The following is a 72,089-nucleotide window of genomic DNA, read 5'->3' as shown; positions in this document are numbered from 1 at the left end:
AGTCATTCTCATCCCCGGGATGCAAGGCTGGTTCAACATACCCAAATCAATAAACATAATCCATCACATAAACAGAACCAATGACAAAAACTACATGATTATCTCAATAGATGCAGAAAAGGCCTTTGATAAATTTAACACCCCTTCATGCTAAAAACTCTCAATAAACTAGGTATTGATGGAACATTTCTCAAAATAATAAGAGCTATTTATGACAAACCCACAGCCAATATCATACTGAATGGGCAAAAGCTGGAAGCATTCTCTTTGAAAACTGGCGGAAGACAAGAATGTCCTCCCTCACCACTCTTATTCAACATAGTATTGGAAGTTCTGACCAGGGCAATCAGGCAAGAGAAAGAAATAAAGGGTATTCAAGTAGGAAGAGAGGAAGTCAAATTGTCTCTACTTGCAGATGACATGAGTATATGTTTAGAAAACCCCATTGTCTCAGCCCAAAATCTCCTTAAGCTGATAAGCAACTTCAGTAAAATCTCAGGATACAAAACCAATGTGCAAAAATCACAAGCATTCCTATACACCGATAATAGACAGAGAGCCAAATCATGAGTGAATTCCCATTCACAATAGCTACAAAGAGAATAAAATACCTAGGAATACGACTCACAAGGGATGTGAAGGACCTCTTCAAGGAGAACTACAAACCACTGCTCAATGAAATAAAAGAGGACCCAAACAAATGGAAAAACATTCCATGCTCATGGATAGGAATAATCAGTATTATGAAAATGGCCATACACCCAAAGTAATTCATAGAATTCATAGATTCAATGCTATCCCCATCAAGCTACCATTGACTTTCTTCACAGAATTGAAAAAACTACTTTAAATTTCTTTTTTTTTTAAATTTATTTATTTATTTATTTTTTTAATTATACTTTAAGTTTTAGGGTACATGTGCACATTGTGCAGGTTAGTTACATATGTATACATGTGCCATGTTGGTGCGCTGCACCCACTAACTCGTCATCTAGCATTAGGTATATTTCCCAATGCTATCCCTCCCCCCTCCCCCCTCCCCACAACAGTCCCCAGAGTGTGATATTCCCCTTTCTGTGTCCATGTGATCTCATTGTTCAATTCCCACCTATGAGTGAGAATATGCGGTGTTTGGTTTTTTGTTCTTGCGATAGTTTACTGAGAATGATGGTTTCCAATTTCATCCATGTCCCTACAAAGGACATGAACTCATCATTTTTTATGGCTGCATAGTATTCCATGGTGTATATGTGCCACATTTTCTTAATCCAGTCTATCATTGTTGGACATTTGGGTTGGTTCCAAGTCTTTGCTATTGTGAATAATGCCGCAATAAACATACGTGTGCATGTGTCTTTATAGCAGCATGATTTATAGTCATTTGGGTATATACCCAGTAATGGGATGGCTGGGTCAAATGGTATTTCTAGTTCTAGATCCCTGTGGAATCGCCACACTGACTTCCACAATGGTTGAACTAGTTTACAGTCCCACCAACAGTGTAAAAGTGTTCCTATTGCTCCACATCCTCTCCAGCACCTGTTGTTTCCTGACTTTTTAATGATCGCCATTCTAACTGGTGTGAGATGATATCTCATAGTGGTTTTGATTTGCATTTCTCTGATGGCCAGTGATGATGAGCATTTTTTCATGTGTTTTTTGGCTGCATAAATGTCTTCTTTTGAGAAGTGTCTGTTCATGTCCTTCACCCACTTTTTGATGTGGTTGTTTGTTTTTTTCTTGTAAATTTGTTTGAGTTCATTGTAGATTCTGGATATTAGCCCTTTGTCAGCTGAGTAGGTTGCGAAAATTTTCTCCCATTTTGTAGGTTGCCTGTTCACTCTGATGGTAGTTTCTTTTGCTGTGCAGAAGCTCTTTAGTTTAATTAGATCCCATTTGTCAATTTTGGCTTTTGTTGCCATTGCTTTTGGTGTTTTGGACCTGAAGTCCTTGCCCACGCCTATGTCCTGAATGGTAATGCCTAGGTTTTCTTCTAGGGTTCTTATGGTTTTAGGTCTAATGTTTAAATCTTTAATCCATCTTGAATTGATTTTTGTATAAGGTGTAAGGAAGGGATCCAGTTTCAGCTTTCTACATATGGCTAGCCAGTTTTCCCAGCACCATTTATTAAATAGGGAATCCTTTCCCCATTGCTTGTTTTTCTCAGGTTTGTCAAAGATCAGATAGTTGTAGGTAAGCGGCGTTATTTCTGAGGGCTCTGTTCTGTTCCATTGATCTATATCTCTGTTTTGGTACCAGTACCATGCTGTTTTGGTTACTGTAGCCTTGTAGTATAGTTTGAAGTCAGGTAGTGTGATGCCTCCAGCTTTGTTCTTTTGGCTTAGGATTGACTTGGTGATGCGGGCTCTTTTTTGGTTCCATATGAACTTTAAAGTAGAAAAAACTACTTTAAATTTCATGTGGAACCAAAAAAGAGCCTGTGTAGCCAAGACAATCCTAAGCAAAAGAACAAAACTGGAGGTATCACACTACCTGACTTCAAACTATACTACAAGGCTACAGTAACCAAAACAGCTTGGTACTGGCACCAAGACAGATATATAGACCAATGGAACAGAACAGAAGCCTCAGAAATAATGCCACACATCTATAACCATCTGATCTTTGGCAAACCTGACAGAAACAAACAATGGGGAAAGGATTTCCTATTTAATAAATGGTGTTGGGAAAACTGGCTAGCCATATGCAAAAAACTGAAACTGGACCCCTTCCTTACACCTTATAAAAAATTAACCCAAGATGGATTAAAGACTAAAACATAAGACCAAAAACCATAAAACCCCTAGAAGAAAACCTAGGCAATACCATTCAGGAAATAGGCATGGGCAAAGTCGTCATGACTAAAACACCAAAAGCAATGGCAACAAAAGCCGAAATTGACAAATGGGATCTAATTAAACTAAAGATCTTCTGCACAGCAAAACAAACTATCATCAGAGCAAACAGGCAATCTACAGAATGGGAGAAAAGTTTTTCAATCTATCCATCTGACAAAGGGCTAATATCCAGAATCTACAAAGAAATCAAACAAATTTACAAGAAAAAAGAAACCATCAAAAACTGGGCAAAGGATCTGAACAGACGCTTCTCAAAAGAAGACATTTATGTGGCCAAGAAACATATGAAGAAAGCTCATTAGAGAAATGCAAATCAAAACCACAATGAGATACCATCTCACGCCAGTTAGAATGGTAATCATTAAAAAATCAGGAAACAACAGATGCTGGAGAGGATGTGGAGAAATAGGAATACTTTTACACTGTTGGTGGGAGTGAAAATTGGTTCATTTTCCAATGGTTCATTGTTTCCATTGTGGAAGACAGTGTGGTGATTCCTTAAGGATCTAAAACCAGAAATACCATTTGACCCAGCAATACCATTATTGGGTATATACTCGAAGGATTATAAATCATTCTACTATAAAGACACATGCACATGTATGTTTATTGCAGCACTGTTCACAATAGTAAAGACTTGGAACCAACCCAGATGCCCATCAATGATAGACTGGATAAAGAAAATGTGGCACATAGACACCATGGAATACTATGCAGCCATAAAAAAGAATGAGTTCATGTCCTTTTCAGGGACATGGATGAAGCTGGAAACCGTCATTCTCAGCAAACTAACACAGGAACAGAAAACCAAACACCACATGTTCTCATTCATAAGTGGAGTTGATCAATGAGAACACATGGACACAGGGAGGGGAACATCACATACCAGGGCCTGTTGTGGGGTAGGGGGCTAGAGGAGGGATAGCATTAGAAGAAATACCTAATGTAGATGACAGATTGATGGGTGCAGCAAACCACCGTATCATGTGTATACTTATGTAACAAACCTGCACTTTCTGCACATGTATCCCAGAACTTAAAGTATAATTTTTAAAAAGATAGAAAAAAGAAGAAATGCTACTGATTTTTGTAACATTGATTTTGTATCCTGCAACTTTGCTGAAATTGTTTATCAGATATAGGAGCTTTTGGGCAGAGACTGTGGGGTTTTCTAGGTATAGAATCATATTGTCTTCAAACAGAGATAGTTTGACTTTCTCTTTTCCTATTTGGATGCCCTTTACTTCTTTCTTTTGCCTGATTGCCCTGATGAGGACTTCCGATAATATGTTGAATAACATTCATTGTTTACCCCCAAATCATTCCGAAGCAGGTTTTTAAATTTCCATGTAATTGTATGGTTTGAATGATCTCCTTAGTATTGATTTCTATTTTTATTATGCTGTGGTCCAAGAGAGTGGTTGGTAAGATTTTTTTTTTAATTTGCTGAGAATTGTTTTATGGCTGAGCATGTGGTCAACTTTAGAGTATGTGCCATATGCAGATGAGAAGAATGAATATTCTCTTATTTCTGGATGGAGAGTTCTGTAGATGTCTGTTAGGTCCATTTGGTCAAGTGTCAAGTTCAGTTCCTGAATATCTTTGTTAGTATTCTGCCTCAATGCTTTGTCTAACACTGTCAGTGGGATGTTGAAATCTATCACTATTATTGTGTGCTTATCTAAGTCTCTTTGTAAGTCTCTAAGAATTTGTTTTGAGTCTGGGTGCTCCTGTGGTGAGTGCATATATATTTAGGATAGTTAGGTGTTCTTGTTGAATTGAACCCTTTACCATTATGTAATGCCCTTCTTTGTCTTTTTGATCATTGCTGGTTTAAAGTCTGGCTAGTCTGAAATTAGAATAGCAAACCCTGATTTTTTTCTGTTATCTGTTTGCTTGGTAGCTTTTTCTTCATTCCTTTACTTTGAGATTATAGGTGACACTGCATGTGAGATGGTTCTCTTGAAGAAAAGATACAGTTGAGTCTTCCTTCTTAATCCAATTTGACATTATGTGCCTTTTAATTGGGGCATTTTGCCTGTTTACATTGAAAGTTTGTATTGATATCTGTGTGGATTTGATCCTGTCATCATGTTGTTATCTGGTTATTATGCAGACTTAATTGTGTAGTTCTTTTATAGCATCGATGGTTTACATACTTAAGTGTGTTTTCGTGGTGGCCAGTAATGGTCTTTCATTTCCATATTTAGCACTTTCTGAAGGACTTCTTGTAAGGCAGGTCTGGTGGTAATGAATTACCTTGGAATTTTCTGGTCTGAAAAATGTCTTATTTCTCCTTCTCTTATGAAGCTTAGTTTGGCTGGATATGAAATTTTTCGTCATAGTTTCTTTTCTTTAAGAATGCTGAACATAGGACCCCAATCTCTTCTGGCTTACAAGGTTTCTACTGAAAGGTCTGCTATTAGCCTGATGGGGTTCCCTTTGTAGATGACCTGCCCCCTCTCTCTAGTTGTCTTTAGCACTTTTTCTTTTGAGAATCTGATGACTATGTGTCTTGGAGGTGGTCATCTTGTATAATATCTCTCAGGGGTTCTGGTTCTCTGCATTTCCTAAATTTGAATGTTGGCCTCTCTAGCAAGGTTGGAGAAGTTTTCGCGGATGATCTCCTCAAATATGTTATACAAGTTGCTTGCTCTCTCTCCCTTTGTTTCAAGAATGCCAATGAGTTGTGGATTTGGTTTCTTTACATAATCCCACATTTTGCGGAGGTTTTGTTCATTTTTAATTGTTTTTTCTTTATTTTTGGCTGATGGAGTTAATTCAGAGAACTGGTCTTCAAGCTCTGAGATTCTTTCCTCAGCTTGGCCTATTCTGCTTTTAATACTTGCAATTGTATTATACAATTATTGACGTAAGTTTTTCAACTGTATCACATTAATTTGGTTCTTTCTTAAAATGGCCATTTCATCTTTCAGCTCCTGTATCATTTTACTGTATTCCTTAGATTCCTTGGATTGGGTTTCGACTTTCTCCTGAATCTTGAGAAAAGTTTTTTTTTTAAGAGATGCTTATTTTTTAGGAGCTCCACACTTAGAAGTGTAGATCAAGTGGAATAATAGAGAAAGATTTAATAAAAAGACTACCTATACAGTATAGTCATGAGATAGGAAACCAACAAAATATGTTGAAGCACCCCAGAGCTATAGGAGTTCCCAATCACAGGTCTTAAGAGACAGGAGGGAGCAGTTACTGGGACCTAAAAAACGAGCTATGGCTATAGTGCTAGACAATTTACTGACAGAAGCTGTGGACTCTAGTGGGAACACACAACCACTGCTCACTCTTGGCCCACCTTCTGATCTTCTGTCTGATCCTCCCATTGGCCAAGCCCAACTAAGAGCAAGAGGGCAAGGGAGTGTGAGGAGAGGATGCAGTCCAGAGAGGTCACTTTCTCAAGAAAAAAGCAGGATGGAAAAAGTGATGGGGCAAAATAAAAGTATTCTGCACCAGGGAAAATGTGAAGATGCCTGTAATAGATGAAGTAATATGGCATATGTTAACAATTGTTAAATCCATATGGAGAATATGCATGTTTGCTATATTATTTTTCCTACTTTTCTGTATATTTGAAGTTTTTCATAACAAAAAGTGGAAAGAAAGTGAGGGCAAAATAAATGTAGACATTTTAAAACAAAGTCTGAAAGAACATACTCTTATGATCTAAACTGGAAGAATTACTAAAGTATTGACTTCAGAAATGAAACCCAGAAAGAAGCTGTAGGAGGTGAAAAGCAATGATGAGTGATGAGCTTGGTAAATAGATGAGTGCATCTAAATGAGCATTAGCTCTTAAAAAATAGCTGGAAATTACAGATCCATGTGTAAAGTGATATTATAGATATAGAACAGAAAAGAGGACATCTAAAGTAGACAGAAAAGGAGAGTTGAGGAAGGCTTCTTGAGAAAGGAAGGAATGACAAATTGACCAGGTTAAAAAGTCAAATAGGATTTATCAAAGAAGAGTTAGAGGGAATGAAAAATCCAGGTAGAAGGAACAGCATGAGAGACAGCAGAGATGATTCCAAGGATACTTTGCATTTGAGACACTTGAATGGTAAGAGATCCCTTTGGGGGGTCTTTTAAAAGTTAGATCTTTAGGGACCTAAGCTAAAGCCTGGGGAATAAATGAAGAATTTTATGCAGAGAAATAATCTGATCAGATTTGTATTTTAGCAATGAAACTCAAGCTCACTTTTGGAGGACTGATTTGAGAGTTTAGAGGGGAGGCAGATAGCAGTTCCAGCAATCAAGGCCATCGAAGCAATCAAGGTGAGGCAGAATGAATGTCTGAACTAAGGAAGTGACAGTGGTGATGGAGAAGAAGCTGATTCAAGAGATAGTCTAGAAGTCAAACGAATAAGACTTGGTGATTTATAGGGTGTGGGGCAGTCCAGAATGGCTCTCAACTTTGCCTGGGTTACTGATGTTCGTAGGTAAAACCACAGGACTATCAACTTTTGGAAGGAGCAGTTTGGGAGGAAAGATGATGGCTCAGTTTTCTTCAAGTCTGAATACTTAGATCTGAAGCTATGAACTAGGAGGTAAAACCATAGACATCAAGTCTAAATTCAGACAAGGTGAAAGTGCAAGGAGAGCCATGAAATTTTGCCTGTTTCTTATAGGCAAGAGAGAGAAGGAAAAAATTTTCCAGAGTATACTCCCCCAACTCCACACACACATACACATTCTTCCCCTTACGTCTTATTGGCCAGAATGAATTGGATCATATGGCATCCCTAGCATCCCAGGAGGCTGGGAAAATGGAGAAGAAAATTGTCATAATTGGCTTAGACAAATCATGGTCTGATGCCTGGGAGTGACATAATGCTCCCAAACAAAATTGAATTTCTGTTAGCAAGGAAGAAGGGTGGATGGGTACTAGGCAGACAACTAAGAGTGTTTGACCCATATAATCACACTAACCAGGGCTGGGATTTGGGAACTCTTGAAGATGAACTGCAGGGGAAGGGAGATAAGCTACCACCAGACACTCTGTTTCGAAGCCTAGAGGTCAGTGCCAGGAGATTCCTAACTTCTTGGTGAGCTTAAAGAGTATGGGGAATTGGCTTCATATTAAGACACAAGAGATTGAGGGATAGAAGCCAACGGTGATTGAAAATTTCTTACCTCAATAGATTGTTCTGGGACCCAGGACTGTGCTGAATGTGTAGATGGGAAGCTTGATGGGCCCCAGCTGGAGGGATTCAGGGAGGCAAGGAGTAAACGAAAAAAAAAATCAAGTCAATATTAGGTTTGCTCTTAGACGCAGCTTAAAAATCATTCCTAATTGATGCAGTGTGCTACAGCTTTAGTCTTGTTCTGAATTCCAATGTCAATAACTCATCCTACTGCTAGGTTCTCACCTTCATCCCCACAAGGCCTCTTGGGTGTTCCTTGTTTTTGCTTATCTAGGGCAGGAGTCTAGTCCCCAAGTAGAGCCAGATGCCTGCAACCCCTCTTTCTGGGAATCAGTTTCATGGATGCCACCTGCCTGCCTTGACTGCCCAGAATTACTTTCCCAAAGGCCCTCACAGCCCTGCCTGGCTGATCTTCATTATAGGAGAAATTCCTTGAGGAAGAGTAAAAATGGTATCTCTCATCCTTTTTCCAACTTCCATAATGCTTCATACAAAGTTCCCCTCAAAACATTTTTTTGTGTGTTCAGTTGCATTAACTTGAGGAGGGATACAATTTAGTGGTTAAGAAAGCAGTCTCCAGAGCCAGACATTCTGGGTTCAAATTCCAGCTCTGCCACTCTCAGCTATATGATCTTGGGTAAGCAGTGGTGTTCAGCAACACCCTTTGAGGGGGATAATAATAGTACTAACTTCCTTAAAGATTGTTTTGAAGACAAAATGCACTTGGATCAGTGCCTGGCACACAGAGAGCACTAGGTGTTTGTTCTTTTCATTAAAGAAGCAATTGATCGTGAGCTGAGGGCATCAAGGCTACTCCTGGGGAAAGAAGACCTTTTTTGGCTTCACCAAGCCTATCATTCTCTCCTTTACTCATGTCTCCTATTATGGAAACCTTCTTTCTCATTTCCTGTGTCCTTATTGAAGTTTCTCCCACCTGCCCCGCCTTCCAGGCCAGTAACATCTGCTCCAAAATGACTTTCTTGCCCCTGAATCCTCTAAACCTCTTGCTCCCAGCTACTTGTCACAGAAGGAAGAAGTCTGGGCCACTATTTTATTCTGCAGTGTTAGTGTCTTACACCAGATTAATATTTCACCCCTCACTCATGCAAGGGTGTTTTTATATCAGTAGAGCAAACTTCAACATAATGGGTCAGGGGAGATACTTTTAGAAAGAGAATATTAGGTGCCCTTAAATTACCACCTAGGCCACTGTCCACATCAGTTGCAAGATGGCTGTCATGTATACTATCCATTGTGTGGGAGACAGGGCTGGGGTATGGGTGACAGGGCAGTGTGGGAACTGCTAAGTGGACCACTTCCCCTCACTGGAACTAGGGATCCCAAGAATTTCTTCTGTCCCTAATCAGCCCTGCATCCCTAGAAATCCCTCCATTGGAAGAGCCTCCATTTGCTCCAGTATCAGAGCATGAGGGGATGCCAGTGATTGAATTCAGGTAAGGAGACTAGAAAAAGGAGACTCTGAGATCCCTTCCAGACTGTCTTGAAGTGAGCTGGTACCCCTCTCTTTCATCTCACATTCTCTCCTTCCTCCCAAGGGGAAAGCTAGTTCAAGGAAGTAAATACAAAGGCACACAGAACTTAGAGTAATGCCATACCACTACTAATAGTAAGATACTGTCTTAGTTAGGGCTGCTATAGCAAAGTACCATAGACTAGGCGGCTTATAAACAACAGAAATTTATTTATCACAGTTCTGGAGGCTTAGAAGTTCAAGATCTGGGTGCTGGCATGGTCTTGTTACAGGGAAGCCCTGCTTCTGAGCTGAAGACAGCCAGCTGACTTCTCCTTGTATTCTCACTTGGTGGAAAAAGAATGAGATAGCTTTCTGGTCTCTTTCTTGTAAATAGGGCACTAATCCTATTTATGAGGGCTCCATCTTCATGACCTAATTACCTCTTAAAAGCACTACCTATTAATACCATCACACTGAGTCTTACAGACTTGTCAACTTAGGACACAAACCAACAAAGAGAGATTTACCTATATAACATGTCTGTCAACTGTCCCTCTGCTCTTAGATCCATCGCTGCTGTGCCTTTTATGGCAGATAATTACGTATCCCAGACTCCCTTGCCCTTCAGCTTCCAGCTCAGTTTGGCCAATGAGAGGCACTGGTAGAAGATTGGAGAGCAGGGGGAAGAGAGAAGTCAGAACATTTCACCTCCCTCACTCTCAGTTTCCTATGGCATCTCTGGCAGTAGAGACATTCCAGATCCCACAAGACAACCTCTCCTTCTGTGGCCACAGCTCTCTGGGGAGCTCTCACCATGGTTTAAGCTCACCCTAGATGGCTCCAGCCCCTGAACTCCATAAAGCCATCCCTGTATCCCTTGAGACTTTAAGGTGGTAGCAGCTTCCCACTGTTGCTAATCTCTGGATTGCCTCATCATCCTCTGTTTGACTTTTTCTCCCTTCCAGTTTGTGTGTAACCAATTCCCTGAATTAACTTGAAAGACTTGGAGAAGTTTTTCTTTTCCTGTCTGGATCCTGATTGATGCACATACATTGTACCCATAAAACATACATATATATGTACATACTCTTGGAAAAATACAAACAAAACATGACTGCATATCTCTTTGTAGAATCAAAAAGTTAAACATGGAGCTCGTTTATGGCTTTTGGTGTTGGTTTCCCTCTGTGGGTCTTTTCAGAAAAGAACCAACACCTCCAGTGTTGTGGCTTGCCACTGGAAGTGACACTCAGGTCACCCTCTGATCCCACAAGTGAGAACAGTGCCCCGTATAAAAGGCCACAATTAATTTTTATTGCACATACATGTGGAGAGATACCTGCTTGGCCTCCATGTGACAGCCATAACTCTCTTAAATTGATGTGTCAGCAAACTAAAACTCAATATTTTTTTTCACACAGTATATTTTATAGTCAGAGGCCCTTCCCTAATCGGAATAAAGCAATTTGGCTCCCTGTCATTGCTCACTGAAAACATATGAGCTGGTTGGCATTTCTAGCAGCCCAGATTTATCAGGGTCTCTGATCTGGTGTACGAGAGGTTCAGGGCTGTGGCATGGACAAAAGTGGATTTTTTATGATAGCATTGTGCTGCATCTCTGCATGGGTAGATTTATCCCTTCATTTCAGAAATATTTCTACTGTCTTTAGTCCCAAATCTACTTCAGTTTGAAAAGATTCCACACAGTTTGCATGAGGGTTTGGGGTCATTCTGTACCTTGAAAGCTTGAATTTCTATCCTATAAAAAAATTCCCTGAATTGCCCTCTTCAGCACTATGGATTCTGGAAGTTAGAGCTCTGAAATACTAAGTCTCCTGCATGTCAGCTGTCAGCTGCATTAGAATGGGCCAAAGACAAGATTTTTGGAGCCTGAGGGCCAAGGTCTCATCCACCAAGTCTTGTAAATCTGTATCAGAACAGAGCCAACATTCATACAAGTGTGGCTGTGCCATACCTCCCTAAGTTTACAGTCCCCTGAGGGCAATGACTGAAGGGTAAGGGAGAATGAAAAACCCTCTCCCTTGCCTGGGGTCACCACAGAATATGAGGTGATTTGCACACCAGCGCTTCCCTGTGGGATCAGGCTGAGGCTGGGACTTTCCTTGACATAAAACCCTTTTTTGGCTTCCTTCCCTTCTCTATCCTGCTTCTTGCACTTCCTTACTGTCCTCCTTGGGAAGCATTTCATTACTAAATCACTCAAACCTGAATCTTCATCACAGGTCTGTTTTCTAGGAACTCAATCTAAGACAGCGTGTTGAAAGTTTCTTATTTCAATCACGTATTGGATGCTACAACATTCCTTCCATGTGGTCATCAAGCATCTGCTTACTTACTTCTAGAGAAGGGCACTCACCACCACCAAGGATAGAAAACCCATGGTGCAGGCAACTCCATACAGCAGAGAATTATTGGACATATAAGCTGGGAGCAGCCTTGGAGGTCATCCAGACCAGTCTCAATTTTGATATGAGAATGTTGTTGATACCCTTTCCTATGTTCCCTTAGCACACTTGATTTCCTAGAAGTCTCGGACAACCTTTGGCATGCAGACAGCTTTCCACTTCAAGAGTTTGCCCTTCACTTCTGACATCACTCTCCAGAATCATGAGCACAACCCAGAAATGTGGGTAAGCTGATGCCCAAGGGGAAATCTTGAATGAGTGGGGAATAGGAGTTGGTGCGCAAATGCCCCAGCCTTCCCATCCTCCAGGGAGGCTGATTCAGAGGTGTGATCCACATGTTGTTTCACCTGGCTCCGCACAGCATTGAATGTTAATTGCCTTCAGCATAACCAGCTCATTAACACACATTTATTACCTTTCCTCCCCTCTATCACTCTCCTTGTTCCCTTACTTGCAGTTCTTGAGACCACCTTGCAAATAAATGACCTATACCCAATCTTCATCTCAGCATCTGTTTTGAGGGAATTCAAACTAAAACAGGAGCCCAGAGAAGCTAAAGGATTTCTGTTCCTTTTCCCTGGGGAGGCTACTCTTCCCACTAAATGAACTTCTTTTCTGAAGATCCACTGAACTGGCAGAGTCCATTCAATGAGACATCTTGAGCCTCAGCCCCTGAAGCTCCAGGCCAAGGCTCTCGACATGATTCTATTCCATGTGCATTCATTCTGTTGAATAAACCACAGTTCAGCTTTGTTCAGTAATGCTTTACTTGAAACTTTCCTTAATATATTATATTTTATAACTCATTTGCATAAACACATAGTATTGTATTTATGTTTATAGTATACATATTTTCTTAGGACACATTTTCTATGCCATAATTGGATTGCTGTGCTTGTTTATGTTACTTGTATTACTAATTAGGGGACAAGTCAGGCCTCCTGATCCCCAAGTCCACACACATTAACCCACTGTGGCCACTGACAGCCCTACTAGGCTCCTCTAAAAGCTCAACAGAGAGACTTTCCAGCAAAGTTCCTCTGCTTAATGACATATGACTTTGACCTCAATCCCCCATGCACCCCTGTGAGGAACCCCTGGATCTAGTGAGCAAAGGTGAATCATGGCAAGCCACAGGATTCCATTGCTCCTCTGGCCTAAGGCCCAGACTGAAGTATGTCCATGCATCATCTTTTTCTCTGCCCCATCCAGTTCCTGCCAGGGTTCCTTCAATGTGGGAAGGGCCACTCCTATGACATCAGCCATAGGGGAGAATTCTCAAAAGGTTGCTTTCCGAGGGAAGATAAAAAAACAAAACAAAACAAAACAAAAACCATTATGCATATACAAAACCCTTTAACCTCCTGGCTAGGCACAGTCAAAGATCACCTACCCACACCTGGGCCCAATAATATCCTTGACCTTGACCCATTTCTACCAGTCCTCCTCCTCCCCAGAGCAGAGAGGGAGGAGAGAGAAGCCTTGAGCTCCCCCTAGAGGTTACATGTTTCCACTTACTGTTTCTTTATCAAGTGTTGGGAGTTTGTGAAGAATAAAGATACTTATCTATTGAAGAACAGACTTATGTAGGGGCTACATATTGGTAATACACATTATATATACTTCATAATTTCATATCTGAGCCAAGCATGATTAAAAACAAAGTATGAACTATATAATCTGTGCAATGCTTAGAAAAACAATTGTCAAGAGTCTCTCAGTAAATACTATCACAGTCTCACTCTTGAATAACAAAACTATGTTATTATATGTGTGATTATAAATTGGAAATATGTAATATGGGTGACTATTTAAGAAAGAACTAAAGAACATTATTGTGAATCCTGTCTCCTGCTTCTAGGGATAAATGTAAATTGGGTGAGGTCATGATTACTCAGGCCCCATTTTGAGTTCAAGATGAATGAACACAGACAGATGAGGACTGTAATACTCCCTGTGGCCACCACAAGGCTAACAAAATACCTCTATGCAAGCAATATAACTACAGAAACAAACCTGGCACACTTACATTATATTTTTCTAGGTACCTGGTAATCTTTATGACCGATATGGCCTTGCACACTTACATTATTTTTTTCTAGGTACCTGGTAATCTTTTTGACCGATATGGCCTATAACACTGTCCAATCTGAGTGTAGAAGTCTGAACTTCAAGCTCCAGCTCAACCACTAAATAGCTGATAAACCTCATGAAAGTTTCTTAACGTCTCTGAACCAGAAATTCCTTAATGGTGATGTGAAGCTAATGGTAATGGCTCTATGTCTTATAAGATGCCTGTTGAGTATCACATGCAAGAAGGTATAGAACTGGCAATCATGACCCATTTGTGCTCATCAATGAATAGGCCATTTCTACAGAGGGGTGACAATAGGTATACAGATGTGAAGGCTGGTTTGAGGTGTAAGGGGAAGGGGCATGGCCATAGGACATGTTTTCCTTCACTTAGCTTGAGATTTTTTTGAGAAAATTATAATATAGGCTTCCATAGATATATAGATAACAGGTAGGCTTCCATAGATATATAGATAACAGATGATAGGTAGCATTAGAGTGTAAGATCCATATGGATATGAATTTGCTTCTTTTGATCATGAATATAAATATGCACTTAACACAGAGCAGTTAATTAACAAGTATTTATTAAATTAATTGATTTGCTATTTCTTATGTACTAATTGATTTGCTATTTCTTATGTACTAATTGATTTGCTATTTCTTATGTACTTGTCTTTCCAGTTCCTACAGCTGGGAAGACAATCCCCAAAAGGGAGCCCTCGTGTTTTTTAAAAGAGAAGTGAAGGCAGCCTGTGTAAAACTTGTGCCAGGTGCTGTCTGAACAAGTGTTCGTTTGTGGGCTCAGGGTGGTGCCCAAGTCTTAGAACTGAGAACAAAGAAGAGAACTCAGAGCAGAGAAACTTCAGCAGGACATTTTTTTTTTTTTTTTTTTGCATTGCTGGAGTGGAGGGTGAGGTTTCAGACACAGAGCACGGGAATGTCCAGGGTAAGATGGGAACTCAGAATGAGTGAACTTGGTGAAGCTAAGTGGGTCTCCATCAAGTCCATCATCAGTACACACTCTGGGTGCCCTATTATAAAGGTCTTGAGAAAAGAAGTGCCTGGGTCAACCTAGCCCCAAACCAAGTAGATGCTAGAGCCTGCGGATTCTCTATTCAGAAAGAGTCTCCTGAAATCAGGATGATTTACTCAGAAGAACACTGGAGAAAGGGAAGCAGCCTGACACTATGAAATTTTTACTGCAGATCAACAAGGGGTCTGGAGAAATGGTTCTCATTTCCTGACACCTGATTGGAGGGGGTTCAAGGGTCATGGGAGGAGAGGAAGTAGAGATGGCAGGTTTAGACAAAAGCAGTTTTACTATAAAGATGGGGAGGAGAATGGATGGTGGCTGGAGAGATGTGTGCACCAGGGAGGTTTCTAAAGTATTTTTTAATGGCAGGTATTACAGCATGTTTTTATGCTGATGGAAATGATCCAGTGAAGAGAGAAAAACGGAAGAAGCAGGAGAGAGAAGAGATAACTGCAAGACCGACGCCTTGAATAAGCAATAGAGGATGGGATCCAGTTCACACCTAGTGGGGCTAACCTGGCATATAATAACACAAAGTTCATCCATTTTATTAGGAGGAAAAGCAGAGTTTGTGAGTATAGATTTGGGTAGGTAAGCAGATGGTGTGGTGGAAAGGAAGCGAGTTCTCTGCTTCCATCTTAGGGAAGTAAGGAAGAAGGTCATCAGCTGAGAAGAAGGAAGGGGGAGGAATTGTTGGAGGTTAGAGTAAAGGTGAAAAAGTATGAAATAGTCATCTCAGAGAATGAGGAGAGAGAATTGACTGGGGAAATGCGATAAGATTGCTTGGCTGCACTGAGGTCCCACTAGAGGTCTGCCATCATAAATTTCAAGTGAGACCGGTCAGAAATGGTTGAGTGTTTTTCACCAGCCACATTTAGCTGCTTAGGAGCTGGGGTTAAAGAGGTGGCAGGCTAGAATTAAGCAAGGCTGAGCTTGCTTAACAAGGGCAAGCAAAATAATGGAGTTGAGAGAATGTACAAGGAATTGACAGTATGTGCAAGAAGTGGTTATGGGAATGGGCTGTGGACTCTAAGGTGAAATAGGAGAATAGGGAGACAGTAAAGGAGGTAAGATGCAGTGAAAAGTTGGTGCAATGGCGGGACTGGGGACCTAAAGGGGCCCAAGATTGATTGGCTTCAGAACACTAGAGAAAGAGAGCTGGGATGATATGAGGTGGGAATATGGGAAGCTGGAAACTAAGGCTTGGGAATGGAGCAGTTTTGTTAATGCCACCTTGGCAATAGATAGCTGAGATGGAGATGATAAAGACCACAGAAAGTGAGGATGTCAAGGCAATGAGAGGTCACAATGTTGGAAGGTCTCTCTAGGTGTTTGTTGAAATGGCAAAGAGTTAAGAAATTTGTAGTGGTGGAGAGAAAGATAGTGTTCCTGGTGATAAAATCTTCAGTGAAAAGCAGTGATGGTGTGTGTCTGACAGAAGATGATTGCAATAGGGAGATTGTGGCAGCCACAAGAATGCCCTTCTCAGACCTCTTACTGGCAGGAGTGTAACTGACCTGTGGCTGCACTCTGAAATCCATTACCACATTGAAGCCACACCCTCCACCAGCTGCTCTCAGCCATGAGTGAGCACAGCAGGGACACTAGGGCAGGCGCCTCAATGGGAGATGCAGGATTCCTCTGATCTGCCCCTTTGGCCCAAGGACTCCTCATTAGCTTTGTCAAAACTTTCTTAGACATGCACTGAAGTCAGACTTTCCCAGTTACCCTTCCTTCTACAGAATTAGACCTGCATCATGTGTGAAGGCTCTCTCTGCTTCCTCCAGCTCCCTCTCCATTTTTCCCCCCAACCGGTAGTTTCTCTAGTAAATCTCTTGCATGTCTAATCTTGTCTTAGTGTCAACTTTTCAGATGACCTGAGCTAGCAGAGAGAGGATATGGGGAGTGTATTGGTCCATTTTGTGTTGCCATAAAGGAATACCTGATACTGGATAATTTATAGAGAAAAGAGATGTATTTGGCTTATGGTTCTGCAGGCTGTATAAGCATGGTGCCAGCATCTTCTTGGCTTCTGGTGAGGCTTCAGGGAGATTACAATCATGTCAGAAAGTGATGGAGAGCCAGCATATCACATGGTGAGGGGAAGCTAGACAGAGAGAGAAAAGGTGAGGTGCCAGGCTCTTTTAAACAATCAGATCTCACATGAACTCACACAGAGAAAACTCACTCATTATCGTGATGACAGCACCAAATCATTCATGAAAGATCCACCCTCATGACTCAAAGAACTCCCACTAGGTCCACCTCCAATGTGACATTGGAGGTCACATTTCAGCCTCCAAACCATATCACAGAATGTGGTCTGTAAGAATTGCTTCGAGGGATCTGGGTGCTTTAGGGATAAAGGAGGGACAAAATGATCTGCAAGTAAAATCTTCATCCCTTCTCCAAGCCCAGGATTCATGGGGTTTGGGTGTGACAGGGTGGTAAGAAAATACCACTTCTTCTAAGGGCTGAATGGGAGGTAATGTCTCCAGGATTCAGACAGAATTCAGGTAGGCAAAAAGTGAAAGGAACAGTCTGCCAATCCCTGGCCCGACCACCTAGCCTGATGATACCAATGGTGCCCTGATAAGGTTCTGTAACCCTAGCCCAGACTTATGGCATATGCTACAGAAGCAGTCAGACAGCATGATTCCCAGACGGTCACCCTGCATGCACAGTAAACTATCCCTCCTCCCCGGGGCTCATCTGTCTAACGAGCCCAGCCATCACCAGCCTAAGAGATTTTGCTTTTCTAATATGGGATGGAAACACTCAGTCTTTTGGCTTTAAAAGACCTGCCCTATTTCTCTTTCCTTGTACCTCATCTCCCACAGCCTAGACTCCATGCTGGATCCCGTTACCCCTTAGCAATGAAACTTCTTCACGAAGAGCTCAATGTTTGATCTTTATTTTATTTTCCTTTAAGTTTAGTGAAGAGTTTGAAAATATAAAAGTTATTATGTGGATAAAGATCACATGTTCCAGAGGGCAGAGTTGAAGTGTCCAGGTGGCTGGGGGAGGGGTGGGGGGGAGGGGCAGGTTGGAATTGGGAGCCCAAGTCAGCTTGGGGAACATTCAGACCATTTGAGAAGAGGGGTCTTAGAGAAACCTGAAGGGATAGGACAGTTGGTAGTGGCCAAGATAAATCAGGATGTGAGGCATGATGGGACAAGCCCACATGGTCTCTTGGGAGGGAGTAGATGATCAGTAGTTGCAATTGTGGGTCCGTTCTTGGGACCCATATGGATGTGTGATAGAAGGGCAAGGGGTAAGAATTCCAGGAGCCCACAGAACTCTGGGAGCCCCTCTTCAGGTCTACTTTGGGCCTTGTCAAGGCCAATGGAGGGGAAGCCCTGCCAAGAACATGCTGAACACTGCAGGCCTTGCCTATACAGTGTTCAACAAACATTTGTTAAAGATCTACTATGTCACAGACTAAACTAGGTGCTAGCGACATATCAGTGAATATGACACCATCTCAACTTTCAAGGACCTTAAAAAGCAAAGAGAGCAACACAAAAAAAATAAATGCACTATAATAATAAAGTACATTATTGTAATAGTCTTCTTGTGGGGCATGAATGAACACATGCACGGGGACTCTTAATCTTGAAACCTCCAATCTGACCCCTCCCCCACCAGGCCTTGTAGAGAATGAAGTAATATGTGCAATGCCAGTCCCCATGGCTGTGCCAACATCACTTGCGGCCAGCCATCCTTGTCACCTTTTCTCCCAAATATGAAGACATCGCCTGTCATTCACTGCTGTACTTTCTGAGGCCTGCAGGCCTGGATCCCCTCCTGTTGCCTGTTGCTTGTGCCTATGAATATTCCTGCCAACAATTCCTCCCATCCTGTATACAAATGACTGCTGTGATCTGAATGTTTATGTCTTCCAAAAGTAACACATTGAAACCTAATCCCCAGGGTGATGGCATTAAGAGGTAGGGCCTTTGGTAGGTGATTAGGTCATGAGGTTGGAGCCCTTATGAATGGGATTAGTGTGCTCATAAGAGGCCCCAGGGCGTTCATTCTCCCCTTCAATCATACGAGGATGCAGCAGTAAGGCACCATCTATGAAGTATGGGCCCTCACCAGATGATGAATCTGCCTGAACTTTGATCTTGGACTTCCCAACCTCCAGAACTGTGAGAAATAATGTCTGTTGTTTATAAGCCACTCAGTTTATGATATTTTGTTATAGCAGCCTGAACATACTTAGACAATGACATTCTTCTCATTAAGAGAGAGTCTGTGTCCCCTCCCCTTGAATCCAGACTGGCCTGTGACTTGTTTTGGCCACCAGAATGCAGTGGAAGTAACACCATGCTACCTCCAAGCCTAGGCCTTAAGAGACCTGGCAGCTTCTGCTGTTACTCTCTTGCTGCACCCCCGTTTTTTGAGACATGGTCTTGTTCTGTCACCCAAGATGGAGTGCAGTGGCACAATCACAGCTCACTGCAGCCTCGACCTTCTGAGCTCAAATGATACTCCCACCTCAACCTCCTCTCAAGTAGCTGGAATTACATGCATGCACCACCACATCCAGCTTATTATTATTGTTATTATTATTATTATTATCATTTGTTGTAGATACAGGGTCTCACTATGTTATCCAGGCTGGTCTTGAACCTCTGGGCTCAAGTAATCCTTCCACCTGGTCCTCCCAAAGTGCTGGGATTATAGGTATGAGTTGCTACTTTGACTCACTATGTAAAGAAATCCAGGCCACCCACTTGGAAAGAGAGGCTAAAAAAGGGGACCAAGTGGAGGAGGACTGACATGCGCAAGGATCCAGACACATGGGTGAGGGCATCTTGAACTTTCCAGCGTACCATCAGGTGATGCACCCACATGAGTGACCTAGCCAATCGCATGTGGAGTAGAGATAAGCCAACCCTCCCAAGTCTTACCTGCAGGTAAACCCAATCAGGGTTCCATTCTCCCTCCTGCTTGTTTGTTAGTGTAGTGGCCTCATGCTCATTATTCAGGAGTGATGAAAACTAACTAGCTATTCATAGGCCTAATTTCCTCTTCTTTCTGGGCACACTACTATATTTCTCGGGCTCTCTTGCAGTTAGCTGAAGCCATGTGACTAAATTCCAGGCAGTGGACCAGTAGGGAAGTGATGTGTGTCACTTTCAGGCCTGGCCCCTAAAGACAGGGACTCTTTCAGCTGTTTCCCCTAATCCTAGCTTGGTGTAGATGAGTGACTTTGGAAGACCTGTGCCGAAAATGGTGCAGAATATAGAGCCTGTGTCTCTGAATTCACTTAGAGGGAAACTTCTCATGAATCAGAAGTACCTGTTTTAGGATGTTAAGTGAGCCAGAAATAATCTACCATGTTTGAGTAGCACACATGTTGAGATTTGTTTCTTACAACAGTTAGCATAATCTCCATCAACAAATCAGATATTTCTGATATAAACAAGGCATTTTTAGGATCCTTAAATTTGGAACTGAAAGATGGAAAGAATTATTGGATAATAACTCTCTATGTACAATATGGAAAAAATTTAAACTGAAATAACTAAGCAGTTAAATTAAGTAACCTCATTTGGTCTGGACAGCGCTGGCCCAGGGTAGCTTTAAATACCATCCTCCTCCTCCTTTTCTAGTTTCCCCTAACTGTCAGATCCACCAGCAGATAAAGGCCTGCCCAGGTCTGCAAAGGCCCTGACAGCTTCAGAAAATATGTCCTTCAATCCAGTGAGTCTTGGCATTCTGTCATTCAGGGGACCCAGCCATCCCCTCCTTGAATTATCTTTGATGCCGATTAGACCTGGTGCCCAGATTAGCTCACAAAGCCTCTGGGTCATTGTGTTGACTCCTCTTCCTCCAGGCACTTGAATCAGCCAGCAGAATTGGAATCCTTCCCAGAACCCCATATTTATTTTTGGTTCGTTGTTTTCTTATTTCCTTTCCCCTTACCCACACCAAAACCCTATACTAAACCCAAGGTTATCTGTTTGGGATTGTAATATCCTGTCTGCCTTTTGCTAGTCCCTGTCCTTTCCCAGGAATGGGATCTGTCTTTGTGTTCCCAGCTCAATGGTTGGGGTCTTCACTAATGACAGATGTTCAGGAAACATCCTCTTCCAACCTCTAAGGATTTAACCAACTTCTGAATTTGAGACCCACCCGAAAAATTCTTGAAGGAAAATGAGGCTGCAGCAACTAGTGGACACTACCTGGGCCTTCTGAATGGCTTTTCCAGGGCAGCTGGTTGTTTCCTCAAGTATACATTTCACCACTTTCTGTGGGCATTGTGCTGCAGAGTGACTCATGACTGCATACTTGAGTCTGCACAAGTCCTGCCACTGTGCTAGTGTCTGAGTCTCTTTCTGCTGTCTCCAGCCTTGCCCCAGGCTTTCCACATTGTCTTTATCCATTCCCATCAATTCACCTGGCAGTCATGCCATGCAGTGTCTTTATTTTGTTATGTCTTGTAACAGTCACTACTGGTGTCTCTGTTCACATCCCCTCCCCAAGCTCACCAATATGGTTCCCTGTGGACCTTATTGTCAGTTCCCATGTGCATGCACTGTGATTCCAACTGCTTCCCACCTCAAGCATCTTCTTCTCTATCTCAGGGATTTCACTAGCACCAAAGGAGCCCAAGTAAGGACAGCTCAGAGGAATGGGGATTTCTTATTTCCCTGGGGTAACTGTTAAGCAAGGGGGAATCAGAGTCAGTAGACTACATACTCCAGGAGCTTCCTCAGTAGGTCAGTTCTAATGGGTAATGTACTGGATTTAATGATGGCCTCCCAAAAGACATGTCCACCTGGAGCCCATAAATGCAAACTTATTTTGTAAAAGGGTCTTTGCAGTTGTAATTAAGTTATGGATCTTGAGATTAGATCATCTTAGATTAGGGTGGGCCTTAAATAGAATGCCAAGTGTCTTTACAAGAGAAGAGAAGGAGAGAAGACACAGAAAAGAGGGCTATGTGGTGAAGACTGTAGTGATGCAGCTACAAGCCAAAGAATGCCAAGGGATACTGGCAACCACCAGAAGCTTCTGGAGGGAGTCTTGGAATGAAAGAGCCAACTCTGCCAACAACTTGATTTCAGACTTCTGGCCTCAAGAACTGGGAGAGAATAAATCTCTGTTGTTCTCACCTGTCAAGTTTGTGGTTATTTCTTATGGCAGCCCTAGTGAACGAATCCATATATTCTACACAGTTTCTCAGAGGGTTCCTAGAAGTTTGAGCCCCAGTTGCTCACAGGGATCTTTCACTTGGTGTCTTCTTCCTGTCTTACTTTTCCCACTCCCTCACTTGAGTTACATGGGATCTGCATCCTCATCTTAAGATCTGCTTTTGGGAGAACCAAAAATAAGACATGTGTGTAGTAGGGAATGCTTCTATCAGTAACTCAAGACCTGAACATTAATAGGATTTGTTGCCCTCTCTAAAAACCCATAGCTGCTCTATCATCGGGTTAACTCACTTTGCCCTTCTTCTCCTTTCTCCTCCTCTTCTTCTTTTCCTTCTTCTTTCACGTATGTTTGGTTTCTTTCAGTCAATCATTTTTGTTTCATTCACTCCTGCTATATGGGTGGAGAAAGGATTCATCTATCCTTTAGAAAACCAAAAAGTTGGGACAGGAAAAGTTTGGCTTCTAGAAATGTACTGAAAAATGCCACTTCCTCAGGAAACAATGAAACAAACAACCTTACCTATTTTCTATGGTACTTGCAGTTCCTTTACCCCAAAGCACCTCAAAGCTATAATGGTTCAAAAGCAATTCATGATCTCAGCACTTTAGGCTTTTAAGCTTGAACTGCTTATTCCATCAGGGTCACACTGGGACCTCCCCAAACCATGTATCCTTCCCTCTGGGTCTATTTGACCTTTGGATTCTAGCCATGTCCACCATTGGCCCAGCCTGCTACTAGCAGGGTCATGAGTGGGACAAATGTGTTTGTTCCTCTTCATGCATCTGAAACTGTCTTTGAGCACATTTTAAAGCAGTAGAATTTGGGTTTTAGTTGCTGACCTTCATTATTTGAGCTGCCTGCTCTTCTCTGTCAGAACTCATTGTAGATATTTAAAGTGAACTGTTAGTTTCACATAAAAGTGCAGGAAAGTTTACAGTTGGAGAGTAGTCCAAAATCTATTCATTTATCACTTGCCATCTATTTTCTAGTTCAGTTGAGAAAGATGTATTTGCCCTGCTTTTATTTTGATTTGTTTCCATTCTAATTCAAAAGTTTCAAGTAACCCATCTACTCTGATGCCATTTTGCTTTCCCACATGTAGAATCTTTGATTCTTGGAAGGAGTGGAAAAAGACCTGGGTGAAAAGCTTCTACTTGGATGTTTAAAAGTTAAGGCTAGAAAGGATCTCAAAGATAACCTAATCCAATCACCTTAAAAAAAAAAAAAAAGATGGGATCTCGCTATGTGACCAGGCTGGTCTCAAACTCCTGGGCTCAGGTGATCCTCCTGCCTCAGCATCCCAAGTAGCTGGGACTACAGGTGTGAGCCACCATGTCCAGCCCAACCACCTTCTTTTACAGGAAAATAGAGACTCAGAGGAGGTGAAATTACTTCCCCTAGGTCAAATGGCTAACTGTAGAGTGAGTTGCAGAACTCGGGGAGACATGCAGCCCTATAGGCCACAGTGCTTTCATGACCGAGTAAGTTGGGGACTGAAAACCAATGCTCTCCCAGTATCTCCAACTGACCAGGCTGAGGTTGCTGTCTGTTGTCTACATCAGCCTTATTAGTTTCTCTTCCAACTGTGCTTTAAACATCTCTTCTTGTCTTCTCATCTCTTATCAGAGTCGCTATTAAATTCAATAGGGGGCTTACTTTCTTTTGTCTGCAAGTTTCCTCTGTAAAACATGAAGCAGTCAATATTTTTTTTCAAATCCAGCATTAGATAAACCTACCATTAACTGAACATTTTTCCTTAGAATTGCCCCGGAATGCTTTCACTATTTTTTGCCCAGTGTGGGGACAATGACTCACACTGGATATTCCATCACCAATGCCTCTGTTCACACTGAGGCCAGAGCAGAGGTTTTCTTCCAGCCTAAAATAGGGAGGTACCATCCATTTGTTAAAATGAAATAAATGTTCTCTGTAGCTTGGGCTCCTGGGCAGTAGACAAGCCAAATAAATGCGGAATTGCTCTTTTTTTTCTCCAATTCTATGGTTTCAGACAGAATACAATATCTATCCATTGTCTAACACAGCCCATTAGCCACCTGGCTGACAGAAAATAATCTTAAATGGACACTTTGAAGATGGGTCAGCCCACGGCTTTTTTCTCATAGGTTTCAATCTTAATAGAAAACTATACTTAGCACTATAGAACCTTGTCAGTCAAAAGTCAGGGACTGCACTGTGTCACAATCCCTTTTTGCTAGGAGGAAAAGTAACACTTGGATATTGTTATTTGTATTATCATTATCATTATTAATATTATTTTTGAGAACACAGTAATATGCCAATTTAATTCTTTTAGTATTAACTCATTTTTAAAATTAAAAGCCTATAAAAATTACCAGCTGTACAACCTTTCAGATTCACCTCTGTCATCCATAAAAAGTGGACAATAGTAGCCATCTGGCAGAGTTGTGAGGGTTAAACAAGAAAGAATCCATAAAATAATCACTTGATACGAAATCAGTGTTTCTTAAGGGTAAAACTTTTTTTTTCTCTTAGCCATATAATCTTTCTGAAGGTCAAGTTTGCCCTCTTCCCACAAAGCTCAAGGATGCCCCCTAGATAAACAGAACAGGCAATCTAGTGCTTTTCTCATGACAGGATGACAGTAAATTTTGTTGAAAAAAATGGAAATGAAGCTTGATGTGACATCCTTCCCTATGACTGAGCTATAGAACTCTGTCTCTATTGAAGGTCATTGGCCCACACAGAAAAATCAATCAAAGGCTGTGACCTGCAATGTAAATTAGCATTCTTTTAGAGAAAACCACAGGAAAGGTTGAACTCACATCATTTCAAAAATCAAGAAAAGGTAGTCCTGCTCCCAGTATGGCTGAATAAGCTCCTAAACTCCTACTTGACTAACTCTGCCACAGATATCAGCTACATGGTCTGAACAAAATACAAAAAGAAAATAACTACATGAAGGCCCTGGAAGGCAGCAAAAATAAGCAGATCCTGCCGTGGAGTCAATCTAGGGAAGCAGGGGGAAAAAAATGGATGAGCTTTTGATTTTTACAGCTTTTAGTCTGAGATTAGACAATAGTAGCGTTTAGTCTGAGATTAGACAATAGATGATGCTGCAAGGGGCTGCTGAAACTCCTATAGAAAATCCAATCTTCCCAGCATGAATGGTTCAGGGCAACCTGAACCCATAGTCATTAGAAAATGAGGCAAAAATCCTAGAAAGTAGTGGGCTAGAGAAGAGCATCTAAATTCAGTGTATATATTTTGCCCAAATCTCCATCTGATCCCTGAATCACATGTACAGGGAAGACTCAAAGTATCCCAGGTAGGGACAAAAAAATTACACTGAGATTTGAGTTAGCACCTAAAAAGCAGACTTTGAGTCCAACCAATTTAATTGTCTTTTTAAAAAGAGAAATAATCTTCGGAGGAATATAACAGAGACCACAGTCCCCATAACATTCACAATGTCCAGGTTATGATCCAAAATTACTCAATATATGAAGATGCAGAAAAATGTGAATAACTCTCAAAAGAAAAGATAATCAATGAATTATATCCTCAAGATAACCCAGATGTTAGAATTAACAAACAAGAATTTTAAAGTAGTTATTATTATAAATATGCTAAATGACTTAAAGAAAAATATGCTTGTGATAAATGAAAAGATAGAAAATTGTAACATAAACTATAAAAACAAATAAAAATCTTTTATCAGTAATATCTGAAACAAAAGTTAAGAAAAAGAAACAAAGCTTCATTGAACAACTCTTTACAAACATATTTGCTTTATATTATGTTATTTAAGGAGAAGGTAGAGTGAGGAAACAGAGACAGAAAGAAGAGGCAGAGAGGGAGGGGATGCTAAAAGGAGAACTGGAGAAAAAAGTAGGAAAAGAGTTATGACCAAGGCAGCTTCCAGAAAAAGGAAGATACAGAAAAAGTGGAGAGAAGGAATACATTGAGGCTGAGGGAGCAAAATATAGGAAGAGAGACTGGAGAAGAAAAGTTCATAAAATCTTAAGGCTTATAAACTACTTTTGCTTAAGTCACTGTTCATTTGACATGAACTGGAGAGGTTTATGGAAGACCTGAATATATGGCTTCTAATCACGTTTAAAATGGCCTTTTAAAATGTCAGTTATTGCTTAATAAATTGCTAATCAAACTTAAAGAGATGCCACTCTTAATTCTTTCCTTGGCTTCAATGGTGGAACCTTAAGTCACAGTCACCTGAACAGAGGTTAGATTCTTCATCTTAACACTGCACAAACCCCAGAGCATTTGTGTCACATCTATCACCTGTGACAACTGTCTGGCTGAGGAAATTCCAGCAAGATGGGTCCTCAGAAATGACTTCCTCTCACCACCGTGAGTAGGGTTGGCAAGGGGTTGCATATCTAACGGTTGTTAGGGTAGCTTGAGAGCCTGAGAGGAAAGCACTATCTAATCTAAAATCAACTGAGATCTTGCATATTTTCTGTGCTCCAGTTCCCTTGGGACAAAACTGGCTGCCAACTAAGCCTGTCAGGGGCAATTTACAGTTTAATAGAGGATTCTGGTTAATAGACAAACCCTTAAATACTTAACGATATGATTTTGTAATGGTAGAATTTCAGAAAAAAAGATAGTTTTGATTGGGAGATAAAGGCTTCTCAGACAGCACAACCCCTGTCTCTTGGGGCTGGAGACCAAGCTGGAAAATGACCAAATGACCGTAAACCATTGATAAACCACTGTCCAGCTGTGGGCTTTTAGTTCACATGCAATGAGAACCAACTGAGCAATTTCTAACTCTTCTATCCTAGTGTCACTTTTCAGATTCAGAATCACACATCAGATTGACATTGCTGTATTCTTTCTTTTCCATTCGATTAAGCTTTTAATCCTCACCAAATATGACTATTTCCATGCTTATATCCCTATATGGCAATAATGGTCTTTCTTCCTAAATTGGATGTGTTATTTCTGTAAAATGTTTTTGATCACAAGCCATTCCTTATTTGCTTTGAGAAGTGATAAGAATTAGTTCGTAATATCACTGATGAGGGAAAACGTTAATGGGAATTTTAGCATCATACAACATCAACGAAAATAAAGGGAACTTGCTAGTCTACATTTATTCACTAAACTGCATTTTCTTAGAGCCATGAATTCAGGAAAGGTTGCATGATAAAGAGAGAATACAATAACAGTTGGCCTTGATATAAAAGCTCTTTGTGTACAAAGCAGATGCAGATCTGTAAACAATGCGAGCTTCTTTCAATAGATGTCCTAAATGAATTTAGGCTGTTCTTTGCTTTGTTTTTCAACAGAAGCAATTTTAGCATTTTGAGGAAATTCATTACTTTCATCAATAAGAATAGATTGAGTTATGGGGTACATGAAATTCTGCTAAATACTCAAGATATTGAGCTTTTTGTGGAAAAAAAGGAATATTAAGAATTTCTCTTATTGGGTCAGTCAAAAACATTTTAATGACAACTTAACTCACTATATTTCAAGCTGTATGGAGATATATAATATATTATATATATATATATATATATATATATATATATATATACAGTATGAGCTCTATTGTCAGACAAGCTGTTCCAAAGCTCTACTTTGTTGTCAAAGTGGATACAGGAGCAAGTTTTGTTTGTGGAGTTGGCTCCACTCTTTCTTCTAGGACCTATCTGAGCAATTTCTCATCCACTTTTTAAAAACAGCTTTATTAAGATATAATTTACACACTATTGTGTATTTACAATTGTGTAACTACCACCATTATCTAATTTTAGAACATTTTCATCATACCAGAAAGAAGTCCCATACCCAATAGCAGTTGCTCCCCATTCTCCCTTCCTTTCAACCCCTGGAAAACACTACTGTACTTTCTGTTTTTATAGATTTGTCTATTCCAGCCATTTCACATAAATGGAATTATATAAGATGTAGCTTTCTGTGTGTGGCTTCTTTCATTTAGCATAACGTTTTCAAGGTTCACCTATTCACCTATGTTGTAGCAGGTATCAGTACTTCATTCCTTTTTATGACTGAATAATATTCCATTGTATGAATGTACCACATTTAGTTTATCCATTAATCAGTTGATGGACATTTGAGTTGTTTACACCTTTTGGCTACTATGAATAATGGTGCTATGACCATTTGAGTACAAGTTTTTGTGTGAATATGTGTTTTTATGTCTCTTGGATAGGCACATAAGCGTGGAATTACTGGGTCATATCGTAATTTCATATTGAACATTTTGAGGAACTTCCAAACTGTTTTTCCAAAGTAACACCATCTTAAGTTCCCATCAGCACTATATGAGGGTTCCAGTGTCTCCACAACCTCACCAACTTTGTTATTATCTGCCTTTTTGATTAGTGCCATCCTAGTGGATGTGACATGGTATCTCATTGTGGTCCCCCTCCACTTTTAAGTGTCATTACTATAAATATTCCTCAGCCATCAGTTCCAAAAAGGCTTTTACCTTCACTGTGTCCCTGAGTACACCTCTCTCCTTGTATCTGGTAGCAAATCTGAAGAAGAAATCATCATTTCTTCATTCATGTGCTAGACACTGGAGATAAAACAAGAGACACATAATCCCAGTCCTCTTAAAGCTTACAGTCAACAGAACAGATGGATATTTATACAAGGGATACTTTATGATATGGAGAATATCTGGAGGAAAAAGCCAGAGTCCCTATTGTGCACCAATAGAGGATGGCAGGAATGAGGATAGAGTGATAAAGTGGGTGGGAAGATCATAAAAGGCCCCACGAGTCAGGTTAAGAAGTTTGGACTTTAAGAACATGTGTAAAAATAAAGGTTCATCTAGAGAGAGAAATCATTTGATCAGATTTGAGTTTTTAGATAGCTACTCTAATGGAAGCAGAAATCTATAGGATAGAGAACCACATAATGGCAAGGGTGACCAGCCCTATTGTAACTTAGTTCCTACAGCAGAAGACATCCTTCCAATCTCTGGGTGGACCCTTGCGAAACTGATCCTGTGTTCTTGGCCTCATGGCTGAACTCCTAATTTTCACATAAATCCTATCAATAACCTGTTCCACTTTACTCAAGGCAGTGGTTCTTAAAATGTGGTCCCTGGACCAGCATCATCAGTATCATCTGGGAACTTGTTGGAAGTGCAAATTCTTGGGCTTTACTCCAGATCTACTGTGTCAGAAATTCTGCAGGTGGGCCTAGCAATCCATACTTCAATAAACTCTTCAAGGGAATTATCATATACATTCAAGTTTGAGAACCATTAAAATAACTTGAGTGAGATTCCATTTTTTTGTAACTATTTTACTATTACAAGACAGAGCGGTTCCATACAAGGAAATGATACAAGGTGATACATATTTAGTTGTCTAATGGCTTAGATTAGGGGTCTGCAAACTATAGCCCATAGGCCAAATCCTATCAGCCCCCTATTTTTGCAAATAAAGTTTCATTGGAACATAGCCAGGTCCATTTGTTTAAATATTGTCTGTGGCTGCTTTTGCATTGCAATAACAGAGTTTAGTAGTGATAACAGAGACTATATAACCCATAAAGTGGAAAATATTTACTACCTGAACATTTACAGAAAACGTTTGCTAACCCCTGGTCTAGACTAGTTGCATGATACAGGAACATTTTAATAAGGGAGATGTCAGAGAGTCCAAGTAATAAAATAAAATACAAACACATGTGATAACAAAATCTAGTTTCTCCAAGTATGACACTAGAAGGCACATTGCTTGGTGAGCGGAAGCAGTTTGACCGTATTAAACTTCACAAAGACCTCAATGAAGTCAAGACCAGGGAATCTCAAACTTAAGGGGACCTACTAAAATGCACATTACAACTCCCTCTCCATTATGATTGAGAGGTGTGAATCTGAGGTGGAACTTAAGAATGTATATGTTTACCCAGTGCTCCAGAATAATCTGACACAGGTGGTTCCTGACAACTCCTAGATGAGCACTGGGCTGGAGGCTGCTCAAAGGGCTGTAAACACAGAGTATCATGAAGCAGCACAGTCTCGCCCTCAAAGCATGCATTGCTTTCTGAAGCTCACTCATCTTTTCCCATCCATGTAGGACCCAGGAAAAAGAAGAAATCCTTCTTTGATTTCTGTTTTATTTGATTTCTTGCTTTTTTTCTGACCTTTAAAACCCCCCTCCCAGCATCATATGTTAGATGTCTGGATACTACCAAGCTTAAGGCAAAGGAGAGGCTAAGCTTTCTCTTACATGCCTGAGGCTTCTCCTTGAGTTCTGGGTCCCTATCTAAGGACTCACCCTTCTGGGAATGACCTTGGGTTTCAGAAAAGATCATCTTTCTTGCCCATGAAGATGTCTTACTTTGCTGATCTCAAATGATGAGCCTTAACAGAATACAACATAATTACTGAAACATTCACTCAAAGGAAACTGACATACAGCATAAGAGTCATCTGCTTATGAGGTCATGGCACCTGGACAGTATTATCAGAGAGTTGATGGGATATGATACACAGCCAACTCAGTTCTACTACAGGACAGCCAGATGACTTAGCATGGCCTCCTTTGTGACTGATATGTCCAAGCTCTTCAGATCTAGCATTGTAATTCTCTCTACTTGTCTATGTGCCTCACTAGACTGTAAGTTTCTTGAGGCCAGCTGTGTCACCTTTATCCTTGTATCCCCAGCACAGTGTTTATCTTATAGTAGGTTTTCAACAAATATTTAATAAATGAACAAGTAACTGCATGGATGGTTTACTGAGTCATGTTAATCTGTTAAGCCCAAGGGTGAATATGATGGTACTTTCTTTCTCCTGTTTAAAAATCCCATTGCATTAACTAAAGCATTCCAGCAGTATAAGTAAATTTGTCAAGGTGATTGTTACATCAGGGCTTTCATAGAATTTTTTTCTAGTAAGCAAGTCTTAGAAAAACCAAAAGCAGTATGGACTTTTAAATCCAAATTCAAGCCTGGCCTATCGAAAGCATCTACTTCGTGTCCTAAATCTGGGGGACCCCAAAGTGTTGTTCTAATATCTTCAGCCAAAGATAAATAAAGGGTGAAATATTTCAGTTGACAACTTACCTACATTCTAGTTGGCCTCATCAACTTAGAATTTGGTTCATTTATCAAGTTTTCTCATTTGAAGTTTGCTGCATAATTTCCCTTTTCTGAATGAAACTTACTTGGTGAAACACTTCACTGTCAATCTTAGCTTGAATTTAGTGGCTTTGAAATCACTGGCCCATAGACCAGCCACGGCTTCTAATAAGAATAAATTCTAATAGGAAAAAAAAAAAAGATGCCTGAACAGGGAGTAGGGAGACAGAGGGAGGCAGAAAAGAGATTATTTGTCCCCAGGTTGCAAGCACAATAGGTGAGTAAAAAGATGCCTATGCATGAAAACACTCCTTCCACATGACAACATAACAGATGATGCAGTTTAGTGTAAAGGTGACCTCAGCAGTGTGTGGAAAATCAGGGGTCTCACCCTACCATCACCACTCCCTGGTTATGTGTATAATCTTAAGTACACTGCATCAGCTCTCAGGGGTACCAGTTTCCCCATATGATGACCTGAAGGAGTTCAAAGTTCTTTTCAGGTGTGTACTATATACTCCAATTATGGTGGTTGTCCTGCCTCTGGCCCATTCAAAGACAAGCCCATTCACGGCCAGGAGCAGGACCTTGACCCAAGGCAGTCAGTACATGATCTGACATGGCCTGGCTTTAAGAGACAAATTCAGCTGATTAGCTTCCCCCCTTTATTAAATATAAACTCAGGAAACACCAAGAGAAGGGATCTATTTGCGAAGGGAGCTAAAGCTGAAAAGCCGTTAGGTAGAGAGAAGTCACGTATGACAAGATGGGCCCTATGCAAGTCAATGTGATGAGCAAGAAGTATGAGCAAGCAAAAATTGGAAGGTAGGGATTAGTAGATGATGAGAAAGTCTGCGGAGGGAGGGAATGGAACTGACATAGGAGTTTGTTGAGCCCCAGAAATCCTGCTCTTAAGGGTTATATACTCACCAGCTTTGAACCTTTTGTCAATTTTGCATTTCCCAAGGCCTAGCTATACAAAGGTTCCTAGACACAAGTATCCTTATCCCACTGAGGTACTCTTGTAAGCTTACTCAGTTGTTGCTTCTTGAAACCTAAAAGAACCTAACTATAACAGGAGCCTGAAGTCTATGATCCTGTGAAGTTTCACAAGGCTATATAGCACAAACTGTGTGCTAGGCACAAAAAGAATAAGATATATTAATTTAAATCAAGAGTTTTCAAACATCAAAGCCAATAGCTAGTTAAAACCCAAACCCAAACCGATGCTGAACCTTCATACCTTTGCTCATGCGGACATGGCCACAATCCCAGTACTCAGGGCTTCTGGAATCAGGTAGGGTGTGGTTGCTTCTCAGGTCAAAGGGACAGAACATGCAGGTCTGAATCAGCCACCAGAGGGAGTATAAACAAATCCGCAAATAGGCTAGGGGGAGCCTCCCTTGTCACATTTCTCCTGGGTGATAAATTTCCACCAACTGTGTTCTTTCATCTGTAGTTTATTCCAGGCGAACTGCACTTAGCTGAAAGCAAGCATGGGTCCCAAACAGGGGAACACTTGTTCAGACCTGAAAGCATCCAAGGTCAACTACATCGTGCTTTTGCAGTTTCATACCATGTATTGTTCAGGTAGGGCAGGGTTTCTCTTTGCACAACACAGGCAGTAAAAAATTAAAGAACACCCTGTGTTCTAATGATTGTCTACACATTGTTTAGAACCGGGAACATCTTGACTCACAGAGATAATGATATAAGGAGTCTTTGGATTGGCAAGCCAGTCCTTCGGTGCTACTTAATCTTTGATCACAGAGTCAACACTTGTGAGAAATGAAAAATCATTTAAAATATTGCTTCTCATGACCTAATGTACTTCAGCTCAAGAATCAAGCACCACCTCCTCCAAGCAGCATTTCTTGATAATTCTGGCCCTGGATGAAGCCGAGTGCTTTCTCCTCTGTGCCCCCCACCATACCTTCTGGTCCTACATGTCTTTCTTTCATAGTATCTATGATACTTTATGAAACTCATGTTCACATATGTCTCTCCCTACTCTTCCCCAAACCCAAGACCTCTTAATGATCTGGATGATGTATGTCCCTTATCACCCTGGTGCCAAGCACAAAGTTTGCACTTGAGATGCGTTAGATGAAAAGGGATGGTGGTGGGATCCCACCACACCCACTTCTCATCGTACTTTAAAGTCCCTTCCCACCATCACTCCATGGCTTTTCCTTCCTTCTATAAAAAAAACTTAGGGATGGGAGCTCGAACTTAAGGCAGGAGTAAGAAGACATCAAAGATTTCTCCTTCGTACGACAAAGAGGACATTTTATAGCCTGTGAGAATGGCCAGGGTCGGGAAGGAGAAGAGGGGAAGGGAAGAAGACCCAACAGCTTTGTGGCTGATTCCTGCACTGGATCTTTTTAGAGGTGAGAGAGTGGGCAGTGGCCTTGGCTCCCACAGATACACAGCTCTGAATCCCCACCTTGGCTTCATCAGAAAGGCGACCCAACATTCTGGAAAACACAGAAAGAGCATTTTCCACATTCAGACACAGCTGACTATCTGTGCTCATTGAAGAGAATCATAATTTGGAAAATAAAAATCTTGTGTGTTTGGCTTTGGAAATTGTGAAATAACTATTGGAGTCTTGGGTGCTAGGCTTAGATTGGCTGCTTAGCAGTTCTGAGGCCACACAATATCTCACTGAGAAAATGGATGGTTTGGACTACTGATTTCAATGCGGGATCTTTGCAGTAGACTTATCTTCCCATTTCTTTGGACTACTTTGCTACCTCATGGAATTTTAGAGCAGGAAGAGATCTTAAAAAGCATAAAGCCAAGCTTCTTCATTTTACAGCTGAAAAACCTAAGAGGTCCCAGCAGGTAAAAACATGTGTTCAAGGTTACCCAGCTAATCAGGAGTGTGTCAAGAGCAGAATCCAGGTGGTCAGACCCTTGACTCGGCACACTTCCATTTCCTCTCGCTGTGTCCCGAGCTGACACCTGCACAGGGGGCCAAGGGTGCGTCGCAAGTTATAAGGAAGTAATTTTGAGTTTTAAAATTAGCTGTGGATAAGTTACACATGGATAATCAAGAGCTGACTGCAGCCTGGGCTCTAACTGAGCTTTAAGTCAATATTATAAGCTTGAATATTTATGGGTGTTTTGGTTTGTTTCCAAAAATGGATGAAAGTGGCATCCTTCCTCCTGTCACATAAATGGAAAACACCAGAAAGGCAGGATTTACAATGCTTTCCCAGCATTTGTGCATTTTGATGTTGATGTGGTTGGACTGAAATCTGAAGGAAGACAGAAGGAAGAGGGCATCACTAGTTTCTCGGTTTGAAGAAGTGAGGGGGTGATTACAGAATTTGGAGTTCTCAAAGTAAAAGGTACTATTTGGCTGAATGATTAGCTATGAAATTTGAAAAGCATTCTCGGGCATTTTTAAAGAATGCCTCTGAGCTTTTTGGAGGAAAGTGACAATGTGAGGTCCCCTCTTATGCTTGGCAGTCAATTCCTGGCCCTGGCTATGACATTCCATGGCTTTCGAAAATCTGACCTCCTTCTTTTTTTCCCACTTCTATTAGGGTTAGAGAACATTTTTTAAATTTATTAAATTTTAATTAAATTGTATTTTTCCTTTGATAACTTTACAATGTTCTTGAGATCATTACAGAAGATAAGAGCAAGGGACTTTAGAGTGGAACTCTGGGGTCATAACCTTGCTCTATAATGTATTAGCTTTGTAACCTTGGGTAGGTCACACCTTGATAAACCTCATCTGTAAAATGGAAGAGTTATGTGTGGCCCATGGACTTTTTTGGAGGATTAAACAAAAGATGAGTATGAAGTGCTTTGTAAACTATAAATAGCTGTACCCTAGTGCTTAGTCTCCATAGTCCCTATTAACTGCTAGTGGATCCTGGGCGGTTATGTGATCTGGTGTGGGAATTTTGTGGACCACTTTTTCACATACAGCAGGCCTAAGGAAATGTGTCACAGGTAAGGCTGGTCTTGAGCAATCACTTCTTTGAGTCTCTGTTAAAGGTGACATTTATGAGCACTTATGATGTGCCAAGCATTCTACTAACACTATACATGGCTCATATCACTGAATTCTCACAGTAATGCTATGTGGTCAGAATTACTATTATTCCAATTTCCTTATGTGGAAAGTGAGACACAGAGTGGTTAAGAAACTTACCCCAGGTTACACAGCTAATAAGTGTCAGATCCAGGAAATGAAACCAGGTGTGCCTTACTGCAGAGTCCTGGCTGTCAGCTACTGTGGCAGACAGTATTTTCCAAAGATGGAGGCAACAAAAGCTCCCATCCCATGCCACTCCTCCATCAGAAGATGGAGTCTAATTCTTCTCGTGGGCTGTCTTTAGTGATTCACTTGTAACCAATAGAATGTGGCGAAAATTACACCATGTGACTTCTGAGCTAGTTCAGAAAGGGTCATGCAACTTCTGCCTGGGTCTCTTGGGACACTTGCTCTTGAGACTTTCTCTTTTGTGATGTTCCTTTCCAAAACCCAGACTCTGTGGTATGAAAAGCCCAGGCCACATGGAGAGGCTGCGTGTGGGCTGCCTGTTGACAGTCTCAGCTGAGGTAAGCCTTCATATCATCCTAGCCCAGGTGCCAGCCACACAATGAAGAAGCTTCCAGAGGATCCCAGTCTCCTTCTGCCCAAGTCTTCTCAGGTGAGGTGCCAGGCATCATGGAGTTGAAACAAGCCACCCCTACTATACCCCATCTGAATTCTTGACCCATGGTCTCCATAAACATATAAAATGAGTGTTGTTTTACATCACTAAGTTTGGAGAGGTTTGCTGTGCAGCAACAGATAACTGGAACAATTACTTTGCTATTCTCTCTCAGTTCCCTCAGAGGATCTCCCTTCATGACTGATCAAAATTCCCGACTTTAATGTCCTGGATGGTCCTAGCAAAACCTACCCATCTGTTTCCCATTCTCCCAAGATCCTGAACTCTCCACATGAGAAAGAAAAACCCAGAGAGCATTAACTATACTCATCCCTGCTAAGCTATTTCCTGGCTAATGCTCACCACTTCAAGGTATAAGAGGGCCTTCTTCTGCTAATATGTCCATCTTCATAAAAGGTTGTAGGAGCCAGGCCAGCCAAGTGAGGAAGTTCCTGGCCCTGCACTGGATAGGCTGGAGACAAATTTCTGGATTGGGGCTTGTTCATACAAACAGGAAGGCTGCGTTTGCTCTGCCTGGTGCTGGCTCTGTTACAGAGCAGTCAAGGATGGTTTTCCTTTGAAAAAGTCAAAGTGGGCTTAAATGGAGCCACACAGACATGGCGCCAAGTGCTAGACCAGTATCATAATGGTCCAGGCACTTCCCATCATGCCTGATCTCATCACATCTCTCAGCTTGGCTCCCGGAGCTTCTCTCAGCTGGGGACCAGCACCCAGCTAAGAAACCTGAAGGTGGGACTCTGTGCAGAGCAGTCTTTAAGTCAGGAAGGTGACTCGCTGTTGGGGAAAGGTAATGACTGGGAGGGAACACAAAGTGGGAGAGGGGCTTCTAGGGGCCCGTCACATCCTGGGTTTTGATCTGGGTGCTGTTTACACGGTGTGTTCACACTCTGATGACTCATGGAGCTGTGCACTTACAACTTGTGCATTTTTCCTGCGTGTGTGTTACACATCAATAGAAAGAAAATAAATCAGACCCACAATTCAGCTGCGGGGATGAGACCTAAAATAAATGCCTGAGGAGTGATAGCAGAGGCAGTGTGCCGTACTACAGCGATTGGAGTGGTGCCACTCACAGTGAACTCCTTTAGAAAAGAGACTTTTGTATTTGTGTCACCAGTACCAACATAGAGCCCAACATACAGAAGGTATCCAATGAATGTTCACTGACCCCCCACCTTTAGCTTCCCTTTCCTCCTTTCTGCTCATTAACTCCAACTAACAGGAAAAGCTTTTCCAGAAGGTAACAATACCCCACTGTAACAAAGTCTACACTTTGTTATACCTACTCCCTGCCATTGTTGATACCTTAGATGACACAGGACAGATAAAGCAAGGATGACTGAAGACCCTAAAACTCCCCAAAGGAAGCTTTAATCAAAATTTTTGCCTGCCTCCCCCAAGCAAGCCCTCCACAGAGCTCTGAAGAAATAGAGCTATGCACTATGCAGTGGATTGATGCAGCACTGGGTACTTCATGTGTCTCAACTCATTTAATCTTCACACTGACCCCGTTGGGTTAGGACTGCTATTAATATCATTTTGCAGATGGCTAAACTGAGGCACAGAGAGGCTAAGCAACTTGCCTAAAGCCACATATCTAGTAAGTGGCAGAACCTGGGTTAGACTCAGCAATTCGGCTCCAGAGCCCATGTTCTCAAGCCCTAAGGAATCCTGCCTTTAGGTCAAATTAATACACTTGGGAAACATTTCCAAAATATTTGTTTGATAAATACTGAAAAACGCAATAGAGAGTAGTTTATCCTACAACATAAAATGAACCAGTGCTGGAGCTGGTGATTGATAATTATTTTCAGCAATTGGGGGTGAAGGTGGGGAGAGGCTGGAGGGTGGTTTGCTGGGTCTCCCAGGCCTAGCAAATAAATGTTCCTTGGATCAGAAAAAACCAAAGTCCCAGTCATAGAAGAAAGATCCCTTGCTATTCCCCCACCCCCCTCAGGATCCAAACAGATAATCAGAGCGTGCAGACATTCAGCAGTAATCAATTAGTACCTACTTTAGATTAAATTGAGAATATGTAAATCGGGCGCCTCATCAAGGCTGCACAGAGCCAGTGATTTGAGACGCAGGCACCCCAACGACGTGCTGCAAACATCCCAAGTCTCTGCGACGCAGAAGGACATGCAAATCTTGTCCCACAGCTGAGAAATTTCTTAAACTGGGAAATCAGCTATTCTTCTTTACACACACACACACACACACACACACAAATGTACACATGCACATTCCTCTTCCACCTTTCTCCATCTTTCCAGAAGCATATAATTTCTTATATCAACAGAAAGAGCCTCTAATATGAAAATCCAGTTTGAGGATTACAAGCAGCAGAGCATCTCTGAGCTTGATCCATAACCCCATATCACCACAAGGTGATATGGTCCAGAAGTTAAGCCTTGTTTTGGTGTTTGGTACTATTTGTCTGTTTGGTTGGCTTGTTTTGTTTTTGAGAGCATTTGAAAACAAAATCAGTGGCTAAATATGACCAGGGCTTCCTGGTTTCCCCTTCAAATTCTCTGAAAGGGAAATGAGAGAAGAGGATACCTATCAAGTTTCAGAATGTATTTCCAAGAGTAGGCCTGGCATGCATCCCAAGAGATGAACATGCTCCAGTATCAACACACTGGGCAAACCAGGTCCTGGAAAGCCAAGTCTGGGAAGGCAAGGAGAGTCCAGGTGTGGCTGGGGCAGAGGCCTTTGTAAGGCAGGTTCTATGCCAACACCTGTCTATGGACATCCTTGACAACATAGAGTAGGAAGCCCTAACTGCCTGAGAGGGGGAACTAGAGAAAGTTGCAGCCAGTAGGAAAAGAGTATTTCCCATCCCACGCCACTCCTTGTAGCCATAAAAGCTGTCATTGTTGAGTCCTAGAAAACTGGCAACTTTCATGGAATTTTCTCAAAGGACATGTCATGGCTGAGAAAGATGCTGATTTCCAGCCATGCAGTATGGTGTTAAGCCTACAGAATGAGAGCTAAGGGCTTTTAAGTGTAGGCATGTGGCTAGAGAGCTAAAGAAAACTCTCCCAGGAGACACACAAGGTTTTACTGGGCCCAAGGTAAGGAGGACCATTCCAGTTGGAGCTGTGATTCCCACCTTTCAGTCAGAAAGCTGAACTGATTAAACTATCTGAGCTTTCCCAACCACCTTCTTATGACTGCTGAAGGCATATATTTATTTTTTAACTTAAATGAATTTAAGAGAAAAATGGCTTTTAGGAGAATTCTGAGATATTCTTAGATATTAAATAACCAACAAGTATTATTTGGCACCTCCCAGATGCTGAACACTGCATTAGACATGAAAGTAAATATATATTAAAAGTATAAATGTACATTTCATGACAAAGATAAGAAAATTATTCCTTGGAAAATTCATATTTCAATTCAGAAGATGAAATTATGAATTTAAGAAATGATCAGAAGATGGCAAAAAGTAAGTGAGGACACAGAGAGCTGAAATGGCAGAGAACTGGTTGTTTGGGGTTTCTTAAAGCAGAGTTAAAAAAGGAGGCAAGTTAACCTAACATTTGGTGAGAAGAATCTGATTTAAGGGAAAAGAGCAAAGTGGGGGGATATTCCCATGACAGAATGAACAAGAAGAGTATACTACTGAGTCGAACTCATAGTTCCTGCTCAGTGTGGTAGATTATAAAAATGCTTACAAATTGTTCCCTATTCTGTATCCACTTCCTTGTGAGGTGACATTGCAGATCCTCCCATCAAGAGATGAGATCTATTTCCCTACCCCTTGAATCTGGGTTGTCTATGTGATTTGCTTTAGCCAATGGGGCATTAACAAAAAGACACAGGCAGAGGTTTGAAAAAGACTTATACATTGGGGCTTGTCTTCTTGCTGTACTTGGAACCTTCATACCACCACCTAAATGAGCCTGCACTAATCTATTTGAGAGGCTACATGGAAGAGAACTGAGACACCCTAGCCAACAGCCTGCCAACCACTAAACATATAAGGGAGATCATTCTTGACCATCCAGCTCCCAGTCAATCCACCAACCAAATGCAGATGCAGGAACAAGCCAAGCAAAGCCCAGCCAAGCCAATTCAGATTAGCTAACCTACAGAATTGAGGGCTAAATAAAATGGGTACTGCTTTAAACCACTAAATTTCAGGATGGTTTGTTATGCAACTAAAGTTAACTGATACATTGGAGAATAGCTAAGTTTGTATGTAGAATAAATTTACCTGAAAGGGACTTAAATAAATTGGGTGGTCAAGATAAGCAGAGGGCCTTAAAGACCATAAAGGAGGAGCAAAAGACCATAAAGAACTCTGATGTTCTTTGACAGAGCAATAGTATGATAATAGCAATATTTTAAGCATAAATAAATGATAGATTGGAGGAGTTAAGCTTAGAGTGGAGAAGCCCAGCCTGGCTTAGGTCTTGGATAAGGGAGGATCCAAAATGTCAGGGGCATTTCAGAGGAAAAACATAGTAAGACATTAAGACAGATAAGCTATAGAGTAGGCAAGAATGGTCTCAAAGATGCCTCAAAGTGTATCTTTCTGGAGCCTGGGAAAACAATGATGCCAAAGATATCAAAAGAAAAGTCAGGAAGGGCAGGAAAATCCAGTACGATTCAGTCAGAAACTTCATGGATGCAAAAAAATAAAATTGTAAAACTCACTTAAAGAGTGATTTACTGGAAGAATCAGGATGTCTTTCAGAGTTCAAGGGAAAACTGGCAACCCAAGCCGTAGAAAGGGCAAGAAAGAGACTAAGCTTGGAAATCTCAGAAGCAAAATTTTATGGATCTTCACCCTGCCATTCCAGTATGCTCTGGTTCTCCATTCAGCTCAACTTCTTGAAAGAGAGAGAATCGGATAGGCTAGCAGCCCCACAGTAGATGAGCCCCTGGATTAGGTGTTCATGGACCCTGATCTAATTGACTGTTGGGGAGGATGAGAATGATAAGCTTATAGGGTGAACTCACCAGAATTGTAAAGAGCAGATGAAAAGTAAGGAGGAAATAACAAGCACCTCCATAAAATAGGCAAGGATAATGAACAGGGGGAAGAACAGGCTGAATTGGAAGTGAAAGTAAGAACTCCAAATGTAGTTGTTCTGCTGGAAGTTTGAAACAAAGGACTAATGGTTAGGGTAAAGGTTCAGATATGAGTGATATTACTAGAAGTGAGGGTAGACACCAGCAAATAATGAGTAATTGTTTTCAAAGGGAATAGCAAGAGAAGACCCTAAGGCAGAGACCAGGAGCTGTGAGCAATGCCTGTAAATGTGAAAGAAGAAAGGTAATCTACTAAAAGAGAAAGGGCAAAGAGAAAAAGCTTCAGAGAAAAGTGATATGGAAACCAAAGCAGGAGGGCCTGGTCAACTATGTCTAATGAAATGGGGGTCAGGGAGACGAAGGACTATAAAAAACGTCCTGCATATGTTTGGGTGATCATCGGTGACTTTCAGGAGCAGAAAATAGAAGATGATGGTTTAATATTTTTTTCCCCTAGGAGAGTCAAGAAGTAAAACCATGGGAGGAGTTTACAAGGAAACTCATACTAGTTGGTTTGATACTATACAAAAAGCAAATGGGCTGATTTTCTTGGAGGGTGTAAGGCTGGAGAAATAATTGGAAGTATCTTCACATGTCCACAAAGCAGCCTTAGGAATCTTCTTCTGAGGAAAATAGTCCCCAAATTCAGAGACTGTACAAAGAGACTTCAGCTTTCCATATATCACTCATGGAGGTATCATCCTACAGCTCTGGAACCACTGCCAAAGGACTGGCTGAGACATGTGTGATTTGTAGGTTCTAAGTTTCTGCAAAGCATTTAGTCAAGCAGTTTGGTAGCAGTAGAGACAGTGGACAAGCCCTTATTGCTCACAGGGATGCCTCTGGGGCTTCTTTCACTGCAGTTAATTTCCAGGACATGGCGCCACTAAATATTAGCATGTCCCCTCGTGTTAATGGCAAATGGCAAGAGGGTCTCATAATTTAGATATTTTTATGGCTGTTCTGTGGAAGCTAATTTTGTCTAACAAAACCCCATTAAGTTTTAGCTCTATCCTTTTCCCTTCCTCCAACTCCCAGAACTGGGACTTATATGTTAATTGCAGCCAGTCTATGCTAATTAGGTTTCATTTCTGTTTCTTAAAGAGACAGATGCCACCAGGTCCTGCCCCAGTCATCACTCTCTCCTACCCCCATAACCAGCTTTTCAGAGGTTAAACTTCAGACTAGATGAAGAATTCACTTAAGGCTTGCACTTGAAGTTGGAAGGCAGAGGGGTCAGGTGTTTCCATATTCCTCACAACTTCCTTTGAAGATAAAATGCTTCCTTTCCATGAAATTCTAAGTGTAGCATTTCCAACTGAGAAACAAATCAAAATACTATCAGATTTTTAAAGTACACACAAAACTCAACAAAATACCCCCAAGCCCTGCTATAACCATTGTTTTAAACAAAAGGCCCTCAATATTGGAGGTTTCATCAGTGTTGTGATAAGTTTGGGCTCACCACTATAGGTTGAGTAAGGATTTACAAGGCAAGAACTGCTGAAGCAAAAGAATAACTTTCTATATTAGTGTTTGGTTCTGTTTATTGAATGAGTGCCTTCTAGGAGCCCAGTGGGTATTGGAGAGGATAAAAAGATAGCTAAGACAGACTTTACCCACAAAATGTCTTCAGTCTAGTGGGAAGACATCATAATAATAATATAAAATAAGTTACCTCCTATTTATCAAGCCTACTATGAACTCAGTTAACATGCATTAACACATTTTAATCATCCCAACAGCAATATGAGGTATATATTTACATATCTATGATACAGATGGGAAAATTGTGGCTCAGAGGCATAGTGTATCAGCTGTGTAGTCCCATAAATAATGCTTTGCAACCAACTACCACAAAGCTCAGTGACATACCATAAGTCATCTTGTTTTTTATTTAGCATGGGTCTGTGGATCTACTGGGGCAGTTCTGCTTCAAGACGTGTGTCACCTTGGCTTGGTTGCAGGTTGAGTTCAAATCAGTTTCATGTATATCTCATCTTCCTTCAACCTAATAGCTAACCTGGGGCATGTCCTGATCATACTTACAGTAGAAGCACCAAGGGACAACTAGAGACATATAATACCATTTAAGGCCTTTTAAGGCCTAGGCTCAGAACTCACACATTGTCACTATCACCCATAGTCTATTAACCAATTCAAGTCACATAACCAAGACCAACGTCAATGGGCAGGGAAATATTTTACACCCAATCAAGTAGGAGAAACTGCAAAGTCACATAGAGAAGGCTGTGGGTATAATTTGAATAGAGAAAGAGAGTGAAAAACTGAAAATAGTGATCTAATCTACCACACATAGATTAAAACTGGTGAAACTTGGGTTCAAAGTGAGGATGATCAGGGTCTAATTTCATCTTTTTAACCGTTATGCTAGATGTAATCATGTAAACATAATCAAGTCAATCAGTGACTAATGAATAGTAATGACCCATTTCTATTGGGGGATTGGGTCAGGCTTCACAAAGAAGATATCTGGGCATGAAGACCATGAGAATTTTTGATAGGCATAGAGGATGGTTAGGGCATTGCTGCTGGAGGATACAGTGTGAGGATGGATGGAAGGACATGATGCAATCATAAGACTAGAGCATAAGATTCCAAGGTATGGTGGGGAATAATGAAAGCTGAGGATGGGAAGTTAAGATAAGATCAGGATGTAGTTCTGAGCGTGTATGTGATATGATCAGACCTGGAATCCTTTGGATCAGTGCATCTCAAACATTATTGCACATAGGAATTTCCTGAGGATCTTGTTAAAATTCAGATTCTGATTCAGTAAGTCTTGGGTAGGGGGTTGGAGACTGTGCATTTCGAACAAGCTCTCCAGTGATGATGATGCTGCTCTTTCACACTTTGAGTAGCAAGGCTCTGAGCAAACAGCCTGCTAGCCATTTGAGGTCAGGAATTGTGTTTTCTACCTCTTTGTTCCCACACAGTATCTAGCATGTTGGCTTATACATAACAGACCCACCATGATGGTTGGATGTTGTTGATGCTGCTCATGTTTTCTCTTTCTTTTAATCAGCCTACTTGCCCTCCTCCAAGGCTTTCCCACTCAGCCGTGAAAAGCCAAGGCTTTCTACCAACCTTATTGCATTGACTCCCTGCATACCTATACTCTGGCTTGTTTTCTCTTTAGAAATGGAGAAAAACAAAGTGCTGCGAAGAAACAGCCTTCTATTACTGGAAGTCTATGCAGATTCATTAGAGCTTTGGGGAAGCCATCAGAAGTTGATTGTGCTTGAAGGGGTTGCTCATCTCCTCCCACTTCCTAATTTGATTTCACGGCTCTGCAATGAAGTCAGAATTAGAGCCACATTAAATATGGGAAGAGGGAGAAAAAAATTCCACCACCAATCAAGTTGTGAAACTTGCAAGGTGCCTTCTCCCAGCCTCCTCAAGGAATCACCAATTTTGCTAGGGTGAAGGTGACCTCAAGGGGTAACATGGGGCTGAAAAATCATGGCTTTTAGAGTTGACTCACAGAACAGGAAGAAGATAGATTGCAGAGAATTCTCACATTTGTGAATGAGGGGCTCTGGAGAAAGGAGAGAGAGAAATTCTGAAAACCCTACTTTGGTTAGGGCTCACCTTAGGAGTGCCAGGTAAACTGTACTGGAGCCCATGCCTCAAGATGTCCCAACCCAACTGCCTGCCCCTGAGCTTAGAGGTGTCCTTGAGTTTAATAGTTACAGACTCATTCTTGTAAGTTCAGATGATGTTCAGCTGCCTGCAGCAGACACTATTGCTACCCTCCCTTCCTCCCCTTGGCACTCTCTCCTGTATCCTGCAGGCACTTACACTGAACACCTGCTAAGCTCTGCCTGAGGGCTTTTATTCTGGTCACAGGAGCATGTTTAGGCCTCAAACAAGATGAGCTAGAAGTGCCAGAGACTTTATATCCTGGGAAGCAGTCTCAACCAATGGGGTCGACAGATGAGTACCTAAGTTTCTTCATCCCTTAAGTGGGATACCTCTGGGACATGTTCTATACTGCCAACCAGAAGTCCTCAGCAGGATTGAGATTTCATCTCCCACAGTTTTCACTTGTTTGATAACACACCTTATGTGGGTGTTCTTTCTTTCCCTGTCTCCATCCCTCTATCAGTGCGCCCTGAAATCCACTTTCAATTGAACTACTTACACTCAAATCTTTGTTAGAAGATCTGCTTCTCGGGGAACTCAAACTAAGACAGTGCCCCAAACTTCCTCCATTAAAATGCCACCACTCCAGGGTGGCAAAGGTCCAGGGGTTCAGGAGGGAGTGGATTCACAACATGAATGAACAAGTTATGAATAAAATGTGGGAGAGGAACTCAGGATAATCCCCTAGGTGAGGGATGGGATGGGAGTATGGGGTATTTTGCGGGGATATGAGAACTAGGTGCAACACAGGTTGCTGATTGCCAGACAGAAAGGCGCCAGATATTCTGTCATTGCAATTCTGCTTGGAGCTTATCCTATCCTTGGGTTTGCATTGCAAAATGGGAAAGATTAATGAGCTCCCCCTAAGATGTGGGGTTTGAGTCTTGTCTTGCCTCTTCCTGAGTGTATAGCCTGGAGCGAGTCATTTTCTTTTTCTAAGCCTTGATGTCCCTGGATGTAATTGGAGATAATAATAATGCCCATTGAACCAAACTGCACCGAGGTGGAGTGGAGCAGAGCCCTTAGTCTCTGCAGGCCTGGGACGAAACTTCAGCTTTGCCCTTACTTGCTGGGTGACCATGTGTCAGTTACTTAACATCTCTGAGACTGTTTCATTATAAAATGGAGAAATAACATTAACTTGAACCAATGAAATTGACTATATTTGAGTTTCTGATCTACAGAAACAGCAATTCCATGTAGTTCAACCTAAGACCTTGCAGTGTTTATATGAGGATTTAAAATAATATATGAAAAACACCTAGTGTACTGACTGCCACATAGTAGGTACTCAATGTACCATTACAGCTACTACGACTATTATTGAGATAACATCTTGTGGTGACCACACCATAAAAACTGTAAAACCCTACCCAGATTTTAAGTAAATAATGATAATAATGTCCCACTGTTAAAGGATCCTGTCTGACTGCCGACTAAGATGAAAACAAAGTAACAATCACTGGACAACCAGATGCTGGAAGAACATACCAGGTTTTGCGTATTTCTGGCTCCCTGCAGAACACAATTTTTTTGTTTGTTTTTCCAAGTGTCATACTGAAACCATTGTTAGTGAAAGAATCAGAGATGATTTCAGCTTCCATCTTTTGTGATGCTCAGGTTTAAAAAAATAAAGGATCGCCCAGCAAAATTAACTTTATTATTTTAAGAAACAGCCATTGAATCAGCCGTTGAAAATATATTCATTATTATACAATGCCGAGTGCTGTGCACCAGTGCGCGCAGCATCTGTCTGCTCACTAATTCTCCCGTTATTATTACCCACTGAAAGGGCAGGCGGGAGAGAATTCCAGGCAATCTCCCTAGGCAGAGGTTTGCAGGTTTCGTGGAACACTCATAGCTCCCCCAAACGTGACAGAAAAAAAATCGAAAATAGCTAATGGCCTTAATTTTCTTATACCTAACAGCTAACCAATTCATCCCACCCCAAACAGTTACTCATTTGATTCCCTCCCTTCCTTCCTTCCTTCCTTTTCCTTCCCGTCCCTTCCCTCTGTCTTTCTCTTTCACTCTCTCTTACACACACACACACACACACACACCCTACTCTTTCAAATCTGTCAGTCACAGTTTGCGCGCGCGTGTGTGTGTGTGTGTGTGTGATGGGGCTTAATTTTATTTCTTTGCTTCTCAGGAAGGTCACAAACTGCAATACGAAGAGGGTACTCAGATGGCAAGACGGGAGGTACAGAGAGAATGGCCTCATCAAAGTCAATCAGGTACAATCAGGACGCAGGATGACATGTGATGTAGATCACCCAAGGTGACCATTGTGAATAAAATGGAGAAGAAACAGCAGAGTTGGGCCTGGGAGGTTGATCTGGTGAGTGTCCGCCCTTTAAAGTGGGTTGCGGGACCTTGTGGAGCAGCTGCTTTTGCAGACTGTCCCCAGGAGAGCAAGAAGTCTGGCGAAGGCAGGAGGATCTGGGAAAAGCAGCAGGTACTGCTGCACCAGGTTCTGCTGCCTCAGGATCCAGGCTCAGAGGCAGCACCTGGGGAGGAATTTGGTGAAAAGTCAGCTAGAATTTGTTGCTTCTCTTTCCTTCCCCTCCCCTGCTTCCTGTTGCTGGTGTTAACTATTTAAACCTGGAGCCAGGGCTGTGTCTGTGAACATAAAAAGTACAGGAGCAGCGGCTGTAACTGCACCAGATGAAATTGAACTACTCTTTGTGCCAGCGTTTGTGTGTGTGCATGCATGTGTATGTGTGTACATGCGTGTGTGTGTGTGTGTGGTGGGGTGGGATGGTTCTGCATTTTAAAGGGATGGATTAATGGCTAAATGGCTGTTCTATGCTTTAAAGGGCCAGCTGTTCAGCAGTTTGTATTACAAGATTTATCTCTCTGAGTGGTTTTTTAAAATCACCCCTTTCCCCCAGCTGTAGGATTGATGTTATGAAAGAAGAGAAACATTGTCTGGGTGGAGGAAAAGCCTGTAGGTGTGCAACTTAGACCCTTACTATCCAGCAGAGGCCTGGATGGTGCCTCCCTCCAAGGGTTTATTTCTATTTTTATTTCTTTAATTTCCTGGATTACTCAATAACATGGATTCTACTCAAAAAAAAAAAAAAAAAGAAAGAAAAGAAAAAGAAAAAGAAAAACCCAAACAAACAAACAAAAAAACCTTCAGAGACTCATTTGCAAGTTGTGGGAAAACAAGGATTCTGTTTTCATTTATATTTGTATGAATCTCCATCCTGATCTTCCCCTGGCTTGGAGCTGTCCTTATCGTCAGCTTCAGTGGCTTCTGACCCATGCCCTCCCCATCTCCCTTTCTTCAATTCTGTCCTCTGCTCCTACTTGCTCTTTGTCAGGCCCAGAACCTTCCACGTCTCCTCCCCACAAGCCATTTCTCCAGCTCCAGTGCCTTTTCCCTTCTTCTCAAACTGCCTATGTCTGCCCTTTGAGTAGTCATAGGAAGACCCCTTCCTCCAATAAGCCTTCCCTCTCTCCCTCCACTGAACTCCAAAGGCTCTATGTACCAGGGCTCCCCTGAGCAGATGCCATGAATATGTACAGGTCTCTGTTCTCTGCATCTCTGTAGTTTTCCTTACACCCTCCTTCCTGTCTTCTGAAGACAGGGTCCTCATCCTTGTTTTATTTCTTGCTCTCTCCTGCCCATAGCCCTGACTCCAGCTTGGGAGTGGGGTGTCCAGGGACCCTCCAGGATCGATGACAACAGACTGAGGGGCAGCTGCAAAACAACTGGAACAAATCAAACCAAGGCCAAACGTTAACTGCCTCTGGCAACTTCTCCTCTTTCTTCGCCTCTCTCCCAGGCCCCAGAAAGGCTAAAGGTTCAGGTCATAAAATCCAAACTCCCAGACCCACAAATCATCATTTCCAGCCTGAGGGAGACACCCAACCCTGCCAAGGTCTTCAAGGACACACATTATTCATCGGATCAGCCCTGCCCATCCCACCTCCAAGGCCCTTTCATTTCCACACTCCTCAGATTGTTCCATGAGTGGTAGCCAAATAAAAAGTCCAGGAGGTTCTAAGGGAGCCCTGGGTCTTACCTGGAATTGTGTGTTACTGGCAACTAATTCCTGTGGACTGATCCAGAGGAGCTAAGATTGTCTTTTAGCCCCCCCATGCAGAGGCCAGAAGACCTCACACTTTTACCAGCCACAAGCCAGAGATCCCTGCTGTGAGCAGATGGAGCCTGAGCCACGACCTGCACACGTGTCCTGAATGAGATTTGTTCTCCCAGGAGAAACTGCTCTTTCAAAAGGCTTGTCTTTCTCTCTTTAATGAAAACCTATATTCAAACATGGGACTTGATATCACAGACACATTGTGAAGGGCTCCTCGGTTTTGCAAAATATTTGCCAAAGAGCTCTTTGGGATTGTGAGGCACCCCACTCCAGCCGAGAGAAGGCAGTAGAAGGCAGAAGTTAAGACTATAGACTGAAGGGACTAACAGCCTTAAGATCATTCCTGGCATTACCACTGACCAACTGCGTTACCTTAAACAAGTTATCTCGCCTCTCTGTGACTCAGTTTCCACATCAGTAAAATAGGGGCACTGATTGCAACTACCTATTAAGGTTGATGTGAGGACTAAGTGAGATAATTCAGGCAGAGAATTTGACACAGAGTAAGCTTTCAAAAAGGTTAGCTATTACTTGAAATGTGATTGTTAACGCCAGCTATCAATCTACACTCAGTTTGGGGAAGGGAAAAAGGCCAGACAAACTGGTAACTTTTCATGTTGAGGAAGAACTGATTTAGCATGAAAAGATGCTGAGCAAATGCTTTATTTCAAGATTTTTTCATGGTGAACATCTACTGTCCCCAAACCTCCTTTTAATTTTGATTATTTTTTTTTAAAAGCAAAATAACAGGCAAAGTACCAGTCTCTTAAATGTTGGCCATTTGTGGGGAAAGAAAAATAAAGGAATTAGATTAAAAATGTGTTGTTTTATCTATTGTTTCCATTTCCTGATTTCTCTCTGGGGTTCCCTGCCCCTACTCTTGGTCCTCTGGTTTGGATGGGCTACTGAAATGGTGTGCTGGAGTCCACTTCTAATTGTGACTTTTCTTCCCAGCTCCATGTTCAGTAGCATCATGCTGGTAGCTTAAAATCAGCCATGGCGGGGGTATTTACACCACCAAACTTGGCAATCACTACAAATGGGCATCTCCTTTCCCCCATGCCAGAGCTGGTTGTTAAACATTTACCAGTAAATTCATGGGCTTACACTCCTCCTATAGACATGTGACCTAAGAATGGCCAATCAACATATTCTAACTGCCTGGCCTCAGTGATTGGTTCAGAGAGGGATACACGTTCAGAGCCAGACCAATGAGATCTTGGGATATCTGCTGGAAAATTTTGGGAAAAAAGTTTCCTGTAGTGGGATTGTAAGAATCAAGCTGCTAGTCTCCAATTTACCTCTATAAGGAGGTGGTCTCATCTGAGAGAAGGAAAGAACAAAAGACCAAGTGCTGATGACTAAAGCCAGACTAACCCTTGTGTTTAAAAGGAAAGTGACCCAGTAAAATGTTCCCTCCTTTTTCTTTTTAAAGTTATTCTAATTATTTTAATTTTTTATTTATTTAAGTTTTTTGAGACAGTCTTGCTCTGTTGGCCAGGCTGGAACGCAGTGGTATAATAATAGCTCACTGCATCCTCAAACTTCTGGGCTCAAGCCATTTTTCTGCCTCAGCCTCCCAAGTAGCTGGGACTACCAGTGTGCACCACCACATTGGACTATTATTATTATTTGTAAAGTCGAGGTCAGGTCTCGTTATGTTGCCCAGGCTGGTCTCAAACTCCTGGCCTCAAGTGGTCTTCTCCCTTTGGCCTCTCAAAGTGTTGGGATTACAGGCATGAACCGCCATGCCTGGCTCCTCGTTTTTCTTGATAACCCAGTTTGAGCTGGAATTCTGTCATGTGCAAGCAAGAGTTCTCCATAACAGAGATGTGTTAGGTACTATCTAGTGTCCAGGTTTGATCTATCTGTGGTATATAGTTTAACAACTACAAATTTCTCCTGTCCCACTATGAACACTTCTTTGCACTGTGATTTTATAGCAAAAGGTGATTTTACACCTTTCAAGAGGTAGAGCCTATTCTTCTCCTCCCTTGAATCTGAGCTGACCTTGTGATTTGATTTGGCCAATAGAATGTAGTGGAAGTCATGTTGTACAACATCTGAAGCTAGACCTCAAAAAAATTTGCAGCATCCAGCCCCACTCTCTTGATACCCTGAAACCACCATGCTCTGAGACCACCATTCATATAGGATGAAGGACCGCATGCAAATGGATGATCGACTGCCCCAGCTATCCTCCCTGAATCCAACCCCAAGACAACCCTCCAACTGAATTCAGCCACGTGAGGGAGTCAAGGCAAGACCAACAGAAGAACCTGAAGCCAACCCACAGAATTGGGAGAAATAATGAATCATTGTTGTAAGCCACTCAGCATTGCAGTCATTGTTACACAGAAAAAAGTACTTGATGCTTTTTAGCATGCAAAGTTTATCTACCCATTAATGAGGGGATCAAAGTCATGTATAGAAAGATACTTGGGGCTTTAGAGCCAGAGTTGAGCTTGAGTCCTGGTCCCTCTGCTTAGTAGCTGTGTACCCTTGGGAAGTTTATTTAATTTCTCTGTGCTTCTGTTTTCCCAGTTTCTATGGAGTGAATTGGTTCCCCCACAAATTCATATGTTGAAGCTCTAACCCCCAGTATAATGAAATTTGGAGATAGGGCCTTTGGATGGTCATTAAGTTTAGATGAGATCATGAGGGTGGGGCCCTTATGATTAGATTACTGCCCTAATAAGAGCAGATACTAGAGATCTTGCTTCTCTCTCTCTACCATGTGAGTACACAGCAAGAAGGCAGCTTTTTATGAGTGAGAGAGCCCTCACCAGAACCTGACCATGCTGGCACCCTGATCTCAGACTTCCAGCTTCTAAAACTGTGAGAAAAAAATAAACTTTCATTGTTTAAGCCATCCAGTCTATGATATTTTGTTATGGCAGCCTGAGCAGACTAATACATCATCTGTCACATAGGGATAATAATAGCATCTACCTCATAGAGGTAGATGTCATGAGGATTAAATAAGCTAAAAACTTGGGTACGCCCAGTACCTGGCATATAGCAAGCATTCAATAAGTGTTAGCTCTTATAATTATTAGTATTAACACCCACGCTATGCAAAATAAATAGAAATTCTGTTAAACAGTGATTCTGATTGCAGTAATTGTCCCAGGTTGAGCCTAATACTATGGTCATGGTAGAAATCAAACTTGTTCAATCATGTTTGTAAGGATTGGGGTAGGAGACCGCCAGTAATCGATTAGCATTTCATATCAGAGACTTCTGGGAAATAACTCACCCTAAGTATGAAGGGTAGTAGTAAACAATAATAACTTGCATCTATTGAGTGCTTATGTTCTAGGTACTATACCAAGTGCTCAATGTGGATTAGTCCATTTAAACTTCACAACAATTCTATGATGTAGGTGCTATCAATATCTTTACTTTGTGGATGAGAAAACAGTGGCTCAGAAAAGTTACCTTACTGACCAAAATCCCACAGCTGGTGAGGGTGGAAATTCTCTATTCTCGTTGGGCACTTAATGCATAGGGAGAGCCTGGGAGTGTTGATAGCAGTCCTTTGGTGGCCCACTGGAGGGGGTTCCTCTGCCTGACACCAGCTGTCCAGTGTGGGGTTTCGGCACCCCAATCAGACATTAGTTGTCTATGGCAGCCAGGGTATCTCTGACAGGGCCAGGTGGCAGCAATAGTGCCTTTGGCAGACATTGGGGGTGAAAGGCCCATTTGGGCTTAGGCAGGGATGAGAGACTCTGCTATAGCTGCAGCGAGGGAGAGGGGGGGCTGGTGACGCCACAGGCCACCAAGAGCAGGAGCCTGCTGAACACAGCAGGAAGGCTCAGAACCATTTGGGAGGAATCAGAGGGGCTCCTAGTCTCCTCAGAGTGTGTGGGAGTAGACCCAGAGACACTCTGCTTTTTGTGGCTGTGACTGTGAAGCTATTCTTGCTCTCAGGGAATTCAGATTGCAGAACATGTCAAAGGCAGCCACGAATCCAGGTGTTGGCCAAGGCAGAGGCCATGGAAAAATCTCTATGCCCAGAAACATTTTCTCCTCCATCTCCTTGCCTCCTGAAACTCTCAGCATGCAATCCACTCTTCAGGGTTAAGACAGCATCTTCAGAAACCCCCTAGTAGTAGGTTAACATATAACAGCCTAGCCATTATTGTCATAATTATTGCTATTAATAACAACAGTAACCAACATTTGTATACTACTTGTGATTTTCCAGGGTCTTTTCAATGTAAAATACTCCCAACAGCCCATAACAGGGATATTATTCTATTTCAAAGATGAGGACACAGGCTCAGGCAGACCAAAAGAAGTGCTTAAGATCCCACCAACAGTGAGAAAGGAATTCCCTTCACCTTTTCCTCCTAATCCCAAGCTCCAGCTCCATATACCTGTTTATACCTCAGCAGACACCAATTTCTGGTTCATGGAAAGAAGTGGCATGTGTCAGATTAAAAGGTGAACACACATTCTTTGGTACTTTTCCCATTGAGCCGTGCCCTCTAATTCCCCTCCTTTTAAATCTGGGCTGAACTTAGGGGCTCAAAACCAAGAGAATGTAGTGGGAGTAAAACTACATGACATCTAAGGCTAGGTCAAAAGTTTTGCAGCTATTGTCTTGATCTTGATCTCTCGGTCTTTGTCTCTCTCTGTCTCTCTCTGTGAACCCAATTGCCATGCCCTTAGTGATTTAAGCCACATGGGGAGGCCACCTGTACTCTATGCCAATCCTTCCCAAATGTTGCTGTGCTTATGGATCACCTGGGGTTCTTGTTAATATGTAGGTCTGATTACACAGGAAGGGGAGGACCCAGGAGTCTGCTCCTCTGTACTGAACCACCACAGTGGATCCTGGCCACCTCAGGTCTAACATAAGGAACTCCAGTTTTTCACAAGCAGCTCTGAAGGTTCCTAACACTGTATTTCCCTTTTGCTGAAGCACATATTTAAATTACACCTACTTTGAGGCTGGTGTGAGAGAGTCAGTTCGCTTTCATTGGAATGTAATATTCGACAAAGCCCATATTAACATTTCTTTTTCCAGGAAGTTGGGGATTTACTAAAGATGCATCCATCACAAATATCAGGGCTCTATAGCTCTCCAACTGTTCTAATCTCTGCCATTTATCAAGATGTCCAGGAAGCAAAATGGTTTTCATTCATTCATTTATTCAACAAATATTTATTTGTTGAATATTTATTGAACAGTTTCTCATTGCCAGGCACATGCTAGGTGGTGGGTAGGGGAAAAAAACTTCATCATAATAATCACAGACCCTGAAGTCATGGAGCTTACAGTCTAGGGAATAAAGCACACATGAATGGAATAGTCACATCCATGAGGCTTTGTGAAGGAGAATGGGGGCTGAGAGAGCAGGTGACAGGGGACCCTCATAAGCTTTGGGAGTCAGAGGTGGCTTTGCTAGGGAAAGAGAGCTCCAATTGAGATCTGAAGGATAGAGAGGGGTGGGTGGGTGCAATGTCTGGGTCACAGCCAGAGAAAGGGCACTGCCAGAGGCATGTTTATTGCTCTTGCTGGCCAAACATTCCATCTTCCTGTGACTAGGAATGTCATATCACCCACACTGTTGGTCTAGCCAATCTACTTTCCAGTCTTCACAAGATGGGGGCCTTGCCTCTATCTGCAGCCAGCCACATGTCTACCCAGAGGGAGCCATGCTAGACTGCTCCCCTAGTCTGTGTTCTTCCACTATTCAGTTGTTCTATGAGGACAATCATAGATCAGTGGGATACCTAGATTTCTATTAGAATGGTTGCTATGAATTGAATTATGTTCCTTGCACTTCCCCACAGAAAAAGAGAGGCTGAAGTCCAAACTCCCAGTGCCTGTAAATGTGATCGTATTTGGAAATAAGGTCTTTGCAAATGATCAAGTTAATCATTATGGTCATCCTTAAGGCAATCTGACTGGTGTCCTTACAAAAAAGGAAATTGGGACAAAGACACATAGGGAGAGTGCTATGTGTCTTTGCACTCTCAGACAGAAATGCAGACTCAGAAGAAAGATGGCCACGTGAATATGGAGACAGAGATTGGAACTATGCTGTCTCAAGCCAAGGAATGTCTGGGGTTATCACAAGCCAGAAGAGGTAAGGAAGCATCCTACCCTGGAAACTTTAGAGGGAACATGACTGCTAACACCTTGTTCTCAGACTTCTAGCCTCCAGAACTGTGAGTCAATATATTTCTGTTGTTTTTGGCCACCCAGTTTAGAGTACTTTGTTATGACAGCCCTAGCAAACCAATAGATTGATGGGGTGGCCCATTGGGCTGTCCTAAGGCAGCTGGACTGAGCAGGCTGGAAGGATGGTTACAGGGCACCACCCTGCCCTAGGTCAAGAGTGTGATCACCCAGATCAGGCTGTTGTGGACAAAATGGGGTATAGAGGACAAGAATGGAAGCTGAGGGACAGTCAGGAGGTCTCGGGAGCAGTCATGGATTCATGAGACATTTAGGAGGTAAAATGGATGGATTTTAATGATATACATGGCAGAAGATACAGGTGTCAAAGGTGACCCCCAGTTTCTGACTTGAGGACCTAGTAACAGAAAAGTAAAGAGGGTTATGGGGGTTTTTTCTGCCTAATCTCACCAAATAAGTTAATTGTGTTCTCACAATTTTGGGGGCTTTCCTATCTCATTTGGTGGCCAATTTTCAAAATGAAAAAATGTTTTCTCACTAGAGAAGGCATTACTCATAGAGAATGATGAGTAGAGAAAACAAACTAGGGCCAGCTTCTTCCTCTCTCTGCAGTCTCCACCCCAACCCTATCTTGTATTTCTTAAAGGCCAGTCAAGGTGGTTGTGAAGTGGAATTCTAAGATGACCCCAATGACCCACTTCCTTGTATAATCCCCTCCCCTTGAGTGTCCTAATCAGGTGACTCCTTTAAAGAAGATCTAGAGTTCAAAGACAGAAGAAGTCAGAGAGATATTTCTCCTGGCTTGCCTTGAAGAAGCAAGCCCTCATGAGCCCTACAACTGCAAGAAACTGAATTTGGCCAATAACCACATGAGCTTGGAAGAAGATCTTGAGCCTCAGATGAGACTCTCAGCCCCAGCAAATGCTTCCATTGCAGTCTTGTGAGACCCTGAGCAGAAGACCCAGCCAAGCTGTATCAGAATCCTGACCCATGGAAACCATGAACTAATACATAGTTTAAAGCCTTCGTGTTTGTGGGAATTTGTTATGCAGCAATAGACGACTAACATGGTGATGATCTTGATTTCCCTACGCCAAATTAAAAAATTGATTCAGCCCTTGCTATCTTCTCCCTGTCCTATTACTCCCACCCATGAAATTTGCTCAATCTGGTTGAGGTGTTCCAGTAATAATAACAGCAGATGCTGGAATGTTTGAATGAAAGCATGATTAGCAGGCAGTGGAAGCCTAATAAGGCCCCAGTGGAATTCCTTTCCTCTAGAACGAAGGTGGATTTTTGCATTCATCCAGCTTCTGCTTGCCAGTGTGGGTTTGGGTGTAGGGAAGGGGTATTGGAAGACAAATATCACAAATGAGAGAAGAGGCTGGCCATTATGGGTCCCAGTATATGAAGAAAGAAATACAGTTTACTTTTCCAAAAGGAATAACTGTTAGCTGTGGACTTTGTGGAATCTAAGAAGAAACAAGGAACCTTTTATTAAGCAACAGTGGGTCTGAGAGTCTGAGTATCACTGTGTGGGTGATGTGGTGCTCAACATCTGATGCCCGAATTTGGGTCTCTGCAAAACTGTCCTAGTGTCTTGGTCTGTTTTTCCAGAAAGCAGAGTCCAAGACAAGGACTTGAGTAGAGGTAGTTTATTTTAGAGGTGAACTTAGGAAGCAGGAGGGAAGGAGCAGAGAGTGTGAGACAGGGAAGGAGATAAAGCCAATAAAATGATACATTATCAAGGTACTATTCAGCCAGAAGTCTGATTTTGCAGGCACTTTCGTGAAGCCAACAGAATGCTCTGTGGAATGCCCCCACTGGAGATTTTAGTGATTGGGGCATTTATTCACTGACTTCTGCCTTCATGGTGCAACAGTTACTCCCAGGAGTGAGTGCAGGTTATCTCCTGCACTTCTGGGCTATTCCTACATAAAGGCTAGACAGGTTTACAGCTTCAGAGAAAATTCTGAGGTAGAAAAGTGGAAAGACACATAGAATGGGAGAGAGATTGCATTCCCCCTCTGCAGGAACTGGTCTCTAATAGCTTCACTGAAATCAGAGATAGGCCAAGGGGACAGGACACAGGGTACAGAAAGCATCTGCTACACCTGGTCAGCTACCTCTGCAGCAGTGAAGGAAATCCAGGCAGCTGAGTAGAGCTCCCTTGAGAATGTACATATGCACAAAATTGCACACAAAATTCAAATTTTCGGGTGTTTCATGGAGCTCTCATTCCTAAGCTCTCATTCAGGGACCACCAAGGTTCAAAATCTCTACTCTGAAAAAAGAGTGGGATTTACTTCCAAGTTACACTGCTGGAGGGGCTATCTTAATGCCTTCAAATTCTGACAGACTTCTTTGTGGACACTGGCAGGCATCTTGCCTCTGGGAAAGTCAGACTCCACTGAAAAGGTGTTCTGACAACAGCGCATGGCCCTTCAGCACAGAGAGAGCTCTGATTGGTGCCAGAGAAACCATTTTGCCACGTTTCTTAGAGGTGGCTAGCCAGATACAACCCTAGCAAGAAACAGAATCCAGATCAAACGGTTCTGGAGACTTTAACCAAAGGCAAACTCACAGAGCTGTGGGAAGGGTTTATAGGAACCAATGGAATGTTGAGACACCCAGAGACTAGCAACCTTGGGAAGCAGGAGACATGAACAAGGGAAGAATCAGAGTTACTTGAACTCAATAGGAGCTGGAGCCATGAAGGAAGGGCCACAGAAAAGGGATGACCCAGTAGGAGTTTGTATTTGTTTTCTATTGCTGCTGTAATGAACTGCCATAAATTAGTGGCTTAAAACAACACAAAATCTCTATCTTACAGTTCTGGAGTTCAAAATGAGTCTTGCAAGGCTAGAATCAAGGTAACAACAGGGTCATATGACCTCTGGTTAGAATCAAGGTGACAGCAGGGTCACATTCCCTCTGGTGGCTCCAGAGGAGAATCCGTTTCCTTGCCTTTTCAGCTTCTAGAGATTGCCTGCATTCCCCAGCTCATGGCGTCTTTTTTGCATCACTTCAACCTCTGCTTCCTTCCTCACATCTACTACTGACTCTGGTCCTCCTGATTCCCTTTTTTTTCTCTCTCTTTTTTGAGACAGACTCTCCCTCTCTTGCCAAGGCTGGACTCCAGTAGCACCATCTTGGCTCACTGTAATCTCCGCCTCCTGGGTTCCAGAGATTCTCCTGCCTCAGCCTCCCGAGTAGCTGGGATTACAAGCGCCTGCCACAACATCCAACTAATTTTTGTATTTTTAGTAGAGACGGGGTTTCACCATGTTGACCAGGCTGGTCTCAAACTCTTGACCTCAAGTGATCTGCCCGCCTCGGCCTCTCAAAATGCTGGGATTAGAGGAGTGAGCCACCATTCCCGGCCCTGATTCCCTCTTATAAGCATGCTTAAGATTACACTGGGCCCACCCAGATAATTCAGAATAATCTCCCATTTTAAGATCCTTAACTTAATCATATCTGCAAAGTCTCTTTTGCCATGTAAGATAACATATTCACAGATTCCATGGATTAGCACATAAACATTTGGGAGAGGGCACTATTCTGCCCGCCACAGAGCTGTAGTTGAATGGCACAGTCCCTACCAAAAACATGGATTCAGAGAGAGACTCTTTAGATCTCCTGCCAATGCTTCCCATGATCAGAATGTAATCAGCAATCAGCTACCAAGGGAGCTAGGAGATGCTGTCCCCAGGGGTTAGAAGAGTATAAAATGGATGAGTGGGTGTTGGATTGGTGGGAAAGAGAGAGATAATAACTAGCACAGTGACTATGGCTTAGAGGGGATGAGGTTCACTCTGGAAATGCCTTTTACCTAGGTGGTTCACCTAGGTAAATAAATACCTTGGGGGCATTTATCCTATCTCAGTTCCTCTCAAGGTTTCCTTGAGGAAGGCCAGTCAGAGTAATAATTCTGATTTCCTCCAGCCAAAGTCAGCAGTGGATTAAAACCCTGCAACGATTTTCCATTTATACCAAATCTTCCTGTGTTTCAGAATCCAGCTTGAGTCTCACCTTCTCTGGGAATCCATTTTTGATGGCTTCAGACCACAATAATCTATTCTTGCATTTGTTAATCCATTAATTTATTCAACCAACTTTTATTGATCATTTGCTCTTGTACCAAGCACTGTGCTAGGCACTCTGAGTACAGAGTTGAATGACACACAGTCCCTATCCCCAAGAAAACCATAATCTGATAGGAAAGAAAAGAAACATAAATAGTCCCTAGGAAAGGATAAGTGGGGGAAACAGCCCTTGGGGCAGACCCTGAAGAATCTGTCAAATTTAAACCACAAAAATGGAAGTGAAGAACTCCTCAGGTGAGAAAATGTCATATGCAAAGGTAGGTGGTTGTGAGAAGTCTTGGGGTGTTCAGAGAAAACTGAGAAGTTTAAATAAATTGGAAAACATGGAGCACTGGGTAACTTCACAAGAGATAGGTCTGAAAATGCAGGCAGAGGCCAGGTTAAGAAGGACTTTGCATGCCAGCTAGGGATTTACAGAAGCACTACAAGATTTTAAGCAGGAACCTGGAGTGATTAGATGCTCATTTTAGCAAGCTGAGGTAGGGAAACCAGGTATGTAGAAGACTGGGTCTATTGGTTTCAAGGTGCATCCCTAGAGTCCAAGATTCCACACGACAGTAGGTTTAGGGTGGGAAGATGTACTAGGGCACCTTTACCTTTACCCACAGCAACAATTTTCATCAGTTTTACACCTTAGACTTTTGTATAAAATTTCATTTGATGGAAGTATTTTGCTCCGAAATTGGTTAGATCTCACTGTGATGGGAGAGCCTGGATGAGGGTCTTGGCTAAAGTTGCTAAGTGAGGTTGATAAGTAAGCAGGGGCCAGATATGAACCCCTCTTCTAAGGCTGCAGTGGCAAATTGGACACGGGGGAATGAAAAAGAGAAGTCAAGCATCACAGGGGTTTCTGGCCCTGGTTAGTTAAGTCTGGCTTTGTGGAAAGCTGTTCGTTTAAATCTAGCACTGGGACTCCTGTTTCCATAGGAGTAGATATTGTGAAATAAAGCCAGTGTGCATTTGGCTCACTGAAGGTTAAGGGACTTGTTGCCTCTGGGAAATGCCTTAGTGTTATGGAAATCAGATCATCATTCATTCATTCATTTACTCATTCATTCATTCAATAAGCATACTTTGAATATTCATTCATTCATTCATTCAATAAGCATACTTTGAACAGTGCTAGGAGCTGGCCAGACACAGTCCCTACCCTAACAGGATTCACAGCCTGGGTTGTGGTCCATAGCAAGGGAACAAGCAGAGGAGGATGGCTGTGAGTGCCCCTGAAAGGAGCTGCGCCACAGAGAGCCTGGTTGCCATGGGGGAGGCCACCCACCCCCGGTTGCATGGCTTTCCTAGTCCTCCCCATTCCTCCCTCTCCAACAGTGGCTGGTCTCAGCCTGACATCACAATAAAAAGGGCTGGGAAGACGCCAAGCCCTGTCTTTGCTCCAGTCAGGGAATGTGCTCACTCAGCTGGGACTCAAACCTGAGACAATTGTGGGCTTGTGGGGGAGCTTGGTGAGAAGACTCCAAAGGGTTTCTCTTTTCTTTCCTTTTACCCTTTGAGAGCCACTCTAAAAATGTTACATTTCTACTTAATTAGAGTTCTCAAACTAGTCTGTATTTGACAAAGTAGAAAAGTGAAAGAATAAAATGCGTGAATTTTTGTTATGGTCCCAGATGGCCAATGAGAATGGCCTCAAATTTTAAAGTAATACAATCCAAATTGGGGGTGCTCAATCAGATGGAAGATCCTGGGCCAAGTAAGCAGAGCTATTTAGCAAACCAGGCAAAGGTTTTTTGTAAGCTGCAGCCCAAGAGTTTTACAAAGAACCCACAAAAATTGCACAATTAAGCTGCTCCCACTCCCCTTTTCAGCATACATCTCTTCACACCATGAATGATTTGAAGCTTGCATGCTTTTGGATTGCCCTGGTGAAGATTTAGTTTCCAGCTCAAGAAAATCCATGTCAGAAAATCGTCCTTCAGCATTCTCAGAGGATAAATAAAAAAGATTGCTACTGAAAGAACCCAATTTTGTTTTTCAAAATATATGTGCAAATAGACATTGAAAAAAATATGGGCATGATATAATCAAAATGGTATAAATTGTCATGTATGGATAGAGGATAATAATGATTTCTATTTTGGGGGAGGACTTTTTAATTTTCTTGTTAGCGAACTTCTTTTGTAATAATAAAAAATGAGTTTTTAAAGAATCCCTATGAAAATCAGTTTTGTTATCTATAAAAAGGGGATAATCATGTTTCACGTAAGATACACGAGAATTTGATGACATAATATATACACTGATCTTGCCATAGACCCGAAAACATAGGAGATATCCAATAGATGGTAAATATGCTGTGGTTGCATCAATCTATGTTATGTGTTTTAAAATTACCTTGCTTTTTAAATGAAAGCACAGAATGGAAGTTTTACACAAACGTGGCAGAATAATTTATTAAGATATTAATTTTCAGTTCGATCTTGCTACTGTAGGTATTTTTCCTTCTCCTCATCCTCTCACAGGAAGACAAACCGGTCACTCCTTTGCCTCAGGGGCTTTGTGTGGAATTGTGGAAAACTACAATCCCTGCCATTAAGACACAGGATAGGAAATGCAATTCCAGCCTGTGGCTTTACAGAAACCTAAAGCCAGTGAAAGGAATTATTCAAAGGATGCATCTATGTGAGGAGTGGGGTGGGGGGGTGCCTGCGGGGGGCAACAGGGTTGGACATAAGGAATACTTGGAGTTCTAGGATTTTAAGAGAAAGAGAAATGGAAGAGAGGTAAAGATTGCTTGAGACTCTTTAAGGAAAGGGACCAGGTTCCTACAGGTGCTGCTGGTATGTTGGGGGAATGTGAGCCTTATTTCCTCGCACAGTGACTGAGTAGGATCAAGTCCTATGAAAAAAGGGCTCTGGGATGGCAAGTATGATGATGTGTGTAATTCACTTTAAATGATTTCAGCATAGACCATGTGATTTTATGTATGTGATAGTTTAAGCTTCAGCTTTAGGGGCCATCAGTTGCCTATTAGAGACTTCCCACTCCAGGAGTGCTCTGCTGATATTAGACCAGAAAGGCTAACTTACAGAGGTAGTTTCTGCAAGCATGCCTTCAATGGTGTTCCAATCAACACCTGAGGCTTTCCTAATTCATATATAGTAAATATCAGAATGGGCTTTCATTGGCGAAACTAGTGACTTGTTATGTAGCAGAAGGAATGCCAGCAGTGGGCTATCTGTAGCAGATGCTCTTGGCATGCCACCTATGTTCCCTCACCCTTAGACTTTGGGGAAACTGGCCCACTGCCAAATGCCAGCAGCTACCTAGCCCGTGGGCTTTCTCTTCTCACTTTTCTGCCTGTGTGACTCACCAAAATTGCCAGGAAATTGATTCCTTTTGAGTAGTTCTCAAATGAACTTCTTCAATGACCCAGGGTTGGTACATAAATACCCCAGCTCCCTTATCCCTCTGTATTAGTCTGTTCTCATGCTGCTAATAAAGACATACCCAAGACTGGGTAATTTATAAAGGAAAGAGGTTTAGTTGACTCACAGTTCTGCATGCCTGGGGAGGCCTCAGGAAACTTACAATTATGGCAGAAGGGGAAGCAAACACATCCTTCTTCACATGGCTGCAGCAAGTAGTGCCAAGCCAAAGAAGGAAAAGCCCCTTATAAAACCACCAGATCTCGTGAGAACGCACACACTATCATGAGGACAGCAGCATCGGTATAACTGTCCCCATGATTCAATTACCTACCACCAGGTCCCTCCCATGACACATGGGAATTATGGGGACTCAGATGGAATTACCTGGAGGCTGATATGGTTTGGATCTGTGTGCCCACCCAAATCTCATGTCAAATTGTAATCCCCACTGTTGGAGGTTCGGCCTGGTGGGAGATGACTGGATCATAGGGGTGCTTTCACATGAATGGTTTAGCATCATCCCTTTGGTGCTGTTCTTGTGATAGTGAGTGAGTTCTCACAAGATCTGGTTGTTCAAAAGTGTGTGATACCTTCCTTTTCACTCTCTCTCCTGCTCCTGCCATGTAAGATGCCTCACTCTCCCTTTGCCTTCTGCCATGATTGGAAGCTTCCTGAGGCCTCCCCAGAAACAGAAGCTGCTATGCTTCCTGTACTGCCTGCAGAACAATGAGCCAATTAAACCTCTTTTCTTTATAAATTACCCAGTCTCAAGTATTTCTTTACAGCAATGCGAGAACAGACTAACACAGAGGCATGTGCTCTACCCTGGCCCGTCAGCATTTTCCCTACAGATTTAATCTCTAGTTACCTATAATGGCAACTAGCTTCACAACATTCCTTTTGGCCTTTCTTCCAAGGGCTTAATTATACACTCTCTTACTGGTGTTTTTTTCTCCTAAATGAACTACTTGCATTTAAACTCTAGCTTATGGGAGAGCTCAAATTGAGACAGGAACAGGCTATAAGAAGCTAGTAAGGCCTGTAGCCCATATTCACTGGCAGCTCTAGACTGTAGCTCTAAATGATTTTATATATGGCCTTAAATAGGAGAGGTGCAATTGCATGATTCATGAATCCTGCCTCTAGAGTTTTGAGATCGCCCTCAAATGAACCTTTCAAGCAAGATGGTGATGGTTGGAGCACCTGAAAGAACAGAGACTCACATCTTCCTAAGGTTGTATGAACTGTTACTTTCCTTTAAACAATTAATAAATGTCCAGATAAATGATGAAATTTGTTCTAAGAGCTGCATTCTCTTGGCAGGTTATAGCAAGAGTAGCTAATGCTTCCCCATCGCAATATTTCTGATGGCTACATTTACCTACCCAAAAGAACCTCAGAACTGTTCATTTTGTCATAGATTACTTTGCAACTGTATGGAAATGGGTTACTAAACCCTAAGAGCCATGGTGTTCAGAGCCTGGGCAAAAGACGGGTCCAGCTTGTCCCTAAAATCCATAACAGCCTTGAAGAGCCCATGTGGGCCTCAACAAGGAATATGTATATATCACTGAGCATTTAACACCCCCACACACCCTCAGGATCCTTCTTCAAGTGTCTCGATTGTATAAACTGCTCAAACCTTTCACACAGTCTTGAGAAAGGGGCATGAAGAATTATCAGTAGTCACTGAGATTGAATTTTCCACTGGCTCAGAGCAGATTAAGTTAAATATAGTAAAATTAAGGTACAAATCGCTTCCTGCACCCAGGTTTGTAAATTAAAACCCATACTTACACACATTGGCAACTTACTCTGTCCATGTTTTTCTACAGTTAATCAAATCTATACTGTGTCATAAATTGCTGGATTTTCTAAAATGTTCATTGATTTAAACTGCTCTCAAATCCTCTCCCACCTCCATAAACTTATTCCCTAGACCAAGTGTCTGTCATCTCTGGATGGGACCCTGCCGTACCTTCTAACTGGTTCCCCCAACCACTAGTTCTTGCAACCCTCCACTGCGTAATCTGATTTCCTCACTTAAACCAGAATGATCTTTCGAAACCCCAGCTCTGTGCATATAATATCATCCACTGTCTTCTCACTGCTATGAAGGAAAGAAGTAAATCCTATTAAGCATTTCAGGATGTGTTCCCCATTGGCCTCTCCTGGGCATCTCTATTTACTCTGCCCCCACCACCTTCCACAAACACACTGGGCCCCAGACACACTGTCTGTCTTCCATACCCAGAATGTAGCATAGACTTCCAGTTTCTGGGTTTTTGCATGAACTCATCCTCCTGTCTGAAACAATCTCACCTGCCTCTCCCACACTTTTCGTCTAGTTACTCTCACTCTTCCTTCAGTTATCAGCCCATAGTCTCTTCCTCAGGAAAGCCATTCCTGGCACATCGTAGCCCCCAGGTTGGATCAGGACTCATGGTCACAGTGGGAGGGTGAAAGATGGCCCCTCGAAAGATATACTATTCCCTGGAGCATGTACCTGTTACTTTATAAGGCGAAGACTTTGCAGACAGGATTAAATTAAGGATCTTGAGATGAGGAAGTTATCTTGGATTATCCAGGTGGGCTCTACATGCAATAACAAGTGTCCTTATAAGAGAGAGCCAGAGGGAACTGTGATACAGACACAGAGAGAGCCATGTGAAAGTGGAGCAGAGAGATTTGAAGATGCTGGCCTTGAAGACTGGCATGATACAGCCACAAGCCAAGGAATGCCAGCAACCCCCAGAAGCAGGAAGAGGTAAGAAATTTCTCCTAGAACCTCCAGAGGGAGCATAGCCCAGTGATGTTGATTTTGGATTTGTTGACTCTAGAAATGAAAAAGAATAAATTCCTGTTGTTTCAAACCACTGAGTTTGTAGTAATCTGTTACAGCAGTCTTAGGAAACTAATACATTCACATAGCAGGCATCACAGCTTATTATTTGGTTGAAGTCTGTTCACACCCTGAGACCAAGGGTTGTTAATCTGAGATCTATAGACCACAGAATTCAGATGATCCATTAATATGGATAAGAAAAAAATTACATATTACATATTTATTTCTACTAAATCTTACTAAAATGTATCTTTTCCTTCTATTATGCATATAGACAGCAAACCACAATAGCATTGACTGTGCTTGTGACTTTGTTACCAACAGATATCACAACTATTTTCATAATACAGTTTTTGCAAGGATCTCAACATATTATTCCCACTCATCACTACCATGAAATTCCTTAGGCTCACCACTAGATCTTGTTATTTAATACATTCATAAAGAAACACATATATTATTATATCACAATTTTTAAAAAATATTTTGGTAACTACTGCAACATCAGTAGTTTCCTTCATGAGCTTAGGCATTTTATAGATTTAAAAACATGATTCTGAGAAAGGGTCCATAGACCTCACCAGATGTCAAAAGAGTTTGTGGCATGAACAATAGTAAGACTTCTGCACTGGACTCCATGTCCAGAAAGACGGAGACCCTGCATGTTGTGCTCACCATCACATCCTGAACATCTAGAAGTACACCCACTGCATAGTAGTGGTTTGATAAATATTTATTTGATAAATAAATGAATTAATAAACAAATCATCAAAAATCTGTAAAGATGGGACAGAGAAAGGAAATTCAACACCAAGAACTAGTCTTTCCATCAGGAAGTCAACACATAGGGACAAAAAAATCTAGAGTTCTCATTCAGAAGGCTTAATACTTCAGCCAGAGGTACAGAACAGTCTTCTTGTTTTGAAGAAATATATCCTTTTTGACTAGGCCGGTAATTTCTCATAACCCAAGAAAGAAAAAGAAACTTTAGCTTAGCCAGCCAGTGTTCTAATTATCTATTGCTGCATAACAAACCATTCCAAACTTAGTGGCATAAACAACAACCGTTTTCTTATGCTCATGAATTCTGTGGGTTAGAATTTTAGACAGTGCACAGCAGGGATGACTTGTCTTTGCTCTACAATGTTTCTGTTCCATAGTGTGCCTCAGGCAGAGGGACTTAAGGGGCTGGGTGAATCCATGGCTTGGGACTGGAATCATCTGGAGGCTTCTTCACTTACATGCTTGGTGCCTGGGATGTGACATTTAAGGCCGGGTTCTGCTGGCTTTGGTGACCAGAATACCTACATATGACCTTTCCTGGTGGCTTGGGCTTCTCTTAGCATGACAGCAGGGTTCTGAAAGGGAGTGTCCTGAGGGAGTGTCCAGGGAACAAGCATTTCAAGAGACAGAGGAATCTGCATGGCATTTGATGACCTAGCTTCAGAAGTCACATACATAGCACACTTCCACCATACTCTTGGTCAAAGCAATCACAAGTCTGTTCAGATTGAAGAGGACATGAACCAGAACCCCCCACCTCTAAATAAAAATTTAAAGCCTTTCAAAGAATTTAAAGCCTTTCAAAGAATTTAAAGCTACATTTTAAAACACTAGCACAGCCAGGTTGGGGTAAGAGGTGTCAAAGGCAAATTACCCATGTATTTGAAATCCTGTAGGAACTTCCCTTGAATGAGCTGGACCTTCAGCGAATGCAGATGAAGCTCTGGATGTTTGATATGGACTCAGTTCAGGAATGATTCATGTGATTGTTGCTGCCACATCCAGAGGATGAAATGAAAGGGAAGACAGCTGAAATATTAATCTATGGAGGCCTGTCTTTTCATGGGGTCTTATAAATTATACAAAGCGAGTCACTGGTTCTAAGTGGATTAGCTGCCCATCATGTAGGGAAGGTCATGGCCCTGTGCTCTAGTTAAGGAAGATTGTTTCCCTCCAGTTTAAATGATAATGTATCTAGAGAAACTTTGAACTCAAACACAAGTAGGCAAGCTAAGCTGAAATTTCTTATCATGAGACCAAATAAATTTCCCCTTTAAAGGCAGAGCAGTAATTTCTTAAATTCCAAAGGAATGAAGTCCGAAGTGAAAAATAAACCAAAACTTTAGTTAGTTGACACTCATAGAATTTAAAGTTAACCAGCTTTCCAAATCTCTCTAAAGGTAGAAGCCTGGCTATAGTGACACCACAGTGGTCCATTCAGGTCTTTGAAAATTATTGGATAATTAGCATAATACTATTAACATAATTATAATTTCTACAATTGTGTGATTATATATTGCATTTGAAGAGTTCCTTTAAATTTTTATGGGATTCTTAACATATATTATCTCATTTGTCTTCAACATCACACCTTAATATGGGAAAGAAAGAAAGACTATCTTATAGATAAAGAAAATGAGGCACTAAGAGGTTTAACACATTGTCTTAGGTTAGCCAACAAATTATTGGCAGACCAGACCCTAGAATCAACACTCCCAGCTTAATTTCCAGTTGACCATCTAATGTTAATTGCTTCCATGGTGGCTGAGTGAACACCAGCTCCATTACTAGTGATGCTCATATTTTTTTCCTAGACATAGACTCCTAAAGATCACAGACCAATTCTTTCCTAATCAACTTGTCTCTCAATGTTCTCTAGGCATACCCTAAATCTTTTAGGGCTTGTGGCTCCTCAGAGCTGCTTTGCACTATAATAAATGGCATCCTAGAAATCTTCCTTCCAGCTGCTGAGCTTGTAAGACTAATGGTGACTTCAGATATCTCCTTGCACACTGCTGTTTGCAACTGATATTAACTTGGAGCCAATCCCCTCCTAAGTTCATAATTTAGTTAGTGGCAGCAGACGGTCATCTTACAGGTCATTTCAGTCCCTCTCTCCCTCCATGTCTAATCCATATGAGTTAGTCATGTTCATAAACATGCTTCTCAGCCAAAAAATAAAACTACCTTCTGATTTGCAGTGTTTGCCAATTTCTGTGGTGTAAATACCTTCAACATAGCTAATTTTTAGCTAACAATATGACATCATTGAACATGAAGCTGAGAAAGAGAGGTATATAATCCATTTTTGCAAGCTGGTGCAGCCAGCACTGGCGCAGCCACTGACTCATCCCTCTTCTCCTCTAACCTTGCTGTGATTGATTTTGGTTCATTCTGAATCGCTTTCCAGTAGGATTTATGCAGTATCTTTCCAGCTAGTCTGTTTCTTTCTGTTCTTGGAATCCTACCACACCTATCCTCCATTCCCCACCTACTTACTGCTCAGCAGCCAAAGGAACTTTCAAAAAACATAAATTTGACCACGTCTTCCTGCTCCTTAATGCCCAAACCTGGCCCAGTACAAATCCCTAGATTTACTGGACAGTACACAATTTCCCTCAAGGTCTAGAACAGTAGTTCTCTGTACATTGGAACCATCCGAGTATTTTATCTTTATTTTAAAACTTTATTTTGTTTATCACAGAGTTTTTGCATTAATTTTGATTTTTTAAATATTGTATTGAAACGTGACTTATCTTGACTACTGAGTTGTTTCTTTTGGTGTCCCCTTAAATTTTGTACCTGAGGCAAGTACCTCACCCGTTTCATGCCACTCCTTCCATTGCCACCTGGAGAGTTTTTCAAAATCCCTATGTCAACACAGCACTTCACGCTTATTACAGTAAAATCTCTTGGGGTCGGGGCCAGGCATCCTTATGTATAAAGCTCCCTGATACATTCTAATGAATAGCCAAATTTGAGAACCACTGGTCTTGCTTTCATGACTTCTTGGCTTAATTTCTTGCCACGTACCCCAACATTTTGAAGTCTAGCAACACCAAACTGTTTGTAAATTTTGGAATACACTATGCATTTTCATATTCCTAAGTAATTGTTGTTCTCTCTGCTCAGATATTCTTTCTTCTTTTGCTACCTATAGAAACATTATTCTTTGTCGCTCGTTTTCTCTAAAATGCTTTCCTGGGCTTCCCTCATCCCACTTTGTTAATCACTCACTGTATTACTCATCTATTGCTGTGCAACAAATTACCACAAACTTAGCAGCTTCAGGCAACACACATTTATTATCACACCGTGTCTAGGGGTAGGGGGGCAGGAATCTGGGTGTGGCTTAGCTCGATCCTTTGCTTCAGTCCTTCATGAGGCTGCCATCAAGGTGTCAGCCAGGCCTGGGGTCTCATCTGAATGCTCATCCTTCCCCCTTCCCCTCGGTTCTTCTGCCATAAGGTGGGGACTTAAGGCTGGGGTATATTGCCAGTCATTTTCCTCTTCTCTCTCAGTTCCACTCTTGCCCTTCATGCCCTGCTCTGTTTCACTCAGGATTGGAAACCTACAAAAACAGTTATCCAGGTTTATTTGCCAGTTGGCTTCCAGTCAGTTTATTCTAATGGGAAGAAGTGATGGGTACTGGGAAAGTGAGAGGGACATAAAAAGACATTTTTCTTTTTTCTATGTCTGGTGGCATCTTTGTCAGCAGTGGGTGGCTCCAGGCTCCAGTGACTTTGGTGAGTCAGAGGGGCCTCTGGAGTTTCAGTAATGGTTCTGTTCTAGCCATGTCAAATATTCCAGCCACATCAGTGGTGAGCAGGACCTGGACTCCAGGCCCCGAACTCTGTTGTTCCAGTATAGAGGTGTCTGTGACTTCCTGCAGTTAGTTACTAATCTCTGGGTTACCTCATGTCATAGGTTGGGTTCTCTGGAAGCTGACATCAAGATAAAGTCTGGCATGCAGGATATTTATTAAGAATTATCAAATGTGGTAAGGAGTTGGAGAAAGCAGAATTGAGCAGATGGAGAGTCAAACTGTGATGCAGTTCTGGTAAAACTTTGGAGACTCCCACAGAGATATCCGGAGTGTATAGGGCCCATCAGTAATCCAGCAGTGGGCCAAAATGGCACTCCAGGAGGGTGTGGCCTTGGGCAAGGTATTGTCTGCAGCTGAGGCAGGTCCTGAAGAGGCTGACAGCTGGAGGCTGCTTGCCCACAGCACTCCCAGCAGCTGAGACAGCAGGTTCTTCCTTGAAGGTGGATCTGGATGGAGTGTCATGATTGCCACTACACATCTCTTCCTACTGCCCATCCAACACATTTGTAACCTGTTCTTTGGATTCAGTTTCCTCTGTTTTGAAACACCTGGAGTACTTTAGGCTGTCTTGGCTGAACATTAACTTATATGAAAGGCATAGTTCTCGCTATGAAATGAGAAGGTCATGATTCAATGGCAGTTACTCCCAGACAGCAGGAGCAAACAAAAGCTCTGGCGATGGTAGAAGGAGGAGCCTCAGAAAGAGAGAGAAGGTTGAGGGGTCAGATGTCAACATGCTCACTTCCCTCATACACCCACAAGGGGTCAAATATGGGGTGGGCATCAACGGAGAGAATCACAAACACTAAGAGAGCTTTGGAGGACCAGCTATGGTCCTGCAAAGATGGTAATTTTAAATCGGAAGAAAGAACAAGAGAGGAGGGAAAAAGACCCATGCCAACTGGTCAGCCCTCTTTAAGAGCTTTCCCAGATGTTCCACTCAGAGGCTGGAAAATGTGGTTTTGATTTGGACATATTGCTTCCCCAAATAAAATAGCATTCTGTTTGTCAAGAAGAAGGAGAGAATGGGTACTTGGTAGGCAATTTGCAGCCCTTGCCACAGATGGTGATAGTGAATTGACAAATTTTGAGTATATTCTTTCTGGTCAAAACTAAAAGTTGACATACTTATGGCCACCCCCCTAATTTTAAAAAAATTGTATTGGTCTATGAAACCCAAAATCCAAACTCACTACTCTTATTCATTTTGCTATACAAGCTTGGGCTAGGATACATAATACTTTTACTAAAATTAGTAAATGTGATCAACTCATCTAGGCTGAACTGCTAATGAGAAAAGACTCCAGTACATTCACCCACCACCCAGGCAGCCTTCCCTCCTGCTTCTCTCAAGTGACCATGTTTTATCTGTGGCCTTTGGAGCCCCTTCTGAAGTCCCAGAAGGAGGCCCTTAATATTGGATGTGGCAGCCATGTTAGAAAGGAAAGTGGCACAGCACCCTAGGGCTCTCTAGACTTTGGACCCATCTCCTGCCCCTGCTTGCTCTACCCTGTGCCCCAGTCATCTAATTCCTGGCATTAATCCAGCAAGCCTTATCCCTGTGCCCTTCTTTGAGCTGGACCTACTGACAGTTATATTTCTTGTCAATCATCTATGACTATGTAGGAAAATTCCTTCTATCTCTTCAGGCCCCGCTCATATTACCTCCTCTGCAAAAGTTTCTGAGATCTCTGTAGATGGACATAACCCCTCCACTTTGAGCACCCAGAAACCTCACTGGTACTTTATTAGGACAAGTATTATGTTTAATTTGTAATACGGTTGTTTGGGTATGAGCTTGATTTCTTTAAGTCAGAATCCTTATTTTATTTATCATTGTAAGACTGGAACCTAGAATAGTACTTAGTACATAGGAGATACTTAATACATGTTTGTTGAAAGAATAGACATATAATAAATGCAGAATCAATAAATGTTATCATTAATGAATGCAGGTGAATGGATAAATGTATACTACAAGAAATGGGGAAGAAAGAAAGAAAAAAATGAAAGGAAGTAAGGAAAGAAAGAAGAGAAAGGAGAGAGAAAGAGAAAGAAAAAAGAGTGAATGAATGAATGAGTGATCCTGCAGCTCATTCTGGGTAAGCCTCCACTGGCATGGGCTTTGACAGCCTCCAGGGTGGATAACTCACAGACTCAGCAGTACTTCTACCTTCTTTTTGTCAGATTTTCC

The sequence above is a fragment of the Pan paniscus genome, chromosome X, assembly GCF_029289425.2.
Source record: "Pan paniscus chromosome X, NHGRI_mPanPan1-v2.0_pri, whole genome shotgun sequence".
In the NCBI taxonomy this organism is placed as follows: domain Eukaryota; kingdom Metazoa; phylum Chordata; class Mammalia; order Primates; family Hominidae; genus Pan; species Pan paniscus.
This window is presented reverse-complemented; position numbering follows the sequence as displayed.